Source organism: Salvelinus fontinalis, chromosome 30 (genome assembly GCF_029448725.1).
Source record: "Salvelinus fontinalis isolate EN_2023a chromosome 30, ASM2944872v1, whole genome shotgun sequence".
Taxonomy (NCBI): domain Eukaryota; kingdom Metazoa; phylum Chordata; class Actinopteri; order Salmoniformes; family Salmonidae; genus Salvelinus; species Salvelinus fontinalis.
Window position 1 is genome coordinate 12427005 of NC_074694.1, and position 72089 is coordinate 12499093.

General features: G+C 42.0%; 2 protein-coding genes and 2 non-coding genes across 4 annotated transcripts; 2 read left to right on the plus strand and 2 right to left on the minus strand.

Annotated features, from left to right (window-relative positions):
• The first annotated feature begins 23603 nt into the window (after positions 1-23603).
• Positions 23604-31776, plus strand: LOC129828632 (transmembrane protease serine 9-like). The gene is made up of 10 exons (XM_055889722.1): positions 23604-23895; positions 26698-26718; positions 26848-27010; positions 27118-27386; positions 27482-27627; positions 27876-28800; positions 29014-29179; positions 29346-29602; positions 30119-30216; positions 30560-31776. The coding sequence occupies exons 1-10, from the start codon at positions 23838-23840 to the stop codon at positions 30911-30913; spliced, it is 2457 nt and encodes an 818-aa protein (XP_055745697.1). The 5' UTR covers positions 23604-23837; the 3' UTR covers positions 30914-31776.
• Positions 31777-41124: 9348 nt separating this feature from the next.
• On the minus strand, positions 41125-41240 carry LOC129829283 (U5 spliceosomal RNA). The gene has a single exon (XR_008755371.1). It is a non-coding gene; the product is annotated as a U5 spliceosomal RNA (small nuclear RNA).
• A 13924-nt stretch (positions 41241-55164) lies between these two features.
• Positions 55165-55280, minus strand: LOC129829282 (U5 spliceosomal RNA). The gene has a single exon (XR_008755370.1). It is a non-coding gene; the product is annotated as a U5 spliceosomal RNA (small nuclear RNA).
• Positions 55281-61761: 6481 nt separating this feature from the next.
• On the plus strand, positions 61762-67529 carry LOC129828641 (chromobox protein homolog 2-like). Its single transcript, XM_055889735.1, has 5 exons — positions 61762-62810; positions 62893-62936; positions 63620-63685; positions 64044-64113; positions 64326-67529. Exons 1-5 carry the CDS (start codon positions 62649-62651, stop codon positions 65985-65987), a joined length of 2004 nt encoding a protein of 667 aa, XP_055745710.1. The 5' UTR covers positions 61762-62648; the 3' UTR covers positions 65988-67529.
• The last annotated feature ends 4560 nt before the right edge of the window (positions 67530-72089 follow it).

The window sequence follows — 72089 nt, forward strand, 5'->3', positions numbered from 1 at the left end:
ACTAAACCCTTCACCCGCCACACTAAACCCTTCACCCGCCACACTAAACCCTCCATCCTGAACCCACCACTTGTGCCTTTTACGCATCATTATAAGGCTAACCATCTTGCCCTTATTTAGCCACACTTAAATCAGTTCTACCAAATCTCTATCAACATGTTAAATGTGCAACCAAGGGGGAAAAAACTCTAGATCACCTGTACTCCACACACAGAGACACGTACAAAGCTCTCCCTCGCCCAAGAACACAAAGGCAACCTGCCTAAATGACTACAGACCCGTAGCACTCACGTCTGTAGCCATGAAGTGCTTTGTAAGGCTGGTCATGGCTCACATCAACACCATTATCCCAGAAACCATAGACCCACTCCAATTTACATACCGCCAAAACAGACCCACAGATGATGCAATCTCTATTGCTCTCCACACTGCCCTTTCCCACCTGGACAAAAGGAACACCTATGTGAGAATGCTATTCATTGACTACAGCTCAGCGTTCAACACCATAGTACCCTCAAAGCTCGTCACTAAGCTAAGGAACCTGGGACTAAACACCTCCCTCTGCAACTGGATCCTGGACTTCCTGACGGGCCACCCCCAGGTGGAGAGGGTAGGTAGCAACACATCTGCCATGCTGATCCTCAACACTGGAGCTCCCCAGGGGTGCGTGCTCGGTCCCCTCCTGTACTCCCTGTTCACCCATGACTGCATGGCCAGGCACGACTCCAACACCATCATTAAGTTTGCAGACGACACAACAGTGGTAGGCCTGATCACCGTCAACGACGAGACAGCCTATAGGGAGGAGGTCAGAGACCTGGTCGGGTGGTGCCAGAATAACAACCTATCTCTCATAGTAACCAAGACTAAGGAGGTGTTTGTGGACTACAGGAAAAAGAGCACCGAGCACACCCCATTCTCATCGACGGGGCTGTAGTGGAGCAGGTTGAGAGCTTCAAGTTCCCTGGTGTCCACATCATCAACAAACTAGAATGGTCCAAACACACCAAGACAGTCATGAAGAGGGCACGACAAAGCCTATTCCCCTTCAGGAAACTAAAAAGATTTGGCATGGGTCCTGAGATCCTCAAAAGGTTCTACAGCTGCAACATCGAGAACATCCTGACCGGTTGCATCAATGCCTGGTACGGCAATTGCTCGGCCTCCGACCGCAAGGCACTACAGAGGGTTGTGCGTACGGCCCAGTACATCACTGGGGCAAAGCTGCCTGCCATCCAGGACCTCTACACCAGGCGGTGTCAGAGGAAGGCCCTAAAAATTGCCAAAGACCCCAACCACCCCAGTCATAGACTGTTCTCTCTACTACCGCATGGCAAGCGGTACCGGAGTGCCAAGTCTAGGACAAAAAGGCTTCTCAACAGTTTTTACCCCCAAGCCATAAGACTCCTGGTGGCTTGGGGTTAACCTTGTCATCACCACCCCCACCACCATTACTAGATAGAGCCAATAAACATGAGAGGACACATCACCACCCCCCACCACCAGTGCCTGAAACCTGGTTCAGGTTATCAGTCAACCTTTCCAGGGTATTTACAAACAGCACAGGTATGAATTAATCCACATGTATTGATCACATCTTTACTGCAGCAATTTGCTTTAAACTTCTTATGGCTGCAATCCCGTTAACGGGATGATATGACAACAGCCAGTGAAAGTGCAGGGCGGCAAATTCAAAACAACAGAAATCTCATAATTAAAATTCCTCAGACATGCATGTGTTTTATACCATTTTAAAGGTAATCTCGTTGTTAATCCCACTAAAGTGTCCGATTTCAAATATGCTTTTCAGTGAAAGCACTACAAACGATTATGTTAGGTCACCACCAAGCCACAATAAGCACAGCCATTTTTCCAGCCAAAGATAGCAGTCACAAAAAGCACAAATAGAGATAAAATTAATTACTAACTTTTGATGATCTTCATCAGATGACACTCATAGGACTTCGTGTTACACAATACATGTATGTTTTGTTTGATAAAGTTCATATTTATATAAAAAAATCTGAGTTTACATTGGCGTGTTACGTTCACTAGTTCCAAAAACATCCAGTGATTTTGCATAGCCACATCTATTCAACAGAAATACTCATCATAAATGGAGATGATAATACAAGTTATACACATGGAATTATAGATATACCTCTCCTTATTAATGCAATCGCTGTCTCAGATTTCAAAAAAACTTTACGGAAAGAGCAAACCATGCAATAATCTGAGACGGCGCTCAGAACTATAGTCAAATTAGCCGCCATGTTGGAGTCAACAGAAACCAGAAATTACATGATAAATATTCCCTTACCTTTGATGATCTTCATCAGAATATACTCCCAGGAATCACAGGTCCACAATAAATGCTTGATTTGTTCGATAATATCCATTATTTATGTCCAATTAGCTACTTTGGTTAGCGCGTTTGGTAAACAATTCCAAAGTCACGAAGCGCGTTCACTAAAACGTGACGAAATGTCCAAAAGTTCCGTAACAGTCAGTAGAAACATGTCAAACGATGTATTGAATCAATCTTTAGAATGTTGTTAACATAAATCTTGAATAACGTTCCAACCGGAGAATTACATTGACTTCAGATGAGCGATGGAACGGAGCTCCCTCTCATGTGAACGCACATGGTCAAAGAATGGTCACCTCATGGCAGTGGTGACTAATTCTCCTCTCATTCGGCCCCCCTTCACAGTAGAGTCATCAGACAAAGTTCTACAGACTATTGACATCTAGTGGAAGCCGTAGGAAGTGCAAACAAATTCATATCTCGCTGTAATTTCAAGGGGATCTTGGTTGAAAATCCACCAGCCTCAGAATTTCCACTTCCTGTTTGGATTTTTTCTCAGATCTTTGCCTGCCATATGAGTTATTTTATACTCACAGACATAATTCAAACAGTTTTAGGAATTTCAGAGTGTTTTCTATCCAATACTAATAATAATATGCATATATTAGCAACTATAACTGAGGAGCAGGCCGTTTACTCTGGGCACCTCTGTGCACCTTTCATCCAAGCTACTCAATACTGCCCTTGCAGCCATAAGAAGTTAAAGCAGTATCCAAATCCATAGGATGTAGTGATCACAATATAATAGCCATATCTAGGAAAACCAAAGTTCCAAAGGCTGGGCCTAATATAGTGTATAAGAGGTCAGACAAGAGGTTTTGTAGTGATTCCTATGTTAATCATGTAAATAATATTTGCTGGTCTGTGGTGTGTAATGAGGAGCAACCAGATGCTACACTTTACATAATTGCTTATTCCAGTTACTAATAAGTATGCACCGATGAATAAAATGATCGCAAAAACTGTTAAATCCCCATGGATTGATGAGCAATTGAAAATTGTATGGTTGAGAGGAATGTGGCAAAAGGAATGACAAATAAATCTGACTGCATAGCTGATCGTCAAACGTACTATAAATTAAGAAATCATGTGACTAAATTAAACAAAAATAATAAGAAACTGTACTATGAAACAAAGATAAATGATATAAAGAATGACAGTAAAAAGCTTTTTGGAGCACCTTGAATGACATTTTAATAAGCAAAAACGGAAACTCAGCTCCATCATTCATTGAATAAGCTGACTTATCACAAAACCCATTGATATTCCCAAGTACTTTAATGATTGTTTAAATGAAAAGATTAGGCATGACAACAACAAACTCTGAAAAAACTCATTCATTCATAACTGATCAAACGATGAAAGACAAGCATTGTAATTTTGAATTCCGTAAAGTGTTGTTATTATTTTTTACAATTATTGTTGTCTATCAACAATGACAAGCCACTTTGGTCTGACAACTTGGATGGAAAAGTACTGAGGATGATAGCGGTCTATATCGCCCACTCCTATTTGCCATCTCTTAAATCTAAGCCTACAGGAAAGTGTTTGCCCTCAGGCCTGGAGGGAAGCAAAAGTCATTCCGCTACCTAGGAATAGCAAAGCCCCCTTTACTGGCTCAAACAGCAGACCAATCAGCCTGCTACCAACCCTTAGTAAACGTTTGGGAAAAATGGTGTTTGACCAGATACAATGCTATTTCACAGTAAACAAATCAACAACTGACTTTCAGAATTCTTATATGGAGAGGCACTCAACATGTACAGTCCTGACACAAATGACTAATGATTGGCCGAAATAAATGGACAATTCCTGTCTGGAGAGTTAACTGTTTAACAGAACACAGAGGGTGTTCTTTAATGGAAGCCTCTCCAACATAATCCAGGTAGAATCAGGAATTCCCCAGGGCAGCTGTCTAGGCCCCTTACTTTTTTTTCAATCTTTACATATCTATATGTATGCCGATGACTGAACATTATACACGTCAGCTACCACAGCAAGTGAAATCAATGCAACACTTAACAAAGAACTGCAGTCAGTTTCTGAATGGGTGGCAAGTAATACGCTAGTACATGGACAAACCATTAACTAAACCCTAAACCTCAACTAAATCTTGTAATGAATAATGTGGAAATTGAGCAAGTTGAGGAGACTAAACTGCTTAGAGTAACCCTGGATTGTTAACCTGTCTAGGATCAGCGTGGCGCTAGCGGCACACCACCCCCCCCCCCACTGAAAAACCAGTGCCGCGAAATTCAAAAAAAATATTTTTTTAAAATATTTAACTTTCACACATTAAAGTCCAATACAGCTAATGAAAGACACAGATCTTGTGAATCCAGTCAACATGTCCGATTTTTAAAATGTTTTACAGGGAAGACACAATATGTAAAGATGTACATCTATTACCTAAAAACACATTAGCATAATCCACCATCTTTTATTTGTCCACCAACACCAGTAGCCATCACCAATTCGGCTAAACTAAGATATTTATAGCCCCTAACCAACAAAAAAACTCATTAGATGACAGTCTGATAACATATTTATGGTATGGGATAGGTTTTGTTAGAAAAAAGTGCATATTTCAGGTAGATGGCATAGGTTACAATTGCACCCACCGTCACAAATGGAATAGAAAAACTACTTAGAGCAACGTGTTTACCTACTTACTAATCATCAAACATTTCGTAAAAATACACAGCATACACGAATCGAAAGACACAGATCCTGTGAATACAGACAATATTTCAGATTTTCTAAGTGTCTTACAGCGAAAACACAATAAATCGTTATATTAGCATAGCACATAGCACATAGCAGCCCAGCATTGATTCTAGCCAAAGTGAGCGATAAAAGTCAACATCGCCAAAAGATATTAATTTTTTCACTAACCTTCTCAGAATTCTTCCGATGACACTCCTGTAACATCATATTACACAATACATATAGAGTTTGATCGAAAACGTTTATATTTAGCCACCAAAATCATGGTTAGACAATGTGAAATGTAACTCAGCTGGTCAGAAAAAGTCCTTGCGCCACTTAGACAGTGATCTACTCTTATACATAAATACTCATAAACGTGACTAAAAAATATAGGGTGGACAGGGATTGATAGACAATTTAATTCTTAATACAATTGCGGAATTACATTTTTTAATTTATCCTTACTTTTCAATACAGTTTGCGCCAAGCGAAGCTACGTCAAAAAAGATGACGTCCTAAGCCACTAAAATGTTTCGACAGAAACACGATTTATCATAATAAAAATGTCCTACCTTGAGCTGTTCTTCCATCAGTATCTTGGGCAAAGGATCCTTTCTTGGGAGTAATCGTCTTTTGGTGGAAAGCTGTCCTCTTGCCATGTGGAAATGCCAACTGCGTTCGGGATGAACTGAAAAGCGTGCCCAACTATTCACATCGTTGCAAAAATAAATGTCCCAAAATCGCACTAAACGGATATAAATTGCTATAAAACGCTTTAAATTAACTACCTTATGATGTTTTTAACTCCTATAACGAGTGAAAAGATGACCGGAGAAATATAACAGGCTAAACTAACGCTTGGAACAGGAGAGGGTCGGTGTCCTCCACGCGCGTGACGCACCAAGAAAAGACTTGCTAGCTACAGGTTTTTTTGATTTATAGGGCCTGTGAACGCGCAATCGACCCCATTGGAATCGTCATCACGTAAAGGCATCCAGGGGAAGACGTAAGAAGTGTCCGTACAGTCATAGCAATAAGAGTGCCCTTTTAACTGACTTCAGAACAGTGGCCAACATTTCTGAAATCTGAATCCATGTCAGGGAAATTGCTGTAGAATGGGCTCTGTTCCACTTAGAGACAAAATTTCAACTCCTATAGAAACTATAGACTGTTTTCTATCCAATAATAATAATAATATGCATATTGTACGATCAAGGATTTTGTGGGAAGCCGTTTCAAAAATTACCCAATTAGCATAAATAGTCTAAACAGCGCCCCCATCCCCAACAGGTTAACTGTCATGGTCAAAACATATTGATACAACGGTAGCTAAGATGAGGAGAGGTCTGTCTGTGATAAATCACTGCTCTGCTTTCTTGATAAGGCTATCAAATAAACAAGTCGTACAGCCCATAATGTATGTAGTGGTGTGGTGATGTTATGTGATGTACTGTTTTTATTGAGCTTTTTGATTGGTTTATTTGTGATGTTCCTAAATGTGACTAGACACCAGGAAGAATAGCTGCTTTCTAGGCAGCAGCTTATGGAAATCTTTAATAAATACAAAATAAATTAAACACTAAAACATACCTCAATACAGTATGACTAAAACACATACTTGTAACAAAGTTATTACAACATAAGAACATATAACCAAGTTATTGCGACATAGATTATTAGCTAAAGCAATGTAATTGCAACATATAACACCTTATCCCCAATGTCAGAGCTTCTGGACATCACCCTGTCACCCCCATAGAATTAGAGAGAGGGCACAACACAAACAGGCTTTGTGGCATGAGCACCATCTATCCAACTCTATGCCCCCCCCCCGATACCCAAACACTCACCTGAGCTGTCCTGACACCATGATGGCCACACGGTCACACACAACCTCAACCTCCTCCATGAAGTGAGTGTTCAGGATGCGCTGGTGGTTCTTAAACGCTGCCCGGATAGCCCTCCTGGAGACAGGACACAATACAGGAACAGAAGGTCCATACCATTAGCACTTTACTGGCTACTTAACAGAATATAACAATAAAACCTCAAACTAAAAGAAAAACTGAAAACATTTGAGGCTGAAGTTGATATACAGTTGTAGTTGGAAGTTTACATACACTTAGTAGGAGTCATTAAAACTTGTTTTTCAACCACTCCACAAATTTCTTGTTAACAAACTATAGTTTTGGCAGGTCGGTTAGGACATCTAATATGTGCATGACAAGTCATTTTTCCAACAATTGTTTACAGAAGGATTATTTCACTTATAATCCAATGTATCACAATTCCAGTGGGTCAGAAGTGTACATACACTAAGTTGACTGTACCTTTAAACAGCTTGGGAAATTCCATAAAATTATGTCATGGCTTTAGAAGCTTCTGATAGGCTAATTAACATAATTTGAGTCAATTGGAGGTGCACCTGTGGATGTATTTCAAGGCCTAACTTCAAACACAGTGCCTCTTTGCTTGACGTCATGGGAAAATAAAAAGAAATATGCCAAGACCTCAGAAAAAAAATTGTAGACCTCCACAAGTCTGGTTCATCCTTGGGAGCAATTTCCAAATGCCTGAAGGTGCCACGTTCATCTGTAGAAACAATAGTACGCAAGTATAAACATCATGGGACCACGCAGCCGTCATACCACTCAGGAAGGAGATGCGTTCTCCTAGAGATGAACGTACTTTGGTGCGAAAAGTGCAAATCAATCCCAGAACTACAGCAAAGGACAAAAGTACAAAAGTATCAATATCCACAGTAAAACGTGTCCTATATCGACATGACCTGAAAGGCCGCTCAGCAAGGAAGAAGCCACCGCTCCAAAACCGCCATAAAGAGGCCAGACTACGGTTTGCAACTGCACACGGGGAGAAGATTGTACTTTTTGGAGAAATATCCTCTGGTCTGATGAAACAAAAATATAACTATTTGGCCATAATGACCATTGTTATGTTTTTGAAGAAAAAGGGGGATGCTTGCAAGCCGAAGAACACCATCTCAACCGTGAAGCACGGGGATGGCAGCATCATGTTGTGGGGGTGCTTTGCTGCAGGAGCGTGTGGTGCGCTTCACAAAATAGATGGCATCATGAAGGAGGAACATTATGTGGATATATTGAATCAACATCTCAAGACATCAGTCAGGAAGTTAAAGCTTGGTCGCAAATGGGTCTTCCAATTGGACAATGACGCCAAGCATACTTCCAAAGTTGTGGCAAAATGGTTTAAGGAAAACAAATTCAAGGTATTGGAGTGGCCATTACAAAGCCCTGACCTCAATCCTATAGACAATTTGTGGGCAGAACTGAAAAAGCGTGTGCGAGCAAGGAGGCCTACAAATCTGACTTAGTTGCACCAGCTCTGTGAGGAGGAATGGGCCAAAATTCACCCACCTATTGTGGGAAGCTTGTGGAAGGCTACCCGAAACGTTTGATCCAATTTAAACAATTTAAAGGCAATGCTACCAAATACTAATTGAGGGTATGTAATCTTCTGACTCACTGGGAACGTGATGAAAGAAATAAGGCTGAAATAAATAATTCTCTCTACTATTATTCTGACATTTCACATTCTTAAAATAAAGTGGTGATCCTAACTGACCTAAGACAGGGAATTTTTACTAGGATTAAATGTCAGGAATTGTGAAAAACAGAGTTTAAATGTATTTGTCTAAGGTGAATGAAAACTTTTGACTTCAACTGTACATATACGAAGTACACAATACATTCTAATTTCAGTTGATTGCCATGGGATTTTTTTTTTTGTCGACATTTTTCAGCCTCAAGACAACTTCCTGTCAACAACATTGTTTTGGTCTGATTGTGCCAGAGAGAGGAGCGGGCCTCGCCACATGCATTGTTTGGACTTGGGGTCCATCCCTGTAGAAGGCTCATCCAGCAGAACTATCTGTGGATTCCCCAACATGCTGAGAGCAAAGCACAACTGAAAAACACAAACAGGAAACACTGATTAAACAGAAAAGTGAGAATTAGTGAGAGCTAAGGGTTTGAACAGTTGGGCTAGGCTGAAACACAGAACAATTGAGTCAACGTATACGGTGCCACAAGTGAGAAAAGTACAGAGTTAGGATTTGGTGAATGTTTAGAACTAAGATCTGTGGTTATTTTACACACACTAATACTCAGCTAACACTATGGCTGTTTGAGCAGGCAGAGGGAGGAAATACTCAGCTAACACTATGGCTGTTTGAGCAGGCAGAGGGAGGAAATACTCAGCTAACACTATGGCTGTTTGAGCAGGCAGAGGAAGGAAATACTCAGCTAACACACTATGGCTGTTTGAGCAGGCAGAGGGAGGAAATACTCAGCTAACACTATGGCTGTTTGAGCAGGCAGAGGGAGGAAATACTCAGCTAACACTATGGCTGTTTGAGCAGGCAGAGGGAGGAAATACTCAGCTAGCACTATGGCTGTTTGAGCAGGCAGAGGGAGGAAATACTCAGCTAACACTATGGCTGTTTGAGCAGGCAGAGGGAGGAAATACTCAGCTCATTTACTTGACCTATTATTAAACATCACATTCAGTTCTGGATGACACTGCTAGGCCTGAATTGAATCCCTGGACCTAGCCCATCTCAGACAGGCAGAACTAAAAGTCTCCCTCTCCACAGTGTTAGTCCAGGTGTGTTGAGTGCTGTGAGGTGTGTGTGTCCTCTCACCTTCTGTTGATCCCAGCTGAGAGTCTCTTGGCCTGCTTGTGGAGGTGGTCCCTCAGCTCCAGAGCGTTCACCACACTGAGAGAAAAACAGGTTCACATTCCACAGGAGACCACAACATAAGGTAGTCTGGGTACCAGTCTATTTAGTTAACATTCCACATCTGTCATTTGCCAAAGAGACTGGCCTCATCTGTAGAAATAAAATACATTACATTTCTGTGATCTCAACGATCAACACGTAGCTGGATTTCCAGCAGTTGCTCATTGGCTGTTGGAAAAAAACATGAATATTTTCTATGACAACATGTGGAGCCTCAAATAGAATTAGAATGATAATATAGTCAAAAACAACATTTAGCTGTTAGCGAGGCACATTGTTGTATCAAAGCTAAGATGTTTTGTAGTTGGAATTGCAGTAATTATTTTGTTTGAGAATTTAGACGTGAGTTAACAACTTTTGACGAGTGGTGGAGAGTCGACTCCAAAATAATCGGTTCCTCGACTCCTTGCCCGTCGACTCCCAATGTCAACTCCCATTTCTGGGTGTCAAGCTTCGATTCTGCTAGGAATCCGCATCTCGACTCCTAAGATTCAGTATTTTTGCAACGGAGGAGACAGAGTTGTCTAGTTGTCATAGGCTACTTGCAAGAACACAAACTGTAGACTTTTATTGTCGAGACATGATGTTGACATGAAATATCTTCAGGCCTAGAATAAAACACAGGATACAGTCATAAGAGTAGGGCTGTCACGACAAAAATATTATATTGGTTGACCGAGAGTTTGAGACCAAATCGATTGGTCAAAAATGTTAAAAGTGTATTTGATCGTATATATATATATATATATATATATATATATATATATATAAACACATCCTATGTTTTTTAATCAAATCAACTATATGCACTGAGGTTGTCTGATGCTTTAAGCACATTGTTTTGATTAAATAATTAAAGACACACAAATGACTAGAGGGAGTACGACCGCAATTGATTTGATTGATTTCCTCTGCTGTTGTTGTGTTGCAACCATGGCGTTGTCATGTTGTGTTGTTACCATGGCGTTGTCATGTTGTGTTGTTACCATGGTGTTGTCATGTTGTGTTGTTACCATGGTGTTGTTTCTCTGATGAGAAAAGGGGACACAGTCTTCCAGCTGATGTCAAAACTCAAGTCACACTGCATTATTTCTGCCTCATTCACCAATTCACATTTTTACTCCTGTGACCAGAGAAAGTAAATATTCCTTGATACTATAAACAGACACAAGCTGCTAATAATACCAACAGAAGCTTATCGGAACACTTTGCTCTACTCATTCATAGCAGCTGCAGTACTGGAGTATGTGCATTTTATGGCTTATAAAAGTGTTGACAGAGCGGTTTAACAACTTCAACATAAACGTAGTCATAAAAACAGCAGCTCCTAGCTGTATTGGTTGAGTCTCTCTCTAGTTATGGTTTTAAACGTTTTTGAATTCTCACAGTATCCACTTTGCTGTGCGTTGGAGGTTTCTATTTACAGTCTATGGCTCCAGGAAACTGTTGCTGACACGGTGATCTGAGCTATCTGATTGGCCAGTGGTAAGCCTGTAGGTCCACTTTATTTGCTCTCTGGGCCTGCCGGTTATACTGAGATCTACCTTAAGACCCTGTAATCAAGGCGTATGCTCACGTCAAATGTTTAAAGAATGTCACAAATGTTCAATTGCATCATGTTTTTCAAATAAAATGTAATGAATTTAATCAAAAGTAATTCAAAAGTCTAACCACCCTGAGATCAGGATTAGGAAAAGGTCCGGAGACGTTCAGGGGGGTAAATTAGTTATCATCAGCCCTTTCAAAGGGGGGAGGGGTTGCTAGAACATCTTTAGGGGTGCTGTAGCTCTTTGAAGGGTTTTGTTTTAAAGTTTGAATCTGTTGACGAAGCTTATAGTTTGGTAGACCTGAGAGTGGAATGTTGAGGACTGCCAGGGCTTTAAGAAACTGACGCCACCCAGGAGGTCTTCTGTCATCAGCAACCTTGTGGGCTGCTGTGGTACTTCTAAGCAAGTCCATCATATGAGAACCCTTGACAACATCCCCCTGAAAGATAACTCTCCTTTGTCATTCCAAGTAGCGACCCCCTTTGAGTCTTTTATCTTGTTCATAATGTATCTAACATCTTTCCTTTTATGTGCCGGAACATGTGTCAACATGTCATGCATAACATTATCTTCAACATGCATTTGATCTTCAACCGGTAAGATCACCGGTCCCGGCATTACAGGGGCTTGGCTCTCTCTAGGCCCGTCATCTTTTAAAGGGTCCGGTGGGGAAAGCGATAAATGGTTGGTCTCTCTCTCACCTTGTTTTACCAAGGCCAAATACCTTTGCAAGAGGTTTGTGTATTTCTGGACCTTATCATAGGGGTTCAACCCTTTTCTGTTCAAAATATCCTTCATGGCCGTATCCAAATCATTTTCCGCTGTTTGTCTGATATTTTCAGGACCCTGTAATTGCTGTTTAAGTCTATCCAACTCTTGTTGAGGCACCAAGTACATTTTATTTGCCATCACACTCTGTGTTCAACCCCCACGTCTGGCAGCAATAAGGCTGGTGATGAAGGGCACAGCTATACTTAGTAAAGGTAGAAGAAAACCCCCAGACTGTTGTATGCTATGTCTTTTCTTTTGAAGACTGGCCCTTTTATTGGCAAAGAGTTTGATCGCGGTCTTTTGTCTCTTTAATTCTTGTAATTGGGTCAGGGTGAGTGGAATGTGGCCTTTGAGAAGATTAAAAGCAATCTCACATAGGGATAATATGAGATCTGAAGAACAGTGACCCAAGATGGCCTTCCGTTCTTTAGGGGTAGCCCCAACGCGGGTTCTCAAGAGTTGTAGGTTTCTTTTTAAACGCAGAGACATATCGGTTACTTTTTAGGAATGTAAACCGTCGGCCACTCCCACGGAAACAGTCCTGTTCGGAGCCTCAGGTGTTCTGGAGTATTTGATTTTAAATCCACAATTAAATAAGAAAATGGCGCTTTGGTAGCGTCCTCATAGCTTTCCATAAAGTAGGATTTCCTTCCAGGGTACATCTGGGTTTTTGAACAAAACCATGTAATTGGCGTTCAAACTAATGGTATGACTATTTTTACCTTGGTGAAACAGATTTGTACCAAATAAAGCACGGACAGGTTTCGATGATGAGTATATTGTGTAAAAGCTCGGGCAATTTCAGGATGTTCGCTACAGGCAAATGGCATATCGTCCAAAACCAGCAGATTGTTTTTATGAGGAGGTCAGAGTTCATCATCAGACAGGGATGCGGGTATTCCTTCAACAAACTTGAGTTTTATTTTCTTCAACTCATCATACAAAGGTTGATAACATGAATAACACCACACAATATTGCCAGGTTTCTGAGATAATACATGTTCATAATTCTCTAAAATACATTTTATAAAACAAGTTTTACGGCTATTGGATGGGCCTGCGAATAAGGCCGAAAATGGTAGTTGCAACCTGGGATCAAAACCTTCTACAGCAGCCATTATATCTTGAAGGTTAAGACACACAGGGCTAGTAACATAATTCAGTAACCAAAGTGCAAGGTGGTCCCGTCAGGTAAAAGCTATCTCTTGTCATAGACTACCCAGAATCTTTTAGTAAGTGGGGCATTCTGTAGATGGAACCCCTTTTTATGCCTAACAATCTTTTTGTAGGAGTTCAAAATTTCCAATTCACTATTCCGGGTGTTTATGAACCCCTCGACCAAGAGTGTGATTGATTCCAAGTTTACACGCGGGGTATTTTCATTTCACGCCTTTGATACAGTTGTGTTCTCTATCGCCTGCCCTGCTGATCATGCTCTATCTGAACTACATTATGCTTTCATTATTTTGCATAAAATCTTTATTGACCTTAAATTATATTATTGAAAACTAAGTAAAACTAAGTATATGTTGTTTTCTAGAGTGTACAAAAGTTATTCTAATGATTGAAGTTGTATCAGCATAGACGTTAAGCTGACTTTTCAAAAACGTATTGAGTTTGTTAATTAAATAAGATGCCGAATTTAAATAGGGGCTTCTTCTATAGAAATAGGTCAGTCCTTTTGCTTAATAGTACAAAGCAGATCATTCAATCTATGTTCTTACTGGTTCTAGACTATGTTGAAATAATCTATGAATGCAGCTGCCCCTTTATTAAAGCCTTTAGATGCATTTGACCATAGAGCACTTTGTTTTATTATGGGTGCTGGTTCAGTACACATCCCTACATTCTCTATCCTAAAGTAGGCTGCCCGTCTTTGAGGTCACGTAGGTCAATTCATTGCTCTCTTTGCCTTTATAAAGCTCTTTTACATACTGTAAACTCCCTCTGTATCTAACATCTACAATAACCATTAGACGTACGAGTCAGAGTTATCATACAGTGTCAGGGCTTGCTAACTCTGGAAATTCCTTTGGTCTGTACAGAGTTAGGTAAATCAGCTCTTTGCCCCTTACATGTGGAATAATCTCCAAGCTTCTCTAAACATTGATGTTTTGGTGTCTCTAGACTGCTGAATGAGGCCTGTTACAATTTACCTACAAAACCTTTAACTTATGGCTGCAGGGGCAGTATTGAGTAGCTTGGATGAAAGGTGCCCAGAGGTGCCCATAGTAAACTGCCTGCTCCTCAGTCCCAGTTGCTAATATATGCATATTATTATTAGTATTGGGTAGAAAACACTCTGAAGTTTATAAAACTGTTTGAATGATGTCTGTGAGTATAACAGAACTAATATGGCAGGCAAAAACCTGAGAAGAAATCCAAACAGGAAGTGGGAAATCTGAGGTTGGTCGATTTTCAACCCAGCCCCTATTGAATACACAGTGGGATATGGATCTGTTGGCACTTCCTACGGCTTCCACTAGATGTCAACAGTCTGTAGAACCTTGTCTGATGCCTCTACTGTGAAGTGGGGCCGAAAGAGACAGGAATGAGTCAGGTCTGCCATGACCTGCCCATGCTCTTACCATGCGCGTCTACATGAGAGCGAACTCTGTTCCATCGCACATCTTGAAGTCAATGGAATTCTCCGGTTGGAACGTTATTGAAGATTTATGTAAAAACATTCTAAAGATTGATTCAATACATCGTTTGACATGTTTCTACTGACTGTTACGGAACCTTTTGACATTTCGTCTACTTTTAGTGAACGCGCTTCCTGACTTTGGATTTGTTTACCAAACACGCTAACAAAAATAGCTATTTGGACATAAATGATGGACATTACCGAACAAAACCAACATTTCTTGTGGGAGTGCATTCCGATGAAGATCAGCAAAGGTAAGTGAAGATTTATAATACTATTTATGAGTTTTGTTGACTGCACAATTTGGCGGGTAACTGTATGGCTTCCTTTTGTGGCTGAACGCTGTTCTCAGATTATTGAATATTGTATTTTGCCGTAAAGCTTTTTAAAATCTGACACAGCGGTTGCACTAAGAACAAGTGTATCTTTAATTCTATGTAAAACATATATCTTTCATCAAAGTTTATGATGAGTATTTAAGTTATTTGACGTGGCTCTCTGCAATTTCTCCGGATATTTTGGAGGCATTTCTGAACATGGCGTCAATGTAAACTGAGGTTTTTGGATATAAATATGAACTTTATCGAACAAAACATATGTATTTTGTAACATGAAGTCTTATGAGTGTCATCTGATGAAGATCAAAGGTTAGTGATTAATTTTATCTCTATTTCTGCTTTTTGTGACTCCTGTCTTTGGCTGGAAAAATGGCTGTGTTTTTCTGTGATTTTGCGGTGACCTAACATAATCGTTTATGGTGCTTTTGCTGTAAAGCCTATTTGAAATCTGACACTTTGGTGGGATTAACACCAAGATTACCTTTAAAATGGTATAAAATACTTGTATGTTTGAGGAATTTTAATTATGAGATTTCTGTTGTTTGAATTTGGCGCCCTGCACTTTCATTGGCTGTTGTCATATCATCCCGTTAACGGGATTGCAGCCATAAGACGTTTTAAAAGGAGTTTGTGAAACCATTCAGTCAGGGATGTATGTAAACATATTTAATACGTATTGCTTGTTACAGAAGACTACTGTTGTACATTGAATAGCCATTCATCCCTGTTACACCTTGATGTGATGGTTTTCTATGGCTGTACATGTTTCTAATCTGCATAGTGTGAATAGTGGTTTCCTTAAAGTTAAAAAGTTATTACCCCCCTAAACCTGAATCTGAAATTACCTTTTATGATCTTTCATTATGCAAACATTTGTTTACTGGATTATATTTCTCATTAAGAATAATGTTGTTTTAATTGTATATGGGTTATGCTTTGCTTTGGCCATGTGTTCTCTTATGGGTCAATGATTTTATTTACAATATAGTAATTATGTTTTCGGCTCAATTACTTAGAAGGGCTTGTGGTTCCACCCCTCCCGTGTGTTCCCAGGTACATATTTGGGAGCCCATATACATTCATGATGTAAGGCTTACTAGTTATGGCAAATGTTAGGAAGACCTGTTGGTTGTAACAAAAACAAAACAAAACATTTTTAAAAAACAGCAAAGTTTTATACTTTAACCCCATCTTTTCACATACGTTTTATTTGGGTCTTTTTCATTTACCCTGTTGCTTGGCTCCAGCCATTGGAAGCTCGGTGCATGTACAAAGAAAAAGAAAGCAATTCAACCATTGATGGATGGTGACGAAAATAATGACATTGCAAGTAGTCATGTTAAGGTTTTCAATGTTTTATTGGTGGCGTTTTATGGATTTGCATAAGGCTGTGCATAATATGATGTCTGAATAGGGAAGAGGATCTGATCAAGCCTATTGGTATTCTTGATCAATTCTTGATCCATAAAGACGCACACCTGTTATGGGGTTAATTCCACATCCGTTTGCATTGCTTGGTAGTGTATTATTAGCATGGTATGAGATAAATAATACAATTTAAGCAAAGTATAAAATAAACAGTATTATCCTAAATTGAGAGATGAATTTAAAAAAAGTGTTGTCACATCAACATCATACTCTTTCAGAATGTACCTGTTTTCAGTATAGAATGACACGTATACTGATTATATTACAACTTTTTGTGTTTTGTCTTAGTGATTGTTCTTTAGTAAATAGGAAACTCAACAGTGTGTTAGACCGAGCAACATTAACTAGATAGTTGTTTTATGTTTGTGAAACCTTGAAATGAAAACAATGAGAAGTGATTTTGTAACAACAGTTTTAGATGAGTAATTGTATCAAATATATATCATTGTATGTTTGAATTAGAGTTCATTTAAAATGTTTTCATCACTGCCTGGTTAACACATTCCTGTAAGTTGGCGCTACTGTACGTGATTATATGGGGCTGCTGTACAGATGGGAGCACTTGACAAGACGTTGACATTTCTGGGTATGTCTCGCCTGTAACATAATAATAATAATAAAGATTATGATAATAATAATAATAATGTTATATTATTTTTTATAATATTACAAATCTGTCAAACAAATGTATTTCTTAAAACCCCTTTTTTGCATCTTCAATAACAGCTAATGTTGGATGACCCAAATCAATTACTCTCGTTAGCATCTGGGAATCCTATAGACGTTTTAAATAATATTAAAATATATACATTTTAACTTAAAAAATATATACAATATACACAAGTCTTGCTCTTGAATCCAACCGTTTTCAGATTAGTCGCCCTTCTCCGGCCGGGGTGATCCTGCGCGGTGCACTTGTGCCAAAGTATTGTGATGCGCCTTAGGTGCTAGATTATATAGCGATTGGGTGGAGTTTCCAGGGGGGGGGGGTGTAGCTGTGTGTTAAATCTGCGCTTCTTGTGTTGTTTGGAGTTATGGTAAAGCCGGCCGTACAGAACTGTAGAATATCGTGGTTTTCATTACCCTCGAAGTCGTTCATAGGTAGAGTCCATATTTCCTCGGGTATTCTTGTTGGGGTTCTGTCCGCTGTAAACACAAGATTATCTTTTTAAAATAGTGTACACACTTTTGTTTAATGCTTAATATATAAAGATTATTACGCCTTTTTATTTTTGGGATTTACGTTGAAAAGCTTTTGGGCGTAGGGCTGCTTAAAGAAACACCGGCGCCGGCCGTACAGAACTGTAGAATATCGTGGTTTTCATTACCCTCGAAGTCGTTTTTAAATAATATTAAAATATATTTATAGGAAACATATGCATTTTAACTTAAAGAAATACATACAATTGACATAAAAACATACCGGAAAAATTGATGTCCTCCACTTTTAGAACATCTGTTAAAACCATATTTAACAACGGTTTAATATTTGAGGAAACCTTATTCGAGAGCGAGATCCAAAACAGTGCAGTAATATCAAACATTTCCCACAAACTACATAACGCACACAAAAACTAATCTAATATATTATTTCCACATTCTCACCTTCAAAATTCTCCATGTGTAAAGGCTGTGTCCTGACTGAGTCATACTATGGAATGAACTTACAGACCGGGGGATTGTTTGTTGGTCCCTACATCCTCGGGAAATAACACCTGTTTTTTTTTGGAGACAACATATATGCAAATGACCCGCTAGTGTTGATATTGTTTAGAAAAAAAACATTGTTTTGAAACCTTAGGGGGTGTCTAGGCCTATTCTATGGTGGTTGTGGGGTTTGACTGTTGCTCCCTCCATCCTCAAGAAATAATACATGCTGTTTTTGGAGACACCCTGTGTGCAAATGACCCCTAGTGTTTAAAATAATGTTTAGAAGGGTCAGGGTCTGCCCGGTTCAGACAGTGTCTCTTCCCCGCAAGATATCCCGCTCCAGCCAGGTTCCGTATGTTTTCTTTCCCTGGATAGATCAAACGTCTTGCCTTTCGGCCCTGGGTCTGTCTTAAGGATAGAAGCACCCAGCGGCGTAATTGTTCACGATGTTGGAAAAGATTGTCCAGCTGTTTCATCATGTCCAGGAATGTGTGATAATCGCCCCACCTAAAGCTAAAGACTGGCACAAAAAAGCCTCCGTGCAGCCTTTTGAAAATACATACTGATTTGGTTGCATTGGAACTATCGAATTGAGCACAAACTAAAATTGTCACTTTGGAGTCTGGACAATACGCCAATGAAGAGATTCTTATGGCTTTCAAATCCTCTCGCCCGCAGACTTCCTCTTCCAGTGTGTACTCGGGCAGGGTTATTCCACTCAGGGCGTGTTCGATCTGGCATAGAGCCAGCTGTATCTTAAGCCATTCTCTCATCCGCAGCGCAGGAGATTAACTCCCTGCTTTTGTTTGAAAAAGGGTGCTGTGGCCGCTGTTTGTGAAAATCTTCACAGTTGAATCGTCCGGTAGGAAAATGTAACCCATATGACCGTCACTGATATCCAGCACTCCGTTAAAACAATCAGGGACTTCCCAAAGAATGTCTTCGATGGTTTTGTCATTGTGTTCTTGACACGAGGAACACAGTACACCTACAATTTGTCCTGGAGACATGTTTAATTTCCTCTTTAGTGTTCTGGGTTTATTTTAATTTCTTATTTATTGTTCTTGGGGTTTATCGAGGTCGCTTGTAGTGTTCACAACGCTTACTTATACTGCGGCTGTCCAATACCCCGGACATTACTGTTTCCATATACAACAGCCAGGCCCTAAGTTCACTACAACAGGAGGGGGCATACACATTCCACAGTTCAACGAGGTCACTACACATCAATCATCATGACAGTGCATCTGTTTATGTTAAAGCTTAAAGCGATCTGGTTAAATAAACACTCACTCGAGAGCGTGAGAACAGAAGGACAGGATGTACATATATGGGCATAAGCACTCACTCATACGTGAGAACGGAAGGACAGGATGTACATATATGGGCGTAACCACGTGACCCATAAAATAGGTCATAAATCACTCGTTTGACAGATGCCGTCTACTGTATTCTCTCTGTGGCATTTAATATAAATGTGAGGATAGTTCTTCTAGCCCACGAATTTGGACTTGGTTATGCAGATCTAAAGAAAATAAGCAAAGTCCTAGCGATTCCTTCCTTGTGTCTCAGCTCATATTAGAGACATGATAGTAGAATGACAGGTAAATAAAAAGGGAGAGTGGCCCATTATTGCCAGGTGACTTGCTGTGTCTAAATCATATTTATTTCCTTTCTCCAGCAAATGTATTGAAAGTTAATAAAACCGAGTGATAGGAAAACATAACTATACAATGAGATTGTCACATAGACCTACAGTGTCATAGGGCTGTAGCCTAATGTGATTAGTGAGAAATTAGCTTTACGTAAAGTAAATGCATGCTGATATACTACTATTTCGTCCTGCAGTTTTTCTGTAATGTCGCCAGACATAATAAGTACTTTTCCCCCCCACTTTAGTTTCAGAGATGCAGAGAGGGCTACAGTCAATGGAGAGTGCTGCAAAGATAATTAGAAGAGCATAGGCAGATATAGACCCAGACATAGCAGAGTTACTGAAGGAGGATGAGGATACAGATATAGACCCAGACATAGCAGAGTTACTGAAGGAGGATGAGGATACAGATATAGACCCAGACATAGCAGAGTTACTGAAGGAGGATGAGGATACAGATATAGACCCAGACATAGCAGAGTTACTGAAGGAGGATGAGGATACAGATATAGACCCAGACATAGCAGAGTTACTGAAGGAGGATGAGGATACAGATATAGACCCAGACATAGCAGAGTTACTGAAGGAGGATGAGGATACAGATATAGACCCAGACATAGCAGAGTTACTGAAGGAGGATGAGGATACAGATATAGACCCAGACATAGCAGAGTTACTGAAGGAGGATGAGGATACAGATATAGACCCAGACATAGCAGAGTTATTGAAGGAGGATGAGGATACAGATATAGACCCAGACATAGCAGAGTTATTGAAGGAGGATGAGGATACAGATATAGACCCAGACATAGCAGAGTTATTGAAGGAGGGTGAGGATACAGATATAGACCCAGACATAGCAGAGATCCTGAAAGAGGATGAGGATACAGATATAGACCCAGGCATAGCAGAGTTACTGAAGGAGGATGAGGATACAGATATAGACCCAGACATAGCAGAGTTACTGAAGGAAGATGAGGATACAGATAAAGACCCAGACATAGCAGAGACGCTGAAGGAGGATGATGATGTCATCATAGACATTAATGTATCCTTTGATGGCACAAGAGAGGATTCAATTCCAACTACGGGATAGGTGTGTGCATTGGTGCTGGTACCAGTGGAAAAATTGTGAAAATGGTGAAATGGTGAAAATCCACCCTGTCACCAGAACCTTGGCGGCCATACATTTTTTTAATAGAGGTTGCACAGAAAATGGTATCTGTATATTTGAGGATGTCAAATGATAACGTCCTCAAAAGAATGTATCACGGAGGAACACAGAATGCAAATGAGTGTCTGAACTCTGTATATGCCCCAAAACTGTCTTCGTGGGCAAAAGCCGCACTGACGGAGTAGCCAGTAAGACAGTAGCCACGTTCAATGAGGGAGCCACTGCTATAACAAACTGCTATAACAATTGTGATAAACAAATTGTGGATTGACAGCACTTTGGTGAGACTGGAGCAGTCAGAGAGGAGTTGTGAGAGCTGATGCTGCTTCAATGGGGCGGCAGCGTAGCCTAGAGCGTTGGACTAGTAACCGGAAGGTTGCAAGTTCAAATCCCCGAGCTGACAAGGTACAAATCTGTCGTTCTGCCCCTGAACAGGCAGTTAACCCACTGTTCCTAGGCCGTCATTGAAAATAAGAATTTGTTCTTAACTGACTTGCCTAGTTAAATAAAGGTAAAAAAAAAATTTATAATAATAATAATAATAATAATTAAAAAAAATGGAGTGTGTCAAGCGCAGGTCCCATGATACAGTCACGAAAGTAAAGTGTCACCAGCAACAACTCAAAGGGCCTTACATATGAGGCAGGCATAGCTGATTCATGTTTTGCACATTTCAACAACCATACAAAATCCTTGTATGTAATAAATTGAGCAAAGGGATATGAGAATTTGCCCAAAACTACATATTTGCCGAACAGACCAGTATTCAAAGCATATGCTCTATTGCTTGAAACAAATGTATTAAACGTGCTAATGTTTTTATAAAAGGTATATTTTGTGTGTATTTGTCAGTTTAGAAGTGATATTTGAATAAGAGTTTAATGTGACATAAATGGTCATATTTATGGAAAGTACATTTTAATTGCATTAGCCTATCTTTATCGGCCATTTTCTCAAAATGACATGTTCCTGGTGCGCCAATTCATTTCTCTCAGTCTTCAAAGGACATACATTCACATTATTCCACACACAGGTTCTCAGGTTTTGTTGTCAGACTTTAACCGAGGCTTTTTAAAATTTGATATCTTATGTCTTTTTTATTTTTTTATTTTACCTTTGTTTAACTAGGCAAGTCAGTTAAGAACAAATTCTTATTTTCAATGACAGCCTAGGAACAGTGGGTTAACTGCCTTGTTCAGGGGCAGAACACTCTAACCACTAGACTATGCTGTGTAAATATATGCTAAATCTGCATCCGTTATACATGTGAAGTGTTTTTTAAATAATTCCATGAAATTACAATATTTAGATAAACTGTTCTGTAAAAGTCTGACCATTGAGTGTCTTATCACAATAAAAAATAAAAATAAACATTCTTCCTTGAAGCAATGTGGTGAAAAACAGATTCTCGTAATATGCAAATTATCACACATTTAAGAATCGTTTGCCTCATTTGCATATTTTAATTTTAAAATAAATAAAACTTGCAATACAATAATATCTTGTATTTATGTATACTTTCAACTGATAAAATTTCAGTCAGATGACAGTAAGGGGAAAAAAATCCCTGTTAGCCTGTGGTGCCTGGCCTTAAGTAGGAATGAGGATACAAAGCTTTATTTATTTAGAACAGCCACACCTTTTTCTTCAAAACAACCCAGGAGGAAGAGAGATCACTTTATCATATTATCTTCGTGAAAAAATACCACTCAAAAAAATCCTGTTTACGGACTGGCGTTTTTCACCGTGTTGTCATTGGGTTTTTGATGAGTAGTATGCTTAGGACAACCCAACTATTACATCACCCAATTGAAGTTGACCCTTAAAACGGTTAACCCATAACAGTCTAAGCCCTGTGCGTGTTCCTATCCACAGAGGGGTCATATCAGTGTGTAGCCCAAACTGTTCGGACGCCACAGACTGAAGTTGGCAAATCGGCTGTACCAACTTCAGACTAGTCCCAAGATGCTTGTGGGGGTCACAGAGCAAACCGTTCCGACGCTGCAGACAATTTTGTGAGAAGACCAATTTTGGGGATGTCTCATGGTCTGACAAACACCGCTCTAGCTCTGTCACCTTCCACAGCAGATGAGGAAGTGCGGCATCGGCAGATGAGGTGAATTGAGACTCATCCAATGCAAAAATCCAGATATGTCTAGTTTAAACTAACAGGTGTTTATGCTAATTAGATTATCATGAAGGCCCAGACATTGACTTTAGGGGCTTCTAAGGTAAGGGTTAGAATTAGGGTTTAGGGTAGGTTCTTGTCTTGGGCCTCGGTGGCTAAACTTGGTCAGTGCTCCTAGACATGGAAAACTCACAGTAAGTATTTGGTGTGTTGATTTTAGTCTCATGATCATGCACTGCTTTGTTGACAGGCAATGAAAGATAGCACTGTTAACATCTACATATAACATTTATAAGATACAGTTGTAAAATTACAACTAAATTAGTCTTTTAAAATTACAACTAAATTACAGTAGTAAAATTATTCTAAATTGGCAATGGTGTGATAAAAATAGTGCCGACATTATAACTCTGTAATGGAATCCAAAGAGCTAGGCTTGGGCTAACCATAGATTACAGCATTAGTTAGGCATGCTTTGAAGGAAGTGGACAGAGGGGAACATTTTTTGAAGGAAAAGTATGTAAGGGACGTATCACGTGTGTATCTGGCAGGTAATGTGTTGTGTGGAAGGGAGGAGCTGAGAAAAGACAACATAAGAGAAGGATGCTTAGGAAGGAAGATTCCAGGGTACCAACAAGAAAGCATGGCCTTCCTCAGGACTCTTTGTGTGGTGACAATAATGGTGACATTCCTGTCAAAATGTAAGTAGTACAATTCTAAATTTATCGCTGTCTTTATCCTACAGCGTTCTTCATTTATACTCACCTGGTTTAAAGAAGTTCGCTACTAAGTTTATTTCAGTTTGTATATAAAGACATTTGGACTGAATGAATTAACTGAACTCAAATCGATTTAACACTGCAATATGTAACTTTTTGGGCGACCCAACCAAATTCACATAGAAATGTGAGTTACAGATATCTCATTCTCTTTGAAAGTAAGTCTAAGAAGCGTTTTTGAGTCTTTTACTTTCGGGTTTATACACCAACTTCAAACTGCTGAAAATACAATATTTTGGGTTATGGAAAAGTTATTCTCACCGGTTTAGATTGTGCAATGAGTCTGTACACAATGACTGCTTGTTTTGTCAAATAAACTGAAATAAGGTGAACTATAAGAATTCTTGCAACCAGGAAACGTTGGAGCGATTTCTGAGAAATGTAAGAGTTACTGGGTAGGAAGATATGTTTCTGGTGTCCATTGTCCTATAAGTAGTTGGTGACGGGAAAGCATACCTAGCAGACTCAACTTTCAAGTTCTTCAAGTTAATAATCCGCATGAGTGCAGGTGGACAGGTATGTGTTTTCAAAAGTATTGAGTGAAGCAGAAATACTAATTGATGACATTGAGGAAAGAAGAAAGGTAACAAGTCACACTGATACATCTAGATTCTGGATTATAGTTTACAGGTAGGTCTATGCGTTTTCAAAAGTGTTGAGTAAATTGGAGCCGAGGAGGTCTTAGCCAAGCAGTTCAACATCTAGCTAAGATGTTTGGTGCAGTATTTCTCATGTGAAAAAATGTGCATGAAAACTAGTCATTTCTCAATAAATGACAGCAACCACTTCCCACTGGGCAAAAACTGGTTGAATCAACATTGTTTTCACGTCATTTCCACCCAGACAGTCAAAGTGATGTTGATCAATGTATAAAAGTAAACATCATATTTTTTTTCACCCAACTTTTAACCTGAATCCGATGACATGGTGATGTTTTTGTTGATTTCACGTTAGTTGACAATTCAACCAAAGTAAATCCAAACTAGACATTGAACTGACGTCTGTGCCCAGTGGGTTGATGTTTCCACTCCTACTAGGAGTAGTACGTTTGACCAGTCACCGACAAAAGGGCGTAGACTTCAACTACCGAACTTCGACTTGCCCCAATCATTTTTTGGTGTGCACGAACAGCCGGAAAAAAACTGCCGAAGACCAAAACGTCATAATATATGTGCAAACTGTTTTGACTGGAAACATATGTTAAGAAAACCTCTACGGGATTGGTGTCCCCCCCAAGGGACGGTTGAGCTAACGTGTGCTAATGTGATTAGATTAGCATGACGTTGTAAGTAACAAGATAATTTCCCAGGACACGGACATATCTGATATGGGCAGAAAACTGCACTGTCCAATTTACAGTAGCTACTACAGTGAAAGAATACCATGCTATTGTTTGAGGAGAGTGCACAGTTATGTACTTTAAAATGTATCAAGAAACGAATTAGGCACATTTGGGCAGACTTGAATACAACATTTTGAACAGTAATGCAATGGTTCATTGGATCAGTCTAAAACTTTGCAAAAACACTGCTGCCATCTGGTGACCAAAATCAAAATTGAGCTAAACTGCAATAACACATTGTGGCCTTTCTCTTGCATTTCAAAGATGATCAATAAATGCATATTATTTTCTTTGTATTATCTTTTACCAGATCTAATGTGTTATATTCTCCTAGATTAATTTCACATTCCACAAACTTCAAAGTGTATCCTTTCCAATGGTATCAAGAATATGCTTGCTTCAAATCAAATCAAAGTTTGTCACGTGTGCCGAATACAACAGGTTGAGTACAATGTGAAATGCTTACTTACAAATCCTAACCAACAGTGTAATTTTTAAGTAAAAAAAGCTACTTGATAAACAATAGATAAGTAAAGAAATGAAGATAACAGGAAAATAACAGTAGCGAGGCCATATACAGGTGGTACAGCTACAGAGTCAATGTGCAAGGGCACCGGTTAGTTAGGCTAATTGAGGTAATATGTACATGTAGGTACAGTTAAAGTGACTATGCATAGATGATAAACAGAGAGTAGAAGCAGCGTAAAAGAGGGTTGGCGGGACACAATGCAAATAGTCCGGGTTGCCAATGTGTGGGGTTACTGGTTAGTCAGGCTATGACAGGGATTTTGGCCTTGTCGAGCGTCTGAAGTACATCCTGTGCGTCCTGCTTGTTGAAGAAAAATCTTTGTCTAATCCGAGGTGAGGGATCGCTGTCCTGATATCCAGAAGCTCTTTTTTTGCCGTAAGATACGGTGGCAGAAAACTTATGTACAAAATCATTTACAAATAACGTGAAAAAAAATAATAGCACAATTGGTTTGTCGCCTGTAAAACGGCTGCCATTTCTTCCGCCGCCATCTTCAGGTCCTGAGCTACAGGCAGTTAGATTTGGGTATGTCATTTTAGGCAACGACAAAAAAAGGGTACGATCCTTAAGAGGTTTAACAATCAGTGTGTTATAACAATTGGTACTTATGCTGACGTCAGTCGGTCTGTTCACTCTGATCAGTATGGGACAGTTTGTACACTCTTAGAAGAAAATAGTTCCAAAAGGGTTCTTCAAAGAGTTCTGCCATGGGGACAGGCTAAGAAATCCTTTTACGTTCGAGATAGAACCAAGTGTACCCAGTGAAAATGCCAGGGTTTGGATACAGAGAGTAAGGGATGACACCTTTGTTAAGGATTAAGGAATTTCCTTTTCTTTCTGTCTTGTATTTCAGGCTCTCATTCACAGCTGAATGGTAAGTCCTTTTCACCACTTACAGATATTCTCTAAACACGATTAAAACCTTTTATAATGAACTGTTACACCAATGTGACCTATTCAACAAAAACCTTCCAGATAACCCATCATTCTCTATCTCTGTTAGTGTGCGGAACCCCTCCTCTTAACACTAGGATCGTGGGGGGTCAGGACGCTCCTGCAGGGAGTTGGCCATGGCAGGCCAGTCTTCACAGATTAGGCAGCCATTTTTGTGGGGGATCCCTCATCAACAAAGAGTGGGTATTGACTGCTGCTCACTGCTTTTCCAGGTAAGGATTTGTAGGATTGTGGGATACATTTAACCCAAACACCAAACTCAACAGTTCCACTCTTTTAAAAACAATACTGTTACATTTTTATATATTTACTCTCTCAGTACCAGTATATCAAATGTGGTGGTCTACGTGGGTCGTCTGAGCCAGCAGGGCTCCAACCCCAACGAGGTGACCCGGACAGTCACTCAGATCATCCGCCACCCCAACTACACCAGAAGTACCCATGACAACGACATGTGTCTGCTGAAGCTCTCCTCCACTGTGACTTTTACAAACTTCATTCGGCCAGTCTGCCTAGCTGCACCAGGCAGCTCCTTCCATGCTGGGGCTACTAGCTGGGTCACTGGCTGGGGCACCATCCGCAGTGGAGGTGAGTGCTGTAGCTTGCTTTAAGTTCTGCTGCTGATAGATCAGAATTCTGATAGGTATTATGTATGTTGAGGAATACCTGTTGTCGCTCCTCAGTGTCCCTGCCCTCACCACAGACCCTACAGGAAGTGGATGTGCCAGTAGTGGGGAACAGGCAGTGTAACTGTAACAATGGAGTTGGTTCCATCACTGATAACATGATCTGTGCTGGTCTATCAGCAGGAGGAAAGGATTCCTGTCAGGTAAAATCTCTTGGTTATCTTCTTTGTTTATTACAATGTGGGCTAATGACACATTCATAATCTGTGTCTGGTTTCTCAGATACAGATTATACCTAGCCTAGTCCTAAATTGAAAAGCACTTTAAATAGAGATGATCCATTAAAAGTGCTTTTTAGTCCAAAACTTGTTTTAATTGGTGTCTGAAAACTGACCCATTATGTTTCATAAGAAAATCTAATCTCAGTGACTGTAAATCTGTCAATGCATAGGGGGACTCAGGAGGTCCAATGGTGAGCAAACAGGGTATTCGCTGGATCCAGTCTGGCGTTGTGAGTTTCGGCAACGGGTGTGCCCAGGCAAATCTCCCAGGAGTGTACGCAAGGGTGTCTCAGTACCAGACCTGGATCAACAGCCAGATCACCAGTGACCAGCCAGGCTACGTCACCTTCTCCTCCAGTGGGACTGATTCTGACCTCAGTGTCTCCTGTACTGGTCTTCCAGCCCCAGCCACCACCACAACAACTGCACCTACGACCACAACTACCACCAGAACTGCCCCTAAAACCACAACCACAACTACCACCAGAACTGCCCCTAGAACCACAACCAGAACTGCCCCTAGAACCACAACCACCACCACCACCACAACTGCCCCTAGAACCACAACCACCACCACCACCACAACTGCCCCTAGAACCACAACCACCACCAGAACTGCCCCGAAAACCACAACCACAACTACCACCAGAACTGCCCCTAAAACCACAACCACAACTCCCACCACAACTGCCCCTAGAACCACAACCAGAACTGCCCCTAGAACCACAACCACCACCACCACCACAACTGCCCCTAGAACCACAACCACCACCACCACCAGAACTGCCCCTAGAACCACAACCACCACCAGAACTGCCCCGAAAACCACAACCACCACTACCACCAGAACTGCCCCTAGAACCACAACCAACACCACCACCAGAACTGCCCCGAAAACCACAACAACCACCACCACAACTGCCCCTAGAACCACAACCACCACCACCACCAGAACTTCCCCTAAAACCACAACCAGAACTGCCCCTAAAACCACAACCACAACTACCACCAGAACTGCCCCTAAAACAACCACTACCACCAGAACTGCCCCTAAAACCACAACCACCACCAAAACTGCCCCTAAAACCACTGAATGTAAGTGGATTTACTTCCCTCTGTGAAAAACACAAATTGCTGCCTCCCCTTGTAGCCACACCCGTCTGTTATTCCTGTTGTAGCTATAGCCAACGTATCTGTAACTCTCCATTTGACCACATCCAAACGTTAGTGTTTATCCCTCTCTTTAAATCTACACTCAGCCAAAAGTCAGTCCTGACTTCTGTAGCGCTTCTCTCCCTGTTTCTGCAGCCGTGGTGTGCGGCAGTGCCTCTTTGAACTCCCTTACTGGTGGGGGCTTGGCCTCAGGGGGATCCTGGCCCTGGATAGCCAGTCTACAGACAAACGGAACGCACGTCTGCGGGGGCACAATGGTGGCAGAGGACTATGTCATGAGCGATGCTGGGTGCTTCTCCAGGTAACACACTCCACTTATATGTAAACGGGTGAGTTGGTCAGATGAATATGGTCAGATCAACATCACTTGGTGTCTTGGTGCTCAAGTTGAAACAAGGACCTATTACATAGAAGGTGTCGGTAATGCCAAGCTAAAGTTCCCCAACTTCACTATTCCCACCTCCCAGTCAGTCCGACGCCTCTCAGTGGACCGTGATCATGGGTCGTCTAAAGCAGAACGGCTCCAACCCCAACGAGGTAACCCTTAAAGTCATCAACATCACCATGAGCAACTTGACAGCCAACAACGTGGCAATCCTCAGACTGGCCAGCCAACCCACGTTGTCTGACTACATCCAGCCCATCTGTGTGGACCAGGGAAGCAGCACCTTCAGCATAGGGACTCAGTGCTGGGTGGCTGGCTGGGGCAGGGGCCAGGGTGGAGGTGAGTCAGTGTGTAATACTGGAACAGACTAACACTTCTGGCATGCCTCTGAAACTAAGCAGGGTTGGTCCTGGTTGGTCCGTGGATGGGAGACCAGATGCTGCTGGAAGTGGTGTTGGAGGGCCAGTAGGAGGCACTCTTTCCTCTGGTCACAAGAAAAGAATATCCCAATGCCCCAGGGCAGTGATTCGGGACAGTGCCGTGTGTAGGGCGGGACTTTAAACAAGTGTCCTGACTTTCTGTGGTCACTAAAGATCCCATGGCACCTATCGTAAGAGTAGGGTTGTTAACCCTGATGTCCTAGCTAAATTCGCAATCTGACCATCATGACCACCTAATCATCCCCAGCTTCCAATTGGCTCATTCATCCTCTTTCCCCTGTAACTATTCCCCAGGGCATTGCTGTAGATGAGAATGTGTTCTCAGTCAACTTACCTGATCAAATAAATGTGTTCTTTCCGTTTGGTCAACTTGTGATTTTCGTCCTCTATTTCTCTATTCCGTCTTGTTCCTTAGCTGAACAGAACTTGCAGCAGTCCCAGACCTCTGTGGTGGATTGTGGGAGCTCTGGCTCCTCTGATAACATCTGCACTGCTGCCTTGGACCTTCGACAGGTACAGATGGGTCCGACAAACAAAGCAAACGCACAATAACGGGTTTCAAATGTCGACTCAGAAGTGTCAACTGGTGTACAGCAAGGATGGTTGCATCATGTCTGTTTAGTTATTGAGGATAGCTCTGCAACTGTTGGGATGTGATCTATTTGGCGTTGGCATCTCCAGATTTGACATCAGCAGAGCCTGCCTGATGGTAGGACATTTAGATCCACCTAGTGAGGACAGTCCCAAGTTTCATAATGATCTTCCAGTAGCTTGGTAGGCAACCAGTCTGGCTGTCTATCTGACATGACAATGCTGACCTCTCCCCCCGTGTGTTCGTTCTTCTCTCTCCCCACAGGGTGAAGGGGGTGGTCCTCTGATGTGTAAGCAGGGTGATGCATGGTACCAAGCTGCTGTTTTGACTGTCAACAGCAGCAACAAGACCAGCTCCAGCAAAACACGATGGAGCCGGAGTCCTCGCTCCTCCAACATCCAGGTCTTCACCAAAACCGCTCGCTTCCAGAGCTTCCTTCAGACCACTGTGGGCACGTTCCCTTCACCCGTCACAGCCAGAACCCCCGTCAATAACACCAACACTGCCAACAGCACAACTACCGCTGTCGTTACTCCTGCCAGTGGGGTAACTCTGGCCCACTCATCCCTGGTCCTGCTCTTCTTGTCTCTCCTACTGTCTCTCGGTCAAGCTAGGTGACGCTGAGGAGTCACCTTCATGTAAACCTCTGGCAATAGGGTCTAAATGTGCTCTGTTTGAAGCGCTTTATATATTGCTGCTCTAGAATTTTTTGGTGAGTTTAATCTTTGTTAACCCAGAACTCAAATCTTGCGTAATTTGGTCAGATGCGTGATTTATTTCTGGGTCCATGTGTTTCAAATTGAGAGTTTGGGTTTGCGATGTCTCCATCCTTTGCAAAAGGAAACTCTCAGCCAAAGCAGTGAAATTTAAGCACCGCCTTCGCCCAATCCTGATAGGTCCAAATTATCAGTGAGGAAAACATAAACATTGTAACTACTGCTGCTCGTTATCCTATGCCTCCCATTCCGTCTCAACAGATTATTTGGTTTCTGTACAACATTTGTCCACGAACACTGCCTGGTCTAACGCTGCCTGCAACAGTCTACTGAAAACAGAAGGTTTATCTCATCTAATTGTTTATTTATTCTGACTGGATGAAATATAAAACTTCCACTGTAATCAGTTCACAAGTAGTCTCTCTTTGTAGTCTGTTATCAAGTCTATGCAGGTCAGTATTTCATGTTATGAGACAGATCAGGAAATTATTTATTTAAATAAAGACTTGATCTACTGTTGCATCTGGAAATTAAAATGATGGATGAATTGTCTAGTTCATTTTTTTCTCCAATAAACAGCAGAATTTATATAGACTAGACAACACACAACGTTTGTGTAAATGTTGTAGTGCAGCCAAACGATTGTGTCAAATGTGTTTTTTATCAGTTGTACAACCTGAGTGATTACTATAGATCATATTCAACTTGAAAATATCATCTTTAATTCTGCATTGAGAGTTACATTACAGTATATCCTTTATCTAAACAAAAATCCAGAATCATTTTAACAATAGAAGAGCAATATGTGTCTCGGTCATGTCCTTTGATATGTGTCTCGGTCATGTCCTTTGATATGTGTCTCGGTCATGTCCTTTGATATGTGTCTCGGTCATGTCCTTTGATATGTGTCTCGGTCATGTCCTTTGATACGTGTCTCGGTCATGTCCTTTGATACGTGTCTCGGTCATGTCCTTTGATACGTGTCTCGGTCATGTCCTTTGATACGTGTCTCGGTCATGTCCTTTGATACGTGTCTCGGTCATGTCCTTTGATACGTGTCTCGGTCATGTCCTTTGATACGTGTCTCGGTCATGTCCATGGATACGTGTCTCGGTCATGTCCTTTGATACGTGTCTCGGTCATGTCCTTTGATACGTGTCTCGGTCATGTCCTTTGATATGTGTCTCGGTCATGTCCTTTGATATGTGTCTCGGTCATGTCCTTTGATACGTGTCTCGGTCATGTCCTTTGATATGTGTCTCGGTCATGTCCTTTGATATGTGTCTCGGTCATGTCCTTTGATATGTGTCTCGGTCATGTCCTTTGATACGTGTCTCGGTCATGTCCTTTGATACGTGTCTCGGTCATGTCCTTTGATACGTGTCTCGGTCATGTCCTTTGATACGTGTCTCGGTCATGTCCTTTGATACGTGTCTCGGTCATGTCCTTTGATACCTGTCTCGGTCATGTCCTTTGATACCTGTCTCGGTCATGTCCTTTGATACCTGTCTCGGTCATGTCAAAGCAACAAAGCATCCTTCACTCATGCTGCCAAACATACCCTTGTAAAACTGACCATCCTTCCAATCCTCGACTTCGGTGATGTCATTTACAAAATAGCCTCCAATACCCTACTCAATAAATTGGATGCAGTCTATCACAATGCCATCCGTTTTGTCACCAAAGCCCCTTACACTACCCACCACTGCGACCTGTACACTCTCGTTGGCTGGCCCTCGCTTCATACTCGTCGCCAAACCCACTGGCTCCAGGTCATCTACAAGACCCTGCTAGGTAAAGTCCCCCCTTATCTCAGCTCGCTGGTCACCATAGCAGCACCTACCTGTAGCACGCGCTCCAGCAGGTATATCTCTCTGGTCACCCCCAAAACCAATTCTTCCTTTGGCCGCCTCTCATTCCAGTTCTCTGCTGCCAATGACTGGAACGAACTACAAAAATCTCTGAAATTGGAAACACTTATCTCCCTCACTAGCTTTAAGCACCAGCTGTCAGAGCAGCTCATAGATTACTGCACCTGTACATAGCCTATCTATAATTTAGCCCAAACAACTACCTCTTTACCTACTGTATTAATTTATTTCTTTTTTTTATTTTTACCCCCTTTTCTCCCCAATTTTCGTGGTCTCCAATCGCTAGTAATTACTATCTTGTCTCATCGCTACAACTCCCGTACGGGCTCGGGAGAGACAAAGGTCGAAAGCCATGCGTCCTCCGAGGCACAACCCAACCAAGCCGCACTGCTTCTTTAACACAGCGCGCCTCCAACCCGGAAGCCAGCCGCACCAATGTGTCGGAGGAAACACCGTGCACCTGGCCCCCTTGGCTAGCGCGCACTGCGCCCAGCCCGCCACAGGAGTCGCTGGAGCGCGATGAGACAAGGATATCCCTACCGGCCAAACCCACCCTAACCCGGACGACGCTAGCCCAATTGTGCTTCGCCCCACGGACCTCGCGGTCGCGGCCGGCTGCGACAGAGCCTGTGGGAGAACCCTCAGTATCCTTGCTGAACCCAGCTGGCCGAGCATTTCGTTTCCATTGGCTGTTTGATCCATCCCTCTTTGTCCTTGACATATTCAGAACGTCGGTGTAGATTATCTGGTGAATCAAATAGCGCTTGTAGTGATAAGATGGGGAGCTAGCGCCCAACAAGAACAGTGGTAGAAATGCTGCGTTCAAAACAACTGGGAACTTGGGACATTTCAGACTTCAGTGTGTTCAAGACAACTGAGAGTTCTGGGAAAAGAACTGGCTCCGACTGGGAAAATCGTTTTGAACTGTCATCCAACTCTGAATTCAGTCGGAAACTCAACCATTTTTCTAGAGCTCCAACTTTCCGACCTGAAGATCACTGACGTCTTGATTTGTCCTCGAGTTCCCAGTTGTCTTGAAAGCGCCAACAAAATCTGTGGTTTATCACAACAACAAGCATGGTGTTGCACAATTACTTAAGGACCACAGCTCATGAAAAAAGTTATCAATAATTTAAGGGTTTGTCACGTTCTGACCATAGTTCTTTTGTTATTTCTTTGTTTTAGTGTGGTCAGGGCACGAGTTGGGTGGGTAATCTATGTTCGTTTGTCTATGTTGGTTTTTTCGTTTGGCCTGGTATGATTCTCAATCAGAGGCAGGTGTCGTTAGTTGTCTCTGATTGAAAATCATACTTAGGTAGCCTTTTTCCACCTGAGTTTCGTGGGTGGTTATTTCCTGTTTAGTGTTTGACTTTACGGGACTGTTTCGGTTTTCATTTTGTTAGTTTGTATTTTATCGTATTCCTTCTCATTAAAAGTCATTATGGATACGTGCTGCGCATTGGTCTTCCGATCCTTCCTACTACTCCTCCTCATCAGAGGAGGAAGAGGAAGGCCGTTACAGGGTTTCTCTGCACTCTCTGTCACGTCCTGACCATAGTTCTCTCTGTTAAAGAGTCCAGAAAAGTTCAATGGAATTTTGGAGTCGAAAGGAGATGATTCCTCAATGTGGAAAAAAGTGAATGGATTAAATTGAGTGTTGGAGCAGTTGCTAACATGGTCATCTCACAGGGAATTATCAGTTACTAGTTCTGTACATCCATTACTATCCTCTATAATTACAATGACCATGGTCATCTCTCACAGGGAATTATCAGTTACTAGTTCTGTACATCCATTACTATCCTCTATGTAATTACTATGACCATGGTCATCTCTCACAGGGAATTATCAGTTACTAGTTCTGTACATCCATTACTATCCACTATAATTACAATGACCATGGTCATCTCTCACAGGTAATTATCAGTTACTAGTTCTGTACATCCATTACTATCCTCTATAATTACAATGACCATGGTCATCTCTCACAGGTAATTATCAGTTACTAGTTCTGTACATCCATTACTATCCTCTATGTAATTACTATGACCATGGTCATCTCTCACAGGGAATTATCAGTTACTAGTTCTGTACATCCATTACTATCCACTATAATTACAATGACCATGGTCATCTCTCACAGGGAATTATCAGTTACTAGTTCTGTACATCCATTACTATCCTCTATAATTACAATGACCATGGTCATCTCTCACAGGGAATTATCAGTTACTAGTTCTGCACATCCATTACTATCCTCTATAATTACAATGGCCATGGTCATCTCACAGGTAATTATCAGTTACTAGTTCTGTACATCCATTACTATCCACTATAATTACAATGACCATGGTCATCTCTCACAGGGAATTATCAGTTACTAGTTCTGTACATCCATTACTATCCTCTATAATTACAATGACCATGGTCATCTCTCACAGGGAATTATCAGTTACTAGTTCTGTACATCCATTACTATCCTCTATGTAATTACTATGACCATGGTCATCTCTCACAGGGAATTATCAGTTACTAGTTCTGTACATCCATTACTATCCACTATAATTACAATGACCATGGTCATCTCTCACAGGTAATTATCAGTTACTAGTTCTGTACATCCATTACTATCCTCTATGTAATTACTATGACCATGGTCATCTCTCACAGGGAATTATCAGTTACTAGTTCTGTACATCCATTACTATCCACTATAATTACAATGACCATGGTCATCTCTCACAGGGAATTATCAGTTACTAGTTCTGTACATCCATTACTATCCTCTATAATTACAATGACCATGGTCATCTCTCACAGGGAATTATCAGTTACTAGTTCTGTACATCCATTACTATCCACTATAATTACAATGACCATGGTCATCTCTCACAGGGAATTATCAGTTACTAGTTCTGTACATCCATTACTATCCTCTATAATTACAATGACCATGGTCATCTCTCACAGGGAATTATCAGTTACTAGTTCTGCACATCCATTACTATCCTCTATAATTACAATGACCATGGTCATCTCACAGGTAATTATCAGTTACTAGTTCTGTACATCCATTACTATCCACTATAATTACAATGACCATGGTCATCTCTCACAGGGAATTATCAGTTACTAGTTCTGTACATCCATTACTATCCTCTATAATTACAATGACCATGGTCATCTCTCACAGGGAATTATCAGTTACTAGTTCTGTACATCCATTACTATCCTCTATGTAATTACTATGACCATGGTCATCTCTCACAGGGAATTATCAGTTACTAGTTCTGTACATCCATTACTATCCACTATAATTACAATGACCATGGTCATCTCTCACAGGTAATTATCAGTTACTAGTTCTGTACATCCATTACTATCCTCTATAATTACAATGACCATGGTCATCTCTCACAGGTAATTATCAGTTACTAGTTCTGTACATCCATTACTATCCTCTATGTAATTACTATGACCATGGTCATCTCTCACAGGGAATTATCAGTTACTAGTTCTGTACATCCATTACTATCCACTATAATTACAATGACCATGGTCATCTCTCACAGGGAATTATCAGTTACTAGTTCTGTACATCCATTACTATCCACTATAATTACAATGACCATGGTCATCTCTCACAGGGAATTATCAGTTACTAGTTCTGTACATCCATTACTATCCACTATAATTACAATGACCATGGTCATCTCTCACAGGGAATTATCAGTTACTAGTTCTGTACATCCATTACTATCCTCTATAATTACAATGACCATGGTCATCTCTCACAGGGAATTATCAGTTACTAGTTCTGCACATCCATTACTATCCTCTATAATTACAATGACCATGGTCATCTCACAGGTAATTATCAGTTACTAGTTCTGTACATCCATTACTATCCTCTATGTAATTACCATGACCATGGTCATCTCTCACAGGGAATTATCAGTTACTAGTTCTGTACATCCATTACTATCCTCTAGGTAATTACTATGACCATGGTCATCTCTCACAGGGAATTATCAGTTACTAGTTCTGTACATCCATTTCTATCCTCTATGTAATTACTATGACCATGGTCATCTCTCACAGGGAATTATCAGTTACTAGTTCTGTACATGGATGTAAAGAACTAGTAACTGATAATTCCCTGTGAGAGATGACCATGGTCACACTTCTGATAGCACCAATGGGGAGGACAACAGTGACCTGGTAAAGATAAAGCAAGGCAGTGCGACAAAAACAGAGTTGCACATGAGATAAACAAAAGTACAGTCAATAACACAATAGAAAAATCTATAAACAGTGTGTGCAAATGGAGTAAGGAGGTAAGGCAATAAATAGGCCATAGTAGTGAGGTAATTACAATTTAGCAAATTAACACTGGAGTGATAGATGTGCAAGTTGAAAAACTGGTGTGCAAAAGAGAAAAAGAGCTATTTACAGATGGGCTATTTACAGCTGCATTGATCGATAAGCTGCTCAGATAGCAGATGCTTAAAGTTAGTGAGGGAGATTGTCACGCAGAGTAGGCCAGAAGGCTAAAGTGGAAAACCTAACCTCTATCAAAATAAAAAGATGGCTTAGCCGCAAAAGTTCTTCTGTGCTTCTGGGTGTTTATTTACATAGTGATTCCGGAACAAAAACAACAGTACTGCCATCAAACGTATACCTTATGGGACAGCTAAAAACAATGCTGCCCAATCCACAGCTCAATCCAAAATGCCTCTCCATGAACCGAAAGAGAGGCTCCTTTTGTAGGAGTAGCCCCTCCCCTCAGAACAATTAACACTAATTAAGCAATTACCTATTCAAACCTACATTTTCCATTCAACTAAACAGAAAGTATGTACATTGCAACACGTTTTTTTATGAAACAATATCCCAATCTAACATTTACAAAATTACATCCCTACTGACATAGTGTCTTTCAATATGCATATTTACATTAATGAGCCATTTGGGACAGGCACTATAAAGTCAGCCCAATTCCCTTAGCTCGGGTCCTTATCCAGCATACCCGGAAGCTACAGAGATGGAGGAACAGAACAAACAAACAACGTGCTCATCCGTAACATCGATAAGTATCATAAATATTACTTATATTAAATATGAACACTTGTCTGTTTATTTCTATATAACATAACCGGTTACTGACGTAAGTGTGAAATGTATATACTAAGATACGGAAGTTAACAATGTGGGTCGACACACAAGTTATCTGAGAACGGAGCAGATAGGAGTGATGAATGTGTGCGTGCGTTAAAGTACCAAATGCTGCCCGCGGCCAGTGACGGACTTCTACGTCACAGAGATATAAGACTCCAACTTCAGCGATTTTTGCAATTTGTTCCAGTCATTGGCAGCAGAGAACTGGAAGGAAAGGCGGCCAAAGGGGGTGTTGGCTTTGGGGATGACCAGTGAGATATACGGCTGGACTATCTGTATGCCTACGAATTGTTGTCTTCCTTTATTTCAAGAGATATGTTTATCCTAGACTGACTGTCATTTCATATTATTCCTAATAATTTCTCTTTATATTCGGGAGTCCCAAGAAAGCGAGACTAGGTCTACAATAGCTTGTTGTATACTTATGTAGAGCATTTTATTAAACTACTACAGCATGCTCTTGCTGGCTGAATGTAAATATCAGAAACCAAAAGAACGGGGGTGTATTCATAACGCCTATTCTATTATTATTATTATTATTTATACTATTATTTTTCAACTGCGTCGTTGATAAGGGTGCAAAAGCAAGCTTTTCACTGTAAAGTCTACACCAGTTGTATTCGGCGCATGTGATAAATACAGTTATTGCATCATGAAGCATTCAAAACAAGACTCAAGAGGTTACTGTCTTGCTCTTTACTGTAATCAGAGGACTAATATCAATGCTATGCATGCCGTCTCTTGGCTAAAATGCCTTGGAAGGCATAGACCCACTCACTTGGCAGCCAGGCCCAGCCAATCAGAATGAGTTTTTCCCCACAAAAGGGATTTATTATAAAGTTTGTGGCACCATTCTCAGTTAACCGAAGACACTGTTGTGCATGAAAAGCCCAGGAGGCCGGCGATTTCTGAGATACTGGAACTGGCGCCTGGCACCGACGATCATACCACGGTCAAAGTCACTTAGGTCACTCGGTTTGCCAATTCATTCTTGACGCCTGTCTGTCTGCTCGATATAGCAAGCCACGGCCACTGTCTGTAGGAGTGATCCATTTCTGTGAATGGGGTGGTGTACCTAATAAACTATCAGCTAAGTATATATATGTAAGCAATAACCCCGAAGGGGTGTGTTATATGGCCAAAAGATACCACGACTAAGGGCTGTTCTTATGCACGTGCCTGGACACAGCCCTTAGCCGTGGCATATATCACAAACCCCTGAGAAGCAATATTTTCTATTATAAACTGGTTACCTATGTAATTACAGCAGTAAATATAAATGTTTTGTCATACCCGTGGTATACGGACTGATATACCATGGCTTTCAGCCTATCAGAATTCAGGGATCAAACCACCCAGTATATAATCCCTTAATCAGAGAGGCAACAAAAGAGACCAAAGATAACCCTGAAGGAGCTGCAAAGCTCCACAGCGGAGATTGGAGTATCTGTCCATAGGACCACTTTAAGCCGTACACTCTACAGAGCTGGGCTTTACGGAGGAGTGGCCAGAAAAAAGCCTTAAAGAAAAAATAAGCAAACATGTTTGGTGTTCGCCAAAAGGCATGTGGGAGACTCCCGAAACGATGAGACTAAAATGTAGCTTTTTGGCCATCAAGGAAAACGCTGTGTCTGGCGCAAACCCAAAACCTCTCATCACCCCAAAACCCCAGTTTTGCCTTGAAGAATGGGCAAAAATCCCAGTGGCTAGATGTGCCAAGCTTATAGAGACATACCCCAAGAGACTTGCAGTTGTAATTGCTGCAAAAGGTGGCTCTACAAAGTATTGACTTTGGGGGGGAGGTGAATAGTTATGCATGCTCAAGTTCAGTTTGTCTTATTTCTTGTTTGTTTCACAATAAAACATATTTTGCATCTTCAAAGTGGTAGGCATGTTGTATAAATCAAATGATACAACCCCCCGCCCCCCAAAAAAAAAAAAATCCAGGTTGTATGGAAACAAAATAGGAAAAATGCCAAGGGAGGTGAACACTTTTGCAAGCCACTGTTCACATGTATAGTTAGATGTTGATGTTACAGCACATAAACAGCAGAGGGCGCTACAGGACTCTTGTCCCACTCAGTTTTACAGCTCAACTACAGTTCCTGTCCTGGCCAGTCTATTGAGATACTGTAGATCCAGCTAATGTATTGATTACTCTCTCACTCTGTTGAGTCAGGTGTGGGTGTGCCTGCATGTGTATTTGAAAAGGCCTTAGAATAATATACCTGTCACTTTCATCTCCTCTCCTTCATTCCTCCCGTCTTTCACAAATCTGAAAACACAATATCAACTCAAATGATTTGACACATGCTCTGAATACAATACTTACAAGCCCTTAACCAACAATAGCGATGGGTTCCGTTGGGACTATGACGTGGACACCTCTTACCTGCACACAATGGGCCAGGAGAGGGTCAAGGCAGCCTACGCCCTGAAGACAGACACCACCAAACAACATGTGGATGCCTTCTTCCAGAAGATGGACAAGAACAGAGATGGAGTAGTCACTCTGGACGAATTCATTCTGTCCTGCCAGGAGGACGAAAACATCATGAGGTCCCTGCAGCTCTTCAAAAATATAATTTAGACCACACAAAGTCCCCCCCCCCCCCCCCAACATCACTAGCCCCACACACACTTCATTCCTCCTCACTGGTAAGCTACTGCTACACACACACAACGTACACATTGCCTGCATCAGTGGTTCTCAACCAAGGGTACTAGAACCCCTAGGAGTACTTGGCCTATCCACAGAGGGTACTTGAAAAGACTCATGAGTCCATAGACTTACTGGTCAAATGCAGGAGTGGTTACTTTTAGTTGGGGTTACAGTAACTGAAAAAGTTTGAGAACCAGTGGCCTACCACACATTTTCAAACAAAATGGATGAAGATGCCCCTGCTTTCAACTGACAGTAACCACTTACCCCCTCTACTTTTCTCGCAACATATAAATGCTGCTAATGTCTACATACAAGGTGTCCAAATGGATGGGACACCCGATGTCAAACATTTCTCTACAATATAAATTTGATTCGTTCTTTTTGTTTACAAGTGTAGGAAGCCCAGCCGTTAAGCCGGGCATCAAAAAATTAGTTGATACTCATAATGTTCCTCCCCACGGAAATCTTTAGTAAAAGGCGAAAGATTTATGCGATCTGAAGAGAAACCAGAGTGTACTACCGATTGAATAGAAACCGTTCCGACCGACTTCTCGGGCTTACCATTCATAATCATGGTTAAATTAAAAACAAAGCAAAGCTCTATACTGCGGATATATCACACACATACATTACAGTCCACCACTGCAAATAAATAGTGAAGTTTGACAAGTGTCAATGCTTTATAACTTGATGAATTATTCACACAAACGAAATGCACGCTGGGCATTATTGAAATAACTTCCTGGTTTGACCCGTTAATTCGTTAAAAGTATTTCATCTGCAACGCCAGTGTAATTTCAACAACTACGAGCAATGTTGCCGTAACAGTTTAGCTACCATCAAAAGTCTATTAAAATTGTTAACGACGTTACATTTATTTATATTTGCCGACGGGACTAAATACAACACATGGAGTATGCGCCGTAGAGACCAGCAAGCAACTTCTTCACAAGCCAGGCGAGAAGCAAGGGTGACAAAAAAATATTCAAATCCGCATGTAAATCGCTGGACTTTACACAATTGTATGTAACCACTGTCTGCAACAATGTATCAACCTAGAAGTCTATAAGTAATTCCATGATGAAAACGTTTGTGTAAAATATTCTAGCAACATGTTTTAACAGTTGTTTGACTTTTGGATTGCTCTGCTACTGGTGATCAGTGGCGATTTTAGCATGTAAATCTTAGTTGTGCAAAAATAAACCTTTTTTAGATGCAAAGCCACTACACACCATTTTGTTAGCCTTATGTGGTCGAAAAAAATAAGGAAAATACAAATCACGAGGAATCCACTTTTATTGACAATATACCGACGCACAGACAGCGCATTGATCAAACAAAACAACCATTGCAATATCAACTGAAATTGTCTATTACTGAACTTTGTTGAAAACAAAAATATTTGAATGGGAAGAGACTCACTGGCAAACATGGTTACAGACCCAACAACATTATATAGTATCTCCTCCTCGTGGAGAAAAGCACATGATATGATTATAATACACAAAGTAAGCAAAACAATAAGATCATTCCAACATTGCCTAAAATGTTAAGATACAAATGATAAGCAATATAACAATTAAGATGTAGAAACTATGGCACAAGGGAACGATGAGTGGATGAGAGTGAAGCCGTAATTTTGATTAAGACATTAATGAGTTTGTTCAGCACTTTTGAAATGTACAGCGACACAATTCAGAACATGGGCCATTCTTACAGTATTATTCTCCCTGTACACCAAGTCAGAACTGTAGGATAAATAACGGGGGCATATAAGCAGACAATGAACGCTCTTACAATATTTGATGATGACATTTCTCTAAAACAGGCTATAGGCTACATGTGCACCACCAAGTCAGAACAATAGGCTAAGTTGTGACGGGGAGCGAGACCAAATTCTTCGCCTGTGGGAGGCGGTAAAAAAGTTTGGCATTTCTCAACTTTATGCAAATCACAAGCGGCGAACGCTGGGTGACCAATCACATTGAGATATGAACCTCCGCTATCATAGCTGGTTGTATTGACTTCAAGACACTGAATGGCATCAATGAAGCCTATGGATTGATTAGAATATAATATAACTTTATTGTTCCAAGGATGCAAGTGGTATATACATGTAGTTATTACCAAGCATGAGATCCCCACATTGTAGGGGATTTAGGGAGAAGGGGAGAGGTTCACCGACACAGCTGATATAACCTAGGGGATTTAGGGAGAAGGGGAGGGGTTCACCGACACAGCTGATATAACCTAGGGGATTTAGGGAGAAGGGGAGGGGTTCACCGACACAGCTGATATAACCTAGGGGATTTAGGGAGAAGGGGAGGGGTTCACCGACACAGCTGATATAACCTAGGGGATTTAGGGAGAAGGGGAGGGGTTCACCGACACAGCTGATATAACCTAGGGGATTTAGGGAGAAGGGGAGGGGTTCACCGACACAGCTGATATAACCTAGGGGATTTAGGGAGAAGGATGAAGTGAAGGAGGGTGACTGTAATTGAGGAAATATGGTAGTTAAAGAGACAGTGCTCAACAGGAATCTGTGTATGTGTGTGTGGCCTCACCTAGTGTCTGGATTGCCTCCGCTGCTGCATTGTTGGCCCCCAGCCATGCAACATCCTGCAGAGCAGCAGACCTCTCCTCTGACACACGGCGGGGGGCTGCAGGTTCCCTCCTGGTCCTCGTGTCCATCCTCATGAAGTTATGCAGGACACAGGTAGCCTTCACACATGCTTGAATTCTCCCAAGAGGGAATCCCAGATGGCCCTGATCACACTCGCGACAATTCACCCAACCGTGCAGTGCCCTACACGGTAACTGTAGGCAATCGTTTTGAAAGAATCTCCAATTGCAAGGTACAATAAATATCTGTAGAAATATGTAATTAGACTTTTACATCCCCAGGTTATTGTGGATTACTAACGTATAATATCTCCTATAACAAATCATGATAACATTGGACAGATAGATGCATGTGCAAACACGTGCATGTGTAACATGTGACAACAGCAGAATCATATTAAGGCCTTCATACAAACTTTCTATGCTGAATTCTTGACACCCAGATCGAATGTGCTGCTATATGTTGCCAGCACACCCAGAAGCGAGCCGCTCTGGGCGGCAATTTATCACATACTAATGTACACAAGCCGCTAGCATGAGACACATGGGCTACCAACAGCTTACTACACAGCATAGTATTTATTTCTTAGCTGCTGTATACATATCTCCCTGGTATATTACATCATTTATGTAGCAGAATACAAGACATATTTTTGGGCGCACTGTTGTTGTGCTGTGCTCATTTGAACGTGGCGTCTGACATTCTCTGGATTTATGGTCCATTCAGGACTGGGAACTCAAAAAAAGGTTGAAACATATTGTCTGTGATCTTCAAGTCAGAGCTCTAGAAAGAGGCCCGAGTTCCGACTATTTTCCCAGCTGTGTTGAATGCACCGAAGTCTGAGATTTTCCAATTCCGAGTTTCCAGTTGTTTTGAACGCGGCAGAAGTCATGCTGGATTGACAGCAGGGCCAATGTTCTCAACCTTTCCTGGCCCATGGTGTTGCATGTGAATGTTTATCTTTTTAAGCTTGGAAAAGAGACCCTTAAACCCAGACCACACACCCTCTCCACCGAATAACAGGCAGGGGAAGCAAAATAGTGATCGCTTTGCTACGCTTGCAGTTAGCCATTGATTAGTTCTATACCACATTTTATTTGTGATTTCCGACTTATGTAATGTTTATGTCCAATGGCCGAAGAGCACCGATACGTTTTATCTATAATTTCTCATTTGACAAGAATTGAAAAGGATTTTCCAGTAGATTGTCGACGTGATTCAAGATGACCGCTTGTCTAGCTTGCTAGCTAAGATTGTGAAAGTATCATGTTGACATGATCAGTCCTTGAGCCTTCTTGGATGGACACTTCTATGGCAGCACCCAAGAGGGGCGTGAACTGCCTAGCTCTCCCTATAGATTCGGCGGTGACATAATGTCCCAATGAGTGACATAACACCGAGCCAATCACGGCGCAACTAGAGAAGATTAAACGCCTATGCTCTTTATTTCCGCTGGCTGCCTCTCCACCACAGAAAGGACTGAGCTAGGCTTAAACACCTGCATTTTGGAGCTGCCTTACTGAAGAAAGAGACCATGGTTGTATGTGGCTTTATTAGCTCAAGGACATTGTTTGCAAACTGATATGTGACATTAATTAATGCCAAAATAACATGCAAGGCTCTGCCTGAAAGAAAAACAGTGAAGCACTGGATATCGCCTTATTAGCTCACTGCCTAATAGGCATACAGAAAAGTCTACCCAATTCACCTAAACTAAAAGCAAGGCCTAGAGATGATGTTCCTGTCTGTGAACCATTTCTACCCACAAACAAGTTATTTACTAGATTCTGTTTAAGACATTTTGTTAAAACAAATACCAGAATCTGGTTACTTTTAGGCTATCATTTATTTAGAAATTATTTGGTTGGTTTGGTATCGCCAACCTGCTCCCTCACCACCGCTGGCATGGCACCTAGGTGAACGCACCACTGAAGTCACACTTTTGGGCACAGGGTGCCCGCCTCATTATCAGAGACTGTGTTAGCACTGTTCATTAAGAATGTACCTGTTTAAAGGAGTGAGTATTACAAGTTAGGGTAGGTATTTTAAGAAGCCTGTTCGCCATGTAGTTGTTTGCTAAAGTAACATGTTGGTTATTCATACCCACACAAATGTAAGTTTAGCCTATGAAATGTTTACGGCAAAATGTGTATATTCATTGGACAATATAAATTGGGAATTAATCTTACCAGGACAGTGGACGTGACCTTCTTCGGAGTTTAACGGCAGTTGGCATCCATTATGTTGCATTACTGCCCCCGACTGAACTGTAATAAACCCATTTTACTTTGTGATACAAAATGGGAAAGGGGGGGGGGGGGGGGGGTGTACAAAAATAAATAACTAACCCTACACTCATTAAAAATCCACTACTCGACCCTATCTGCTCCTGCACCATGCCAACGGCCTTGGAGGACGGGACACCACCAGACACACTCTGTAACTCTTCTGAAATCAAATCTCATATACATCTCTGCAGCTGCCACCACATCTATTTTCTGTGATTTGCGTCCCATTTCTGCAATACAGTTGTTAACTATTGCTATGAACGCTAAGACCCAACCTTACATCAGTCGTTGGCCTATCCCTCGGTGCTGGCACAGATCTACTACCCTTGACCCATCCTCCTCTATTTTCTTCACTGCTTCAGAATACAACACTTTCTGCACAACTCTGACTCTAGTCACCTCAACCTGCCTCTCTCGCACCAGACGCTTCCGATCCCCAGCAACATCCGTATTTATAAATGGATACGGTCATGGAACATTCTAATCAAGTGAGAGTGACTCATTTCTTCAAACAATCGTCTTTATTCAATATCGATTAATTATTGCAATAATGAGGCTGGTCGACACTACACCCTTGAGTGTTAGTAACCTAACCTTTACACAAATGCAGAGTACTACCGTATATATAGCTGACACTAAAAATACTTAGGTGGAACCAATCATGACTATCCCATGCAGACCAAGGAGCATCATAAGCCACTCCGGGTTCATCCAGTCGTTTTCTGCACAGGGTTGTTGTCTTAACCCTACCCTGGTTTAGTTTCCCAGATGCAAGGACGATTTAGAAACAATAAGGGATCGTTCTACTCCTAAACTGTTCCTAGTAAAACACATTCTTGTCTATGTAATGCAGTGTTTAATTCATTTGTTAGCTCAACCATCTCCAGTGACCATACGCCCAGATTAGCTGCAGGGAAATATTGTAGAGACCATAAAAACACAGGAACTAGTAGGACAGACATGACTTACTATTAGTTCAATATGAATTGTTAACCAGTAAAATCAAATAAATACGTAATTGTCGCCCTCACAATCCCCATTAGCCCTGGGGTCCGGCAAAATTAAGGCAGTTAAACAATGGGCATCCCTATAGTTGACACACACACAACTCTATCCAGCGAAACTACACAATCCTCTTTCCCATGCCCTTCTACACATTCCCCACATTTTGGAATCTCCCTCCAACAAACTACTGCGACATGACCATAAACGTTGCACCTGAAACAGAACAGTGGATTCAACACAAAGGTTCTAACTGATATATCGTAACATGACTTTGTCAGGTAGAGACTGACGCAAGGACAGAGACTCTGTTAAACCACGCTCACAACCGGGTCTGCGTCGCACCAAACAGCGGGCACCACAAACACCAGGAATCTTCAACGTCATTAACTCCACACGTCACGCTACCCCAGAAAGGATGTCACATTTTCACCGCGCCCTGTTCAAGTAGCCTAAAGGCGTCCGCATGCTTTCCCAGCCGAAACAGTTCAGAAGAGTTTGTGCATACTGTGTATTATGATGACATTTTGTGATGTTGTTTTTCTTTTCGTTTTGGACTTTGGTACGAGTTTTTTTGGTTGTTGGGGCACACATTTGCGGCAAGCCGAAGTCGGTAGCCGAAGAGTACACCCATTCGTCGGTGATTATTGAAGAATCCCTTCTGTTGACCAAAGTCTTTGTTGTCAATCAATGAGAGACGACTCATTTTGATGCACATTTTTCCATTTATAAATACTGCACCAAATATCTGAGTTAGATGTAAAATTGCTCAACTAAAATCTCCTGGGCAAAAAAACGTCAAAATCAATCTTAGATTAATTCGGACTATTTTTGAGGAAGTGTATACTGTCTACGGCGTCTCAAAATGGGCAAACAAGCAAATGTATTTTAAGGGAGTATGCGAGCACACTTGTTAGGTTCTCCTAGCGTACTTGGGCTGCCGCCAGCCTCGAACGGAAGCATGCTGATGCTTTTACTGTCGTCTCTTCTCAGTGAGCCGAGCGCTTCAGAGACCACGCTAGCCCTTGATCATAACTCAGTTCCATTATACATAGGAGTAAATGGAAGGCGTCTTCTGTACCGGGGAGTTTTGTTAAGAGCCCCGATGCTCAGTCGGAACATTAACATGCATCGCGTGCCGTACGGTTTCAGAAGCATAAGGACTTCATCTTTCATATCAGTGAGAAATTATTTTCATAAAACAAAAGGTTAAATTAATACACACATTTATAGGGTTCACACATGGCCATAGTTCCATGTTTACAGAAGACAGATGGAAGACAGAGTGGACTAGCTGTGATATTTAACTATCTGCGTCTCTGAACACATTTGTGTAAATGACTAAACAGGAGGACCACAAAGATGTTGTTACTGAATAATACTGTTGGCTGCAACTGTTTTAAAACAGTGTGTACATTAAGTGTTTATTTTGCATTTGTGAAATATTTTAATATGATGAAAGTAGAGGGATTTATGTTCTAGAACCTTACCACAATTGAGAATCGATTCACGTTTATATTGAGTATTTGTCTGTTTTCACTTCGAGCCAACTCGCCTTTAAACAGAACATGTAAAGTCCCTGGACTACAGGAGTAAGGTTAGGTTCCTTTAGTTAACAATTGGGCCACACCTCTTCTCAATCGATGCATCCTTACAGCTTTATATTAACTGTAATATATAAAACAATGGCAACGATGAACTAAATACACCAAAATGAACAACATTTCCAGGGGTTGTACACAGATGGTCAGGATGGTGGAATCTATTGATCAAACTAAGTTAAGCAAGGTCTTCAAGGTAGGCTATCTATATCACCTTAATGGCCAATGGAGTCCACAACAGGTCCTAATTGGTTGTTCTCCAGTTGAGTCCACTGATGTTCCTCTTGAATATCAATAGCCAACGAGCATCAACCCCCCCCCCCCCCCCAACCCTTATTTGATTGGCCAATGTCCAGCAGACAATGACTGCGTTTCAAACTCACAAAAGACACACCCTCCTCCACTTACCCTAGTCTTATGCCCTTTTGGGAATCCTGCTGCCATCTTTGTCGTTGGTCCAAATGATTAGCTATGCAAGGGAAGTTGGCAACTTAAGTCCCTCGGTCCTCATTTTCTGTTTATGTTCACGTCGGGACCTGAAACGCCCCATAATTAAATTTGTGATGATTGTACATCCGCTAAAAAAAAAAGTCAGCCAAAACTTAAAAACCAACATTAATATGGAGAAGTCAACATGAGTAAGTAAAAACGAATGTAAATAAGTTAGAAATTGTGCTACTAATGCACATGACAGCTCAAACACGTATCATAAAAGTAATGATGTTTTTGTTTGGTTAGCTTTTGGAAATGTTAACTTGCGTAGATACTTTTCCCTGACATCACACTTACGGCTGCAAAGGGTCAGAAACTTTGATACATTTCTGGAATTTTTCCATGGGAAGTTGAGCCCTGGAATTTGGGGAATTTTGCTTAAATTCATCAAAAAAGTTAGCTTATAACAGTGAACCTTTGTGGGATACACATAAGGCAATTCTAGGTCTTGTGGCATATTTTGGTTAAACTATCCTCAAGTCAGTGGAATTGCAGCCCTCTGCAAGCACAGTGTATTCTTCCATCCCATGTGCAGTGCACTCTTCCATCACATGTACAGCTGATTCTCAAGATCTTGCACACTACTGAGATGCTATTGATCCCACACTACTACACTGTCTGAGCCAAGGACTACATGCTTTCTGGTAAATTTAGAATACAATACTGGGTGGGGTGAATATATTCTATATGACATACATGATTTTTTTGTTAACTAGTAAATAGTAGCCTACAGCAAAGTATGTTTAAATCATTTCTAACTTAACAATTTCTGCGAGTTAGTTTTTTTCTACAATGTGGGGTTTAGCTTGCTTGAGCCTGCTAACTGAGGAGTGTTATTTCACCTGTTTCCTTACATGTTTCATTTTCTTTTTTAAATATCTTAGAAAGGAGGTGTTTAATCGAACGGCCTGTCTATCTGTACTTGGAATTGTATTTGGGGGTTTTTCCCTAATCTTTACAGGAAAATGCCATCTGATGTGTGGAGACATTTCACTGCAGCTAATATAGAAGGAAAAGCTGTGTACATTTACAAATTCTGTGCTAAATCATATGTGAAGGATGCAACAAAGATGCAGAATCTGGCCAAGTGCATAAAGTTCCCTCAGCGCTCACAACAAGCAACCTCTGACAAAAGTCCCTCTACTTCTATTTGAGGTGAAAATTATGAATCAGACACCTTATTGATAGCAACAGCTCATGGTCCTCCTGGAATCAGAAGTGTTTAACTAAATGGAGGAACGTAGTCAGAGAAATGCGGATGAATGTCTTGCTCGAGGTGTTATGCATTTAGTTCACCTCTGATGCGCACAGGCAATGTGTGTTGGAAAAGATTTCTGAATGTTCTTTGCCCAGCATACACTCCTCATACCAGACATGCTTTATCTACTCATTTGCTGGATGCAGAGTTCAACAGAGTTCAATTGAAGGTCAAGCAAATCATAGAAAACAGACTATTGCAATCATCTCTCATGGGTGGTTGAATGTTCGTGGGCAAGGAATAATTAACTAAATCATCTCCACCCCTCAACCAGTATTCTACAAGAGCACAGACACAAGAGACAAGACACACCGGTCTCTACATTGCTGATGAGCTAAAGGCAGTCATCATTCACCTTGGACCACAGAAGGAATTTGCACTGGTGACAGACAATGCTTCGACCATGATGGCTGCTTGGTCTAAAGTGGAGGAGTCCTACGCTCACATCACACCCATTGTTTGTGCTGCTCATGCATTGATTCTGCTCCTCAAGGACATCATGGCTCTGAAAACAATGGATACACTCTACAAGAGAGCCAAGGAAATGGTTAGGTATGTGAAGGGTCATCAAGTTATAGCAGCAATCTATCTCACCAAGCAAAGTGAGAAGAATAAGAGCACCACATTGAAGCTGCCCAGCAACACCCGTTGGGGTGGTGTTGTCATCATGTTTGACAGTCTCCTGGAGGGGAAGGAGTCTCTCCATGAAATGGCCATATCACAGTCTGCCGATATGGACAGCCCCATCAAGAGGATCCTCCTGGATGATGTATTTTGGGAGAGAGTGGTAATCAGCCTTAAACTCCTGAAACCTATAGCAGTAGCCATTGCACAGATTGAGTGAGACAATGCCATCCTGTCTGATGTTCAGACTGCTTGCAGATGTAAGAGAAGAAATCCGTACTGCCCTGCCCACTTCACTGTTGCTCCAAGCAGATGAAACTGCAGTTCTGAAATACATCAAAAAGACTTCTGCCTGAAGCCCATACACGCTGCAGTGTACATGTTGGATCCCAAGTATGCTGGCAAGAGCATCCTGTCTGGTGCAGAGATCAACAAGGCCTATGGTGTCATTACTACCATGTCTCGCCACCTTGGCCTGAGTGAGGGCAAGGTTCTTGGCAGTCTGGTGAAGTACACTTCCAATCAAGGGCTTTGGGATGGAGATGCAATATGGCAGTCGTGCCAACATATCTCATCAGCCACCTGGTGGAAGGGACTTTGAGGATCTTTCCCCTGTTGTCTACATCATCATCCTCCAAATCCCACCAACATCATCAGCCGCCTCAGAGCGCAATTGGTCCTTGTTTGGGAACACATACACCAAAGCACACAACAAGCTGACCAATACAAGGGTTGAAAAATTGGTGGCCATCTGGGCAAATATTATGCTTTTTGAGCCTGACAACGAGCCATCCTCAACAAGGTTGGAAAGTGACAGTGAAGATGAGGCCTCAGTCTGATGTTCAAGAGGTGGACATTCAGGAGGTCACGGGAGAAGACATGGAAGCCTGAGAGGAAGACACCCAAAGCTTTAGTTTCTAGACTATCATTGAAGTAGCCTGGTCTATTTATTTATTGGTCAAAATACTTCACCACCAGAGCACTACACAGCTGATTCAAATAACCAACTCATCATCAAACTTTGATTATTTGAGTCAGCTGTATAGTGCCAGGGCAAAAACCTAAACATGCAGACGGGGCCCCAGGACCGACTTCGGGAAACCCTGTTCCAGAGCGTGCATTATTTATGTGATAATGCCCGAGAAGCCGGTGTTCGGAGGAAATAATGACACTAGTGTTGTTATGCCCGAGACAAAGTCCAAACACCGGCTTCAAGGGCATTAACTAAATGTTAGTCTAAAAAAAGTGGCAATGTCTAGATGCTTTTTATAGTGGAGATCAAGTTCATAAATTGCCTGGCTGGGCTGATGAGACAGTGAATTGGACAGTCAGAGTAAATAGGCATTTTAACGGCATAAATTTAGCCGGTAGTAACTTGTGGAATAGACAATGGCTGGAATGCAGTATTAACAAATCAGCATGAAGGATTAGACCCACCCGTTGTAAAAATTCAATATAATACACGAGTTGAATCAAAACATGTTAGCACCCTAATTCATGAGTTGAATGCTTGGAGTCTTCACAGATTGTGTGACATAAAACACTACCTTTCCTTACTTTATTTACATTTATGACAATGTTATTTCTAGTTAATAAGCGTTTAACAACTGAAATAGAACATAAACACTTACACCCTGTACGATTCCGGTATCTTGGAGATCTCAGAAAATGCACTGTAAGCATAACTAACGATACTTACGTAACATTTCATTATGTTTCTCCATGAAAACAATCATGAGCACACAAATCCAAAATGATGTAGGCCTATGGCACTGCGAAATCAAATGCTTCTAACCGCAAGAGTCAACCATAGGCCAACTGTCATTAATGTTGGATTGATTGAATACGCATGTGTCTAGCTGTAGGATAGTTGTCTAGTGATATTAGTGACCAGCATCAGCTGATCTAGGAAAGAAAACAAACATGAATAGAAAATAAGTTAAAGAAATGGCGTACTTCTTCTGGCCAAGGACGGCACAGAGAACACCAGTACCCCTCAGCACCTGAAAAACAAAGCAATGAGCGCTCTAAACAGCTGACTAGCAAAAGCAAACAATGATAAATCAAAGGATAAATCTAATGTATTGGAATAAATGGAGCGCATGGCAAACAAATTGTGAAAATGAACAAGTACAAAAGGAAAATATATGAGTTTAAAGGAACTCAGCTGAGACTGAAATACAGCGCTACCGAGTGGATAAAGCTGTGGGCAGCGCTACCGAGTGGATAAAGCTGTGGGCAGCGCTACCGAGTGGATAAAGCTGTGGATAAAGCTGTGGGCAGCGCTACCGAGTGGATAAAGCTGTGGGCAGCGCTACCGAGTGGATAAAGCTGTGGATAAAGCTGTGGACAGCGCTACCGAGTGGATAAAGCTGTGGATAAAGCTGTGGACAGCGCTACCGAGTGGATAAAGCTGTGGGCAGCGCTACCTAGTGGATAAAGCTGTGGGCAGCGCTACCGAGTGGATAAAGCTGTGGGCAGCGCTACCGAGTGGATAAAGCTGTGGGCAGCGCTACCGAGTGGATAAAGCTGTGGGCAGCGCTACCGAGTGGATAAAGCTGTGGGCAGCGCTACCGAGTGGATAAAGCTGTGGGCAGCGCTACCGAGTGGATAAAGCTGTGGGCAGCGCTACCGAGTGGGTAAAGCTGTGGACAGCGCTACCGAGTGGGTAAAGCTGTGGACAGCGCTACCGAGTGGGTAAAGCTGTGGACAGCGCTACCGAGTGGGTAAAGCTGTGGACAGCGCTACCGAGTGGGTAAAGCTGTGGACAGCGCTACCTAGTGGGTAAAGCTGTGGACAGCGCTACCTAGTGGGTAAAGCTGTGGACAGCGCTACCTAGTGGGTAAAGCTGTGGACAGCGCTACCTAGTGGGTAAAGCTGTGGACAGCGCTACCTAGTGGGTAAAGCTGTGGACAGCGCTACCTAGTGGGTAAAGCTGTGGACAGCGCTACCTAGTGGGTAAAGCTGTGGACAGCGCTACCTAGTGGGTAAAGCTGTGGACAGCGCTACCTAGTGGGTAAAGCTGTGGACAGCGCTACCTAGTGGGTAAAGCTGTGGACAGCGCTACCTAGTGGGTAAAGCTGTGGACAGCGCTACCTAGTGGGTAAAGCTGTGGACAGCGCTACCTAGTGGGTAAAGCTGTGGACAAGGGCAGCCACGTAGAAATAAATAGTCTGAACCATAACAGAAGTGGGGGTGTACATTTGGAAGCTTTTATTTAAATTTTTATGTAAAACATATGTCCCGCTGCATTATAAACACTATTTTTTAATTAGCCGTGGTGGAAAAAGTATGCAATTCTCATACTTGAGTAAAAGTTAAGACACCTTAATGACTCAAGTAAAAGTCACCCAGTAAAATATTACTTAAAAGTCTAAAAGTATTTGGTTTGAATATACTTAAGTATCAAAAGTATAAATAATTTAAAAGTCCTTATATTAAGCAAACCAGATGGCACCATTTAAAATATATATATGCCAAGCCAGGGGCACACTCCAACACTCAGAAATCATTTACAAACTAAGCATTTGTGTTTAGTGAGTCCGCCAGATCAGAGGCAGTAGGGAAGGCTAGGGATGTTCTTTTGACAAGTGCGCGAATTGGACCATTTTCCTGGCCTGCTAAGCATTCAAAGTGTAACGAATACTTGGGTGTCAATGTATGGAGTAAAAAGTACATTATTTTCTTTCGGAATGTAGTGGAGTGAAAGTAAATGTTGTCAAAAATATAAATAGTAAAGTACAGATACGCTTAAAAAACTACAGAAGTAGTACTTTAAAGTATTTTTACTTAAATACTTTACAACGCTGTAAATTAGCGTCATTTAGAGCCGGGGGGCTTTACAAGTAGGCCGTCAATGTAAGTAAGAATGTGTACTTAACTGACTTACCTAATTAAATAAAGGTTAATAAATAATAAAAAAACACAAATGTTGGCCTTAGTAGATAGCAAGCAGGAATGAAAATAGATATCTTTCTGGTATGGTGAATGCACCTAAAAAAACGTATGGGCATAACAGGCCTTCAGCAGCCCTATAAGGAGGGCCACCCCTATTGCCTAAACTAGCATAGTGGTCGGCAATAGGTTCGGCTTTTCTCAGCTAATAGTCGTCAGAACAGAATATAATAGCAGCCCAATTCATAGGCCTAAACTACAAATTAAACACAATGTTTAACACATTTGTTTAGTATACTATATAATAAGTTCAATGTCAATAACCAACACAATAGCATATCCTAACATTTAAAATCTGAATACACTGATAAAATCAACAATGTCTATTAAATTAGTTTGTGTTAATGTTTCTGCCACTGCCGCACGCAAAAAGGTAACTTTGTCCACACGCTACTACACAAGTAGATATAATTCACCACCTACCACACATTTCAAACCACATTGGATGAAGTTGCCCGTTTTCAACACTAACCAAAACAATGACCACTCCCTCCATTTCCCTCCAAACATAAATACTGCAATTGGTGTGAACGGGATTCAATTAATAAGCCACCCCATTCTACAACACAAATTTTACTTTAAACAAGTGTAGGAAGCCCAGCCGTGAGGCCGGGCATCAAAAAATTTGTTGATACTCATAATGTTCCTCTCCACGGAAATCTTTAGTAAAAGGCGAAAGATTTATGCGATCTGAAGAGAAACCAGAGTGTACTACCGATAGCTAAACACAGTTCAGACCCAGTTCTCAGCCTTACTCTTCATAATCATGGTTAAATGAAAAACAAACCAAAACGCAAAATTACTTATACAACACAAACACACATTTCAGTCCACCAATGCAGATAAATAAAGAAGTTTGACAAGTGTCAATGCTTTATCATTTCCTTCAGTCTTCACACAAACGAAATGCACGCTGGGCATTATAAAATCTCTTCCTGTTTGACCTATTCATTCGTAAAAATTATTTCATCTGCAACGCCAGTGTAATTTCAGCAACTAAGAGGAGCAATTTTGGCGTAACAGTTTAGCTACCATCAAAAGTCTACTATTAAAATTGGAAACGATGTTCAATTTGGAATATTTACCGACGGGACGAAATACAATACAATACGCGGATCAAGCGCATGCGCCGTTGAGACCCGCAAGCAACTTCTTCACAGGGCAGTGGTGAGAAGCAGGGATGAGGGGCGGCAAAAATGATATTCATACCGGCAACATTTAATTACTGGGTTTAACACAATTACATGTAACCACTATCTGCAACAATGTATCAACTTTGAAATCTGAACGTAATAGTTTAGCAACATGTATTATGGTACTACGGGTTAACTTGTCCCCACTAAGAACAATGTCTAATTGGTGACACAAAAAAAGAAACGTTTGGAAAGAAAGTTGGTATGTGAATGATGGTCATACTTAGGCGAGTAAACTGTAAAAGGGAAATAAATGGCTACAGTTGACACTTTTAGCTATTTGATGAAATGTTTTATTATAAATGGGACTTTTTTTCTTTGTTGTTCCTTAGCCTTACAATATGTACAATTGCAAATATTATTTGAATAATACAAGATTTGAAATCCCAGCAGTCTTTAAAAATGACATTCAGGAGAAAAAAATTCTGTTATTAATTAAAACAAGTATTTATTGGAATATGTAATATTGGAATCAAATATAACTAATAACATGTAATGACAATAACTTACACTGAATTAATTCAGTGTAACATTGATGTGGAAACTCTTATGCTCTGCTATTGCACAATTCTAATGTGTACATAGGTCACAAATGAAGTTATCTTCAGTAAAATTGGAGCACAACTCATGTGCCCACCTCCTGTACTGCTCACACCTAATCCAGTCCCCACCTGTGACTGAAAACAGCTCCTCACAGAAAATACATTCTGCATCCCCTTCTTTTGTGGCTGGTTGTGTTGCAACAACCTTCTTCCAACACTTTTGATAAACAGGGTAAATAGAAACAGGCCTATAACAGTTAGGATCAGCTTGATCTCCTTTAAATAAAGGACAAACTGTGGCTGCATTTCAAGCAATGGGAACCTCCCCAGAAAGGAGAGACCGGTTATAAAGGTCGGAGATAGGCTTGGCGATGATAGGGGCAGCAACTTTAAAGAAGGGTCTACCATCTGACCCAGATGTTTTTTTTGGGGTCCAGTTTAAGGAGTTCCTTTAGCACCTCGGATTCAGTGACAGCCTGCAGGTAGAAACTTTGTCGCTGGGCAGTGGAAAAAGAGGGAGGAGCATTGGGGTTAGTCACATTAGAAGGGGTGGGACATGAGGAAATGTTGGACGGGCAAGGAGGCATGGCTGAGTCAAATAGGACTCCTGATTTAATGAAGTGGTGGTTAAAGAGCTCAGCCATGTGCTTCTTGTCAGTAACAAACACATCATCAACATTAAGGGACATGGGCAGCTGGTTTATTCTCCAGGTCTATAACCGTTTTCCAGAACTTCTTGGGGTTAGACCCATAGAGAGATAACTGCTCCTTAAAGTAACTAACTTTGGCCTCCCGGATAGCCTGAGTGCACTTATTTATCATTTGCCTGAACGAGAGCCAGTCAGCCTGAGTATGCGTGTGCCGAGCCTTTCGCCAAATGCAATTCTTGAGGTGGAGTAACTCTACAAGATCACGGTCGAAGACCGTGGCATTTTCTGGGTGTTTGGAATCATACATTGTGGGATTGGTCATTATCTGAGAAAGAATTAGGGAGTCCCATTGCTTTAAGGTGGTTTAAGCATGTCCCAGTTTAGGTCACCAAGCAGGACAAATTCAGACTTAGTGTAAGCGGCCAGGAGAGAGCTTAGGGCAGGTAGGGTACAGGCCGGTGCTGATGGAGGACGATAGCACCCAGCAACAGTCAACAAAGAGCTATTTGAAAGTTTAATGTATAAAACAAGCACATTAAATTGTTTGGGGACAGACTTGGTGGAGACAACCGAACACTGAAGGTGTTCCTTGGTAAAGATACCCACTCCCCCACCTTTGGAAGATCTGTCTTGCCGAAAAAGGTTATAACTAGAAAGGTTAACAGCAGTATTCAAAACACTCTTCCTTAACCACGTCTCAGTAATTACCAACACATCTGGATTGGAGGTGTGAACCCACACTTTCAATTGATCCATTTTAGGTAATAAACTTCTAGTATTAACGTGCAGAAAATACAGGCTTTTTTACGAGAGCATAAATCCGTGAAGCAGATAGAGCACAAGTCAGAATTGGGGCTAGCAACAGTAGATGGGCCAAGGTGCACATTTCCAGATATCAATCAGCAGTAATACAATCAGGGCACGGCAGAGCACAGGGAGACCTCCGCAGTGCTGATTTATAACACCTGAATGTGCATCAGATGGCAACAAGATCATATTATACAGAAATTTCATCAGGTAACATGAATACAAAGCCGGCGAGAGGTGGTTAGAATAGGATGGGAGGCCAAAAATCTGTGTAACCAATAGAGAGTCAGAGTCCCGAGTGTGGGTACAAACATAGTCTGTCCCACAGTTGGGTAAAGAAAGTTTGTAGTCAACAAAGTATGCAGGAGTCATGAGGCAAATGATAAAATAGCAAAATGCACATTTGCTACTAGTGCGGTTGCTAACATAGCATAAATTGTCTAAATGACTGGTAGAAACACATTCATAACCATAATAAGGTAACTAGCCCCATATCTACATTTTTCTCTCTAAATGAGTGGATTGTTTATCTGGAGGCTTTCCTACTTGTATATTTAAAAATCTATAGATCAGACTTCATTGGAACATATCTACAATTTCAAAAGATTTGATCAACTTACCACAAAATAGTTTTGTTGAAATATCTCCAAAAGTTGTGATGACACAGAGGAAATGTTTTCTTGAGCAAGACCAGTGGCAGCCAGGGCAAGTGTTGGGAAAATAATTTGGTGACATCTTGTGGTCTTAATATGAATTAAAGGTGTGGGGCAGTTACCCCCAGTACCCTAAACGTTGTTTGGCCTACTACAGGTGATATAGTCTATCGCCCAGAAGAAAAAAAACACGTGTTTTTTATACTTTTTAAGACATTTTGTTATAACAAATACCAGAATCTGGTTACTATTAGGCTATCATTTGTTTGTGAGAAAAACATCTCTGCTCTGTCTGGCCTCCCGACTTGCTGTATGGTTAACCATCATGGCGCTTGGTGACATGTATGAGAAAGATTCAGGACCATGGTCGTGCCCTGGAACCGGTGGTTTTTGACTTCACGTAGTCTACCACCACTGTGAGCTGGACTCAGATACCCGTGGGAATGGTAGGGCAGAATTATCACTGTCAATGTGATTGTCAAGAGAATGAGAGACAATCACACAGTCAAAAGACAGATAGCTAGCAACAGAGTGGCAATAGAAGGATAGAAAGATGGAGCTCCTTGGATTATTAATGTGGTTAAAAAACTAAGTGTACATTTTACAACTATTTATTCATATTTCCAAACCAACAATAATAAAGTATATTCTCATCTCTCAGGTGTTGCAGTCTTTCCTTCTGCACATCATCAACAAGGCCCACTACATTGCCTCTAGCTGCCACGGGGCTTTCTTCAAGGCCGACCACAATGGCTCAGAATTGGAAGGCTACAGTGGGGCCCTGTGTCAGCTACGGGCCCTCCTCCATATCACCATGGGAATGCTCCACGACAACTGTCCCGGGCAGCTGTATGGAGAGCAGGACGAAGAGCTGAGCAGGGGGTTGGTGAGGTAGTACACCTCCATGCACAATGTGTGCTTCTATGGCCGCTGCCTGGGCTTTCAGGACAGTCACCACCAGAGAAAGATGCTATATAGAGTAGACTCATGAGACCATAGACCATTAAAAAATATATAATAAATCATTTAATTAAATCAGGTTTACTCCAGGCAGAGCTAAATATACTTGGTGGTACAGTAACCGAAAAAGGTTGAGAACCACAGCTATAATGGCCTGTCACTTTTTGGCAATTGGTCATTGTGAAACATGGACTAAGTTGGTGTATGCTACTGAAATCCACATTTTCCTTCTGTCTCCCCAGTTCTCACCTGAAGCCCTCGTAGGAACCCAGTTCTTTCTCTCCTCTCGCCCAGACGGCCGTAGCCCACTCGGTCAGCAGGAAAATGACCATGGCAACGTTGGACCTCTCCTGGTGGGGGCTCCCGTCTGATGGGCAAAATAGAAGGAGCACTGGAGTAGGAAGCCACAGCATTTGGATGGAGTCCCATCATACTTGTCTGGGAGGGACAGTTGGGCATCGCTGACATGGGTGGACTGCTGGTTAGGATGGGGGAACTGGCTCGCTGGGACGACTCGTGGTAGAAGGCCCTCCGCTATTTGAAGGTGAATCCTCTCAGTTGGTGTCGAGGTGGTGGAGGACTCTGAGGACCTCACCCATAGCCACACCCAGTTGCACCAGCTGATCGTGGTGTTGGTGGAGTAGGTGTCCCTGTTCGTCGATTGTCTGGGAGATTGCTTTCTCTTCTGCTCATTCCATATTTTGAGGAAGTATTCTGTAATGGAGATGCAGGGAGTCAGGAAGCCGGTGCAGTTGTTGAGTTTAATAATGACGAATATGGAGCGATACAAAACAAGAGAAGCGTCTGGACATGAAAACAGAACCATTACTGCCTGATGAGTGAGGCTACGGAGTGCGAGATTAAAGGGATGTAATCAAGGTGGTGATGAATTCCAGGTGTGCATGATAATGTGGCGCAGGTGTATGTAATGATGGTTGCCAGGTGTATGTAATGATGTGTTTCCAGGACCGGTGGTTAGTAAACCGGGCAACGGTGAGCGCCAGAACGGGAGTAAACGTGACAGTACCCTCCCTGGCGCGCGGCTCCAGCCGCCGGATGACTAGGGCCAGGGGTACAGCCCCAAGAGCGAGGACCGTACCCTTCCCTCTCTTTGGTGACATTTGTTATCAAGCAGCTCCGTCCATCTCTCGTCTGCTGATCCACTTCCATGGAGGAGGCTTCGAGCCCAGATTTCCAAATCCCATGAGGTATGTAAGCCAGGGATAGTGGTAGTGGTGTGATGCCGGAAATGATGAACCCCTAATCTCACAGTAATTAAATTAAGGGTGAGCTCAGAACTTACCATGATGTTTACTTTCCTTCTGTTACATTAACCTGTCACATCTCCATTTTGTTTTCCTTCCATCCGCCCTCCATCAACCACAACTATCTGAAGAACTGGTTCATGGATCTGAATGTCCCCATCCTGTCTTTGGACTTCTCCCTGGCTCCTGAGGCCCCCTTCCCCAGGACCCTGGAAGAGTGCTTCTACACCTAGTGTTGGTCCCTCAAGAACTGCCATTTTTCAGGTCCGTGTCATTGCCACTGTTTTGGAGCTAAGAGACAAAGAAAAAGGGTTTCTTAGCTAGACAGCGTACCCTCAGGTCAATAATATCGGCACATCTTTTATTGCACTATTACAACAACCATCCGTCTCAGAGCAGCTAGTACTGATTGCTCTGCCCCAGGCTTCACGACTGAGCGTGTGTGTCTGGCTGGGGACAGTGCTGGGGACGAACCTCTGAATACCGTGTCCATGAGGGCCATTGCCTGCGGTGCGCGCTTCCCGGATGGTATTATGGCTGCATATCCTGCTAACCTGCACACCACTGATAGCTCGCCCTCCCGCCTTCTCTGCTCCTGCTATCAAGGCACAAGGCGAGACCCAAATGCAGACACAGGAGGCAGATGGTTGGAGTCTTACAATGTTTATTAATCCAAAGGGGTAGGCAAGAGAAAGGTCATGGACAGGCAAAAAGTCCAGGAGGTACAGAGTGGCAGACAGGCTCATGGTCAAGGCAGGCAGAATGGTCAGGCAGGTACAAAGTCCAGAAACAGGCAAGGGTCAAAACCCAGGAGGACTAGAAAAAGCAGGCGACTGGGAAAGCCGCTGGTTAACTTGGAAACATACAAGACGAACTAGCATAGAGAGACAGGAAACACAGGGATAAATACACTGGGTGGTAATAAGTGACACCTGGAGTGGGTGGAGACAATCACAAGGACAGGTGAAACAAATCAGGGCGTGACACCTACTGCCCTAAGGGGGGATCTTCAAGTGTATCAATGCCGACACAGGTACGGAAGGAAGGAATGAAGGACGTGAAAGGAATGAGAGTATTAGAAGGGAGGGAGCAAGGGAGGGTAAAGGGGTGTGTGGGATGGAGTCAACGCATTTAGGAAGACAGGTTTATATGTTGAGAGGGATGGAAAAGATAAAGAAAGCAAAGGAATACACATTTTACTGTAATGGGTCTATTTTACCTTGTTCACTAGTCTTTCTAACACTCTCCACTATTGATGGTCTTTCCACTTAAATCTCTCAGAGTTTTCTGTCATTCTTACTCCGCTGTCAGTCCCCACAGGCCTCTGCAGGGGATACGTTGTTGGATGACTCTGTGATGTTCGCCAAGAAACCGCACGATATCAGCCAACCAGTGACACTGAGGGTGGTGGAGGACCTCTCACATGGCTTCATCGGCCTATCGGGACTCGCTAGGGAGATACAGGTAGCTTCAGACATCTCTGCGTAGAGCGAATCAGAGAGTACTGGCAAGCGACCAAAGTTTGAAAGGACCAATCATGGGGCTGGCCCATCAAATGGAGGGGCCGAACAGATGCCTATAAAACCCAGGGGAAAAAAACGAGTTTTATTGAGAAACTTTTACTTACTATAACTGAGTTAACATATGTGGTTGTCTTACCCAGCTACCTGAAGCAACTAACTGTAAGTCGCTCTAAAATGTACATAATAACTTTGATCACTGTGAAATTCTGACAAGTGTGCTGAAATATTTTATATATTTTATTTATACAAATATCTTGCATGTGAAATGTAATACTCAAGTTTAATGGTCGAATAATAACTTATTGTCAAGTTATACATGTTCTAAGTATTTGCCTTTTATGGAGCCTAGCAAATATCGGATAAAAATTGTAACACTGTAATAACGAGGCTCTTAAAACCTTTTTATACAGTGAATACTTTACATAAAGGTCAAACAAAAAGCTATACAGGCGCGCTAGAATGAAAAAGTGAAAGTGACGTATCGGATGCAATGGTGCCTGAACTACGGATGCCGCTGGAGGGCAATATTTTCTCCCTGTTCCGCTTTTCCTTTCGTAAAAAAGGAGAGAGGGGCTGTAGCAATGGAGGGGGTAACTGTAGGGCACGTATTTGACGCCGAATGCATCCTCAACAAACGTCCACGAAAGGTATGAAATAACGTATCTTATCATAATTTGAAAACATGAGACCCTGTTCAATTTAACTCTTTCCCAATCTTCTCCTTTGCAGGGGAAGTTTGAGTATTTGGTGAAGTGGAGAGGGTGGTCGTCCAAGTGAGTAGCTATTTAGCAAGCAGCTGGCTGAGCTAAACAATGACAACAATATATCCTTTGAGCCCCTGCAACCCCGGATTTCTTTCACATCCGTAATATTTACAATCGGAGAATATTCCCGTGTTTTTGGATAGACTGCATGATGCATGGAAGAAAGACGATGGTGTTCGCCGTTTCTGTGCCTTGCTTTATTTTCTTTAGCCCGAGCAGTTTATGTTACGATGCCAAATCGGTATCCAGTAACGTGAGCAGGCATCACCCTAGTACGGTAGCGAACTGTAGCAGCGGAAATATGGAACGCCCACTATTTGCATGCAGCGGTGCTTTCGTCGTGCTAGTTTACCAATAATGTTTCCATACAAAACCATCTTTGATGTAGCTGAATGTAAATCTCCGAGCTCCAGTTTCAGCCATTTAAATATACGCTAGCCCTAAACAATGAACAGATACTCTCTCAATATTTGCTATTATTCAGCAAATAGTCTTAATATTTTATTTAGACACAACGTGAATTCTGTTTTTTTTTTTTATATGATGTGACTATCTGACATTGTATCTGAAAAAGGGGATTTAAACTAGATCCACCTGAACAGATAATTCATGGTTTGACATTATATGTGTAATGTCTCTACTTTGCTCTAATAAACTGTTTTTTTGATATATAATATCGGTTTTCTTTACAGACATAACAGTTGGGAGCCTGAAGAGAATATCCTGGACCCCAGATTACTGGCTGCCTTCCACAAGAGGTGTGTTATTGATATCATACTACAGTGGTTCAGTGGTTTGACAAGAACTCCTTCATAATTAATGTAGCTACATGGTGTATTAGAATTGCCCTGGTCAAATACATCCTTCCTCCAATCCTTGAAACAATCACTTATATCTGACTTAACCAAATTGGTTAAATTAAACGTTCACTTATCCAGTTATTAGATCTGTAGTTCCTTCAAGTAAGGAAGGATGCATTTTTAAAGAGGGCAGAACATTGTCAGTGACTGTATCTGACTGTGTGTGTGTGTGTGTGTGTGTGTGTGTGTGTGTGTGTGTGTGTGTGTGTGTGTGTGTGTGTGTGTGTGTGTGTGTGTGTGTGTGTGATTTCTACAGAGCACAAGAGAGGGAGCTACTCTTCCGTAAGAGAGGGAAGAGGCCAAGGGGACGTCCACGGAAAATTCTGGTAATCATCGCACTGTTGCTGCTATTGAAACACAGAAGATTTAGTCACGACTCACTACAACAAATGCAGCAAATTCACTTCCTTTAGTCATGTTAATTATACTTGTAATGTCTTCTCAATGATTGAGCCATTATATTTACAACAGTAGCAGCAATCCATTTGTTTGTTTGAATGATGAATATAAAAACCTTCCTCTCTCTCTCCTTCTTTAGGAACCAGAGCCAACTGAAACCAAATCCGACCGCTCCTCCTCCTCCTCTTCATCCGGCCTGACCTCCTCTCCCTCCTCCTCTTCCTCAGAAGAAGAAGAGGAAGACCACAGGAAGAAGGCCAAACCGGGTCCTCGCCTCCGCAACCTCTACCCCGTCCCCCAGAAGAGGCCCCAGATTGTTGTGGCCAAAAATGAGCCTGTCCTTAAAAAGCGCGGGAGAAAACCGCTGCTCCCCGAGCTGAGGGCTTTGAGACAGGCAAAGACCCGGCCGCCCCTCCCGCCCCCTTCTCCTTCTCGCCACCACCAGGTCCTCAGGCCCCCCCGCGAGCCCTTCAAAGAGGAACCCAGAGGGGGGGTGAAGAAGCCTCTACAGCCAGCCAGTTTCACCTACACTGGCCTGAGCTCCAGCCGGGGCTCCAGAGATGAGGTGGCACACCAGGTGGCTGCTGGAGGGGCCTTCTACCAGGCAGGAGTCTCCAAACCTGGGCCGCTGAACTCCATTTGGTCAGGTCGCTCCATGTCGACCAACACCCCCACCCCATCCTCTTCATCCTCCTCTTCCTCTCTCAGCAAACCTCTCCCGCCTTACAGTAAGGGCTGGTCAGATCTGAAGCGCTCCCTATCTGTCTCCGACGCCGGCAGCAGCAATGGCAGAGCAGAAGGGCTCAAGGTGGCTTCCTCTCTAAAACCAGGGGTGTCTACATCCACATCACTCTGTCTCCACAGCTCCAAGACCTCCAGTGGGTGCGGGGGCTCTCCAACAGCATGTAGCCCAGCTCAGCGCTTCCCAGCTGGGCAGAGGAGGCAGCAGGAGGGCCCACGAGGTCAGGCAGGGATGGTGGTTCAGCAGCAGGGAGCCAAGCCCCCCTCTACCCCTCCCTCGGCCAGAGACCGCATCAGTCAGGCCCTCAGCCTCCGAGCTCTCAACTTGCAGAGCGTTAAAAAAATTGCGCCCTGCAATGGTCTCCAGGGAAACGGAACCTCCGGCACCACTGGAGTTGCAGTTTCGAGGTTGAGCCTGAGAAGCAGTGCCAGCCCGGCAGGAAAAAGAGCAGGGGGAAGCATTAAAGAGACACACACCTCGTCTGGGCTGAACCAGTGCCTGGTCACGGGAGGGTTAGGGGGAGGGGCACTGCACTCTGGAAGCGTGCCACCAGCCAGAGTGGAGAGGGGGGAGAGAGGGAAGGACACTGGGGCAGAGACGGAGAGAGAGATGGACAACAAGGGACCAGGGGGTGTAGGGAGGGGGAATGGAAGGGTGGAGAAAGGGGGGAGTGTACAGGCACAGGGGAGCGTGTCCACGGCCCGCAGAGGCAGAGCTAACGGGGGGAGACAGGAGGACAGGAAGTCAGGACAGAGCCTTACCGTTAATGAGCGGAACTCCCGGAGCGGTGACAACTCCCGGACCCTTAACGAGCTCAGCACGGGTGACTCAGATGACACCAGCAGCAGCGAATCAGAAGAGTGTGACTCCTCCCCCTATCCCGACAACAACAACAGGGCCCGCCTTGTCTCTATGGAGATGGAAACGGAGACGGACTGGCAGCCGGCGCGGAGCCTTCTAGAGCACGTGTTCGTCACGGATGTCACCGCCAACTTCGTCACGGTAACAGTGAAGGAGTCGCCGACCAGCGTGGGGTTCTTCAACGTCCGCAATCACTAAAGCCTGTCCGTGTATGTACAGGACGCGCATAGACACAGGCCATTTTCCCTCCCAATGGTTAAAGGGACATTACGCTTTTAAATCAAAGTTTGACAGACATTTTCAGACCTCTAAAGTAGTCTAATGTCAAGATAAAACCCACTATAGCTGGATCTACACAAGCTATATTATGTGACGTGGTTTCATTAGAATACTTTAGAGGTCTGAAAACATCTGACATTTTATTTATGAGTGAAATGTCTCTTCAAGGTAAGAATCTGGAGGGAGCTTAAACTCACTAAGCTGATCCTGTATCTGTGCCTAAGGGCAACCTATACCTGGAATAATAAGATACAACATAACATTAGGCTTGATTCCAAACCCATACCTGGTCCCTTTAGCCCATTGATTGCCCCTTTGAAGATTTGCAAAGATTGGATCTGAGACATAACAGTCAAGTAGGCTTGGGCCTGGTTCCATTTCTGCCTTCAACCCTTTCGCCTAGGTCCTTCACTTTTCAGCATATTTTTTCTTATACATATCCAGTCTTTTTAGATCTGCGAGGGGGAGTCAACAAGGGATAGGGGAAAGAGAATGTCTTGGTATTGGACCCTCGTCAATTGAAGACTTTTGTGAAGACATAGCTGTCTGTATAGCTATGCCAGCATATCCCATCTTACTTTGTATTCTCTTTGGACCAAAAGAGTCATGAATGTGAATTGTGTATTTTTAAAAAAATCTGTTAAATTGTCTTCTGTCAGTCAGTATTTCTCTTGCACTACAGTATGTTATTGTAATATTTTAAGCCAATTATATTAGACTGAAACATACCTACTCATCTCAAGCAGGCATGACATTTTTTGTTTTACAGTTATCTTCCAGTGTTATCCCTACCTACATGTGGCGAAGAACATTTGAATTGAATACAATCACAGTCATTGATAGTAAGAGCATCATAGGAGGTGGAGAAGTGTTTTTATTTAATTTATATTTGTACATATGTTTCTCTCCTGTTGATATGAATATGTATCTGTAACTCTGGTGCTTATTATAGCTTCACAGCTTCAGAAACTCGTAGCCTGTGTGCCTCCTGCCATTTCTAAGGTATTGAAATAAACCGTGAGTACTTGTAAAAGTGGGTGCTTAACCATACCAAAACGCTCTTGTTGTTGTTATTGTTAAATCAGTCAATCAAACGTATTTTATAAAGCCTGTTTTTACAGCAGCAGTTGTTACAAAGTGCTTTACGGTCACCCAGCCTAAACCCCAATGAGCAACCTTAGCAGAAGCAACAGCACAGGAAAAAGCACTAGGAAGAAACCAGGCACCGAGAGGTGGCCCATCTTCTGGCTGTGTTTTCGTGATTGGTAGGTGCATCTCTGTGATCTGTACCAAACATGTACTATTATATTGACAAGATATTCAAGTGAACGCTCTAAATGGAAATACATGTCTTTTTTTTCAAAGTTGACAAAATGCCACGTGTGTCCACTTACATAAGTACATTCGTAACAACCTAACCATTATAAAACTTGTAGCAATAAAAAAAAATGTGTAGACTAATTGACACTCATTGACTGCTGATTTTGGGTGGGGGAAAAAAACTCTCGCTTTGCCTCTTCTCCACCTTTTCTTTTTTGCCTCCACCAAAACCCCTGAAATTTCCATACCTAACTATAACATTTTCCGACAGTAGAGGATGCCTGGTCATTCTTTAAAAGTGCCTCCCTCACCATCTTAAATAAGCATGCCCCTTTCAAAAAATGTAGAACCAGAAACAGATATAGCCCTTGGTTCACTCCAGACCTGACTGCCCTTGACCAGCACAAAAACATCCTGTGGCGTTTGCATTAGCATCGAATAGCCCCGTGATATGCAACTTTTCAGGGAAGTCAGGAACAAATATACACAGGCAGTTAGGAAAGCTAAGGCTAGCTTATTCAAGCAGAAATTTGCATCCTGTAGCGCGAACTCAAAAAAGTTCTTGGACACTGTAAAGTCTATGGAGAATAAGAGTACCTCCTCCCACCTGCCCACTGCACTGAGACTAGGAAACACTGTCACCACCGATAAGTCCACTATAATTGAGAATTTCAATAAGAATTTTTCTACGGCTGGCCATGCTTTCCACCTGGCTACCGCTACCCCGGCCAACAGCCCTGCACCCCCCGCAGCAACTCGCCCAAGCCTCCCCCATTTCTCCTTCACCCAAATCCAGATAGCTGATGTTCTTAAAGAACTGCAAAACCTGGACCCCTACAAATCAGCCGGGCTAGACAATCTGGACCCTCTGTTTCTAAAATTATCTGCCACGATTGTTGCAACCCCTATTACTAGCCTGTTCAACCTCTCTTTTGTATCGTCTGAGATTCCCAAAGATTGGAAAGCTGCCGCGGTCATCCCCCTCTTCAAAGGGGCAGACACTCTAGGCCCAAATTGCTACAGACCTATATCTATCCTACCCTGCCTTTCTAAGGTCTTCGAAAGCCAAGTCAACAAACAGATTACCGACCACTTCGAATCCCACCGTACCTTCTCCGTTATGCAATCTGGTTTCAGAGCTGGTCATGGGTGCACCTCAGCCACGCTCAAGGTCCTTAACAATATCATAACCGCCATCAATAAGAGACATTACTGTGCAGCTGTATTGATCGACCTGGCCAAGGCATTCGACTGTCAATCACCACATTCTTCTTGGCAGACTCAACAGCCTTGGTTTCTCAAATGATTGCCTCACCTGGTTCATCAACTACTTCTGAACACTGAACACTAATCTCCAGATGAGCTTCAATGCCATACAACTGTCGTTCCGTGGCCTCCAACTGCTCTTAAATTTCCAGTTAAAACTAAGAGCATGCTCTTCAACCGATCAGTGCCCGCACCTGCCCGCCCGTCAAGCATCACTACTCTGGACGGTTCTGACTTAGAATATGTGGACAACTACAAATACCTAGGTGTCTGGCTAGACTGTAAACTCTCCTTCCAGACTCACATTAAGCATCTCCAATCCAAAATTAAATCTAGAATCGGCTTCCCATTTCGCAACAAAGCATCCTTCACTCATGCAGCCAAACATAACCTCGTAAAACTGACCATCCTACCAATCCTCGACATTGGCAATGTCATCTATAAAATAGCCTCCAACACTCTACTCAACAAATTGGATGCAGTCTATCACAGTGCCACCCGTTTTGTCACCAAAGCCCCATATATTACCCACCACTGCGACCTGTACACTCTCATTGGCTGGCCATCACTTCATACTCGTCGCCAAACCCACTGGCTCCAGGTCATCTACAAGTCTCTGCTAGGTAAAGACCCGCCTTATCTCAGCTCACTGGTCACCATAGCAGCACCCACCCGTAGCACGCGCTCCAGCAGGTATATCTCATTGGTCACCCCCAAAGCCAATTCCTCCTTTGGCCGCCTCTCCTTCCAGTTCTCTGCTGCCAATGACTAGAACGAACTGCAAAAATCTCTGAAGCTGGAGACTCTTACCTCCCTCACTAGCTTTAAGCACCAGCTGTTAGAGCATCTCACAGATCACTGCAGCTGTACATAGCTCATCTGTAAATAGCACATCCAATCTACCTCATCCCCATACTGTATTTATTTATTTATCTTGCTCCTTTGCACCCCAGTATCTCTACTTGCACATTCATCTTCTGCACATCTACCATTCCAGTGTTTAATTGCTATATTGTAATTACTTCCACACCACAGCCTTTTTATTGCCTTACCTCTCTTATTCTACCTCATTTGCACATGCTGTATATAGATTCTTCTACTGTATTTTTGATTGTATGTTTGTTTATTCCATGTGTCGAACTGCTTTGCTTTATCTTGGCCAGGTCGCAGTTGCAAATGAGGACTTGTTCTCAACTAGCCTACCTGGTTAAATAAAGGTGAAATATAAAATTCTCTGTCTGTACACATCTTCCAAGTAGGTTGTTCCCCAGATGTTTGGAAGCACTGTTAAAAGTTACCAGCAGATGTCACTGTTGCATGGCAATGTCACACCAAACCCCTGCATCTCCCAGTGCACGATATCATACCCAAGCAGTAGACCAGGGGATCCCATTTTGCTAGCAATTTTTTTTCCACACGACCCCATCATGTCAAAAGAAATATGTAATCAACAGCCAATGTTTACTTTTTTAACTGGGGCTATCACAGTCTATCACAAATCAGTCTGACAGTATTTTGGGCAGCATTTCAGTCTGAAGAGTATGGTTTAAAGTAACTGAATGGCATCAGAAAGGTATTGGGAAGTTCACAAGATCAGGCAATAATAATCTTCTGTGTAGAAAACAATACCATCATTAATGAAGTTATTCCCGCCCAGTCTGATTTAGTGCTTTGTCTTGTCCACTCGGTTCAAATGGCTTGTGGAAATAGTAGAGGGAAACAGTATGTATGTATGTGTTCCTGAGAGTCTTACCTTTCAGTGATGGGGTCATAATATTTTGTAGCTTAAACCATTCAACAGATTCTCAGAACCTGCATCACATTTCCAATGTGAAAAAGAAAGCATTGAACATTTTTGAAATTGCAAGGGGTGTGTAGACTTTACCTAGACAACCCAGTATATTACCTAGACAACCCAGTATTTTACCTAGGCAACCCAGTATATTACCTAGGCAACCCAATATATTACCTAGACAACCCAGTATATTACCTAGACAACCCAGTATATTACCTAGGCAACCCAGTATATTACCTAGGCAACCCAATATATTACCTAGACAACCCAGTATAATACCTAGACAACCCAATATATTACCTAGACAACCCAGTATATTACCTAGACAACCCAGTATAATACCTAGACAACCCAATATATTACCTAGACAACACAATATATTACCTAGACAACCCAGTATAATACCTAGACAACCCAGTATGATACCTAGACAACTCAATATATTACCTAGACAACCCAGTATAATACCTAGACAACCCAATATATTACCTAGACAACACAATATATTACCTAGACAACCCAGTATAATACCTACACAACACAGTATATTACCTAGACAACACAATATATTACCTAGACAACACAGTATATTACCTAGAAAACACAGTATATTACCTAGACAACACAGTATAATACCTAGACAACACAGTATATTACCGAGACAACCCAGTATATTAACTAGACAACACAGTATATTACCTAGACAACACAGTATAATACCTAGACAACACAGTATAATACCTAGACAACTCAGTATATTACCTAGACAACCCAGTATAATACCTAGACAACCCAGTATAATACCTAGACAACACAGTATAATACGAAGACAACACAGTATAATACCTAGACAACCCAGTATATTACCTAGACAACCCAGTATATTACCTAGACAACACAGTTTAATACCTAGACAACACAGTATAATACCTAGACAACCCAGTATAATACCTAGACAACACAGTATATTACCTAGACAACCCAGTATAATACCTAGACAACCCAGTATAATACCTAGACAACCCAGTATAATACCTAGACAACACAGTATATTACCTAGACAACCCAGTATATTACCTGGACAACACAGTATAATACCTAGACAACCCAGTATATTACCTAGACAACCCAGTATATTACCTAGACAACCCAGTATATTACCTAGACAACCCAATATATTACCTAGACAACCCAGTATATTACCTAGACAACCCAGTATATTACCTAGACAACCCAGTATATTACCTAGACAACTCAGTATAATACCTAGACAACACAGTATAATACCTAGACAACACAGTATAATACCTACACAACTCAGTATATTACCTAGACAACCCAGTATATTACCTAGACAACACAGTATAATACCTAGACAACACAGTATAATACCTAGACAACACAGTATAATACCTAGACAACCCAGTATATTACCTAGACAACCCAGTATATTACCTAGACAACACAGTATATTACCAAGACAACACAGTATAATACCTAGACAACACAGTATAATACCTAGACAACCCAGTATAATACCTAGACAACACAATATATTACCTAGACAACACAATATATACCTAGACAACACAGTATAATACCTAGACAACACAGTATAATACCTACACAACTCAGTATAT

Excerpts from the sequence above, each read along its gene's own strand:
- LOC129828632 (XM_055889722.1), top strand. The coding sequence starts at position 23,838 with ATGGCCTTCCTCAGGACTCTTTGTGTGGTGACAATAATGGTGACATTC. Across the intron at positions 27,011-27,117 it reads GCTGCTCACTGCTTTTCCAG|TACCAGTATATCAAATGTGG; the intron begins GTAAGGATTTGT and ends TTACTCTCTCAG. Across the intron at positions 27,387-27,481 it reads GGGCACCATCCGCAGTGGAG|TGTCCCTGCCCTCACCACAG; the intron begins GTGAGTGCTGTA and ends GTCGCTCCTCAG.
- LOC129828641 (XM_055889735.1), top strand. The coding sequence starts at position 62,649 with ATGCAATGGTGCCTGAACTACGGATGCCGCTGGAGGGCAATATTTTCT. Across the intron at positions 63,686-64,043 it reads CTGGCTGCCTTCCACAAGAG|AGCACAAGAGAGGGAGCTAC; the intron begins GTGTGTTATTGA and ends TGATTTCTACAG. Across the intron at positions 64,114-64,325 it reads GACGTCCACGGAAAATTCTG|GAACCAGAGCCAACTGAAAC; the intron begins GTAATCATCGCA and ends CTCCTTCTTTAG.